Source organism: Ichthyophthirius multifiliis (genome assembly GCF_000220395.1).
Source record: "Ichthyophthirius multifiliis unplaced genomic scaffold scaff_1120509251428, whole genome shotgun sequence".
Classification (NCBI taxonomy): domain Eukaryota; phylum Ciliophora; class Oligohymenophorea; order Hymenostomatida; genus Ichthyophthirius; species Ichthyophthirius multifiliis.
Window position 1 is genome coordinate 1 of NW_004085883.1, and position 53,406 is coordinate 53,406.

The 53,406-nt window shown below is 14.2% G+C and overlaps 6 protein-coding genes and 1 non-coding gene across 7 annotated transcripts, besides 81 other annotated features; 3 read left to right on the forward strand and 4 right to left on the reverse strand. All coding sequences in view use genetic code 6, as the record gives it.

Annotated features, from left to right (window-relative positions):
• Window positions 1-33: 33 nt before the first annotated feature.
• Window positions 34-108: a microsatellite.
• A 1,728-nt stretch (window positions 109-1,836) lies between these two features.
• Window positions 1,837-1,917: a microsatellite.
• Window positions 1,918-2,434: 517 nt separating this feature from the next.
• Window positions 2,435-2,505: a microsatellite.
• Window positions 2,506-2,618: 113 nt separating this feature from the next.
• Window positions 2,619-2,671: a microsatellite.
• Window positions 2,672-2,790: 119 nt separating this feature from the next.
• Window positions 2,791-2,851: a microsatellite.
• A 1,100-nt stretch (window positions 2,852-3,951) lies between these two features.
• Window positions 3,952-4,033, forward strand: IMG5_202270. The gene has a single exon. It is a non-coding gene; the product is annotated as a tRNA-Leu (tRNA).
• Window positions 4,034-4,714: 681 nt separating this feature from the next.
• Window positions 4,715-4,740: a microsatellite.
• A 122-nt stretch (window positions 4,741-4,862) lies between these two features.
• Window positions 4,863-6,104, forward strand: IMG5_202280 (hypothetical protein; the record flags this gene model as incomplete). The annotated part of the gene is made up of 1 exon (XM_004023882.1): window positions 4,863-6,104. The coding sequence occupies one exon, from the start codon at window positions 4,863-4,865 to the stop codon at window positions 6,102-6,104; it is 1,242 nt and encodes a 413-aa protein (XP_004023931.1).
• Window positions 5,364-5,416: a microsatellite.
• A 1,735-nt stretch (window positions 6,105-7,839) lies between the features above and the next one.
• On the reverse strand, window positions 7,840-9,321 carry IMG5_202290 (Ras oncogene family 2b protein, putative; the record flags this gene model as incomplete). The annotated part of the gene is made up of 6 exons (XM_004023883.1): window positions 7,840-7,995; window positions 8,392-8,579; window positions 8,636-8,827; window positions 8,908-8,987; window positions 9,125-9,154; window positions 9,221-9,321. 6 exons carry the CDS (start codon window positions 9,319-9,321, stop codon window positions 7,969-7,971), a joined length of 618 nt encoding a protein of 205 aa, XP_004023932.1. The 3' UTR covers window positions 7,840-7,968.
• Window positions 8,030-8,090: a microsatellite.
• Window positions 8,059-8,182: a microsatellite.
• Window positions 8,080-8,158: a microsatellite.
• Window positions 8,125-8,186: a microsatellite.
• Window positions 8,162-8,199: a microsatellite.
• Window positions 8,255-8,321: a microsatellite.
• Window positions 8,359-8,405: a microsatellite.
• Window positions 8,837-8,897: a microsatellite.
• Window positions 8,849-8,906: a microsatellite.
• Window positions 9,020-9,061: a microsatellite.
• Window positions 9,053-9,091: a microsatellite.
• Window positions 9,159-9,204: a microsatellite.
• Window positions 9,159-9,216: a microsatellite.
• Window positions 9,299-9,389: a microsatellite.
• Window positions 9,390-9,603: 214 nt separating this feature from the next.
• Window positions 9,604-9,639: a microsatellite.
• A 526-nt stretch (window positions 9,640-10,165) lies between these two features.
• Window positions 10,166-10,207: a microsatellite.
• A 112-nt stretch (window positions 10,208-10,319) lies between these two features.
• Window positions 10,320-10,371: a microsatellite.
• Window positions 10,372-10,795: 424 nt separating this feature from the next.
• Window positions 10,796-10,829: a microsatellite.
• A 44-nt stretch (window positions 10,830-10,873) lies between these two features.
• On the forward strand, window positions 10,874-12,684 carry IMG5_202300 (para-hydroxybenzoate, putative; the record flags this gene model as incomplete). Its single annotated transcript, XM_004023884.1, has 5 exons — window positions 10,874-10,895; window positions 11,180-11,254; window positions 11,709-11,801; window positions 11,855-12,160; window positions 12,206-12,684. The coding sequence occupies 5 exons, from the start codon at window positions 10,874-10,876 to the stop codon at window positions 12,682-12,684; spliced, it is 975 nt and encodes a 324-aa protein (XP_004023933.1).
• Window positions 11,314-11,353: a microsatellite.
• A 132-nt stretch (window positions 12,685-12,816) lies between the features above and the next one.
• Window positions 12,817-12,901: a microsatellite.
• Window positions 12,902-12,912: 11 nt separating this feature from the next.
• Window positions 12,913-12,988: a microsatellite.
• Window positions 12,918-12,966: a microsatellite.
• Window positions 12,960-13,016: a microsatellite.
• Window positions 13,017-13,025: 9 nt separating this feature from the next.
• Window positions 13,026-13,073: a microsatellite.
• A 32-nt stretch (window positions 13,074-13,105) lies between these two features.
• Window positions 13,106-13,167: a microsatellite.
• A 135-nt stretch (window positions 13,168-13,302) lies between these two features.
• Window positions 13,303-13,345: a microsatellite.
• Window positions 13,346-13,574: 229 nt separating this feature from the next.
• Window positions 13,575-14,388, reverse strand: IMG5_202310 (vacuolar ATP synthase proteolipid, putative). The gene is made up of 5 exons (XM_004023885.1): window positions 14,284-14,388; window positions 14,067-14,225; window positions 13,918-13,994; window positions 13,807-13,855; window positions 13,575-13,699 (listed from the first exon to the last, which is right to left on the reverse strand). The coding sequence occupies exons 1-5, from the start codon at window positions 14,366-14,368 to the stop codon at window positions 13,596-13,598; spliced, it is 474 nt and encodes a 157-aa protein (XP_004023934.1). The 5' UTR covers window positions 14,369-14,388; the 3' UTR covers window positions 13,575-13,595.
• Window positions 13,713-13,803: a microsatellite.
• Window positions 13,713-13,805: a microsatellite.
• Window positions 13,719-13,799: a microsatellite.
• A 2,559-nt stretch (window positions 14,389-16,947) lies between the features above and the next one.
• Window positions 16,948-17,056: a microsatellite.
• Window positions 16,949-17,058: a microsatellite.
• Window positions 17,059-19,708: 2,650 nt separating this feature from the next.
• Window positions 19,709-19,762: a microsatellite.
• A 358-nt stretch (window positions 19,763-20,120) lies between these two features.
• Window positions 20,121-20,160: a microsatellite.
• Window positions 20,161-24,077: 3,917 nt separating this feature from the next.
• Window positions 24,078-24,122: a microsatellite.
• Window positions 24,123-28,065: 3,943 nt separating this feature from the next.
• On the reverse strand, window positions 28,066-29,264 carry IMG5_202320 (hypothetical protein; the record flags this gene model as incomplete). Its single annotated transcript, XM_004023886.1, has 2 exons — window positions 28,066-28,404; window positions 28,455-29,264. The coding sequence occupies 2 exons, from the start codon at window positions 29,262-29,264 to the stop codon at window positions 28,066-28,068; spliced, it is 1,149 nt and encodes a 382-aa protein (XP_004023935.1).
• A 329-nt stretch (window positions 29,265-29,593) lies between these two features.
• Window positions 29,594-29,627: a microsatellite.
• A 1,702-nt stretch (window positions 29,628-31,329) lies between these two features.
• Window positions 31,330-31,382: a microsatellite.
• Window positions 31,383-33,598: 2,216 nt separating this feature from the next.
• Window positions 33,599-33,637: a microsatellite.
• Window positions 33,638-33,936: 299 nt separating this feature from the next.
• Window positions 33,937-33,976: a microsatellite.
• A 754-nt stretch (window positions 33,977-34,730) lies between these two features.
• Window positions 34,731-34,785: a microsatellite.
• Window positions 34,786-35,202: 417 nt separating this feature from the next.
• Window positions 35,203-35,262: a microsatellite.
• Window positions 35,209-35,262: a microsatellite.
• Window positions 35,218-35,267: a microsatellite.
• Window positions 35,230-35,267: a microsatellite.
• Window positions 35,268-35,616: 349 nt separating this feature from the next.
• Window positions 35,617-35,691: a microsatellite.
• Window positions 35,651-35,691: a microsatellite.
• Window positions 35,692-38,366: 2,675 nt separating this feature from the next.
• Window positions 38,367-38,391: a microsatellite.
• A 501-nt stretch (window positions 38,392-38,892) lies between these two features.
• Window positions 38,893-38,926: a microsatellite.
• Window positions 38,927-39,299: 373 nt separating this feature from the next.
• Window positions 39,300-39,337: a microsatellite.
• A 123-nt stretch (window positions 39,338-39,460) lies between these two features.
• Window positions 39,461-39,515: a microsatellite.
• A 158-nt stretch (window positions 39,516-39,673) lies between these two features.
• Window positions 39,674-40,317: a microsatellite.
• Window positions 39,849-40,327: a microsatellite.
• A 478-nt stretch (window positions 40,328-40,805) lies between these two features.
• Window positions 40,806-40,850: a microsatellite.
• Window positions 40,807-40,859: a microsatellite.
• A 933-nt stretch (window positions 40,860-41,792) lies between these two features.
• Window positions 41,793-41,831: a microsatellite.
• A 102-nt stretch (window positions 41,832-41,933) lies between these two features.
• Window positions 41,934-41,980: a microsatellite.
• Window positions 41,981-42,110: 130 nt separating this feature from the next.
• Window positions 42,111-42,155: a microsatellite.
• Window positions 42,156-43,031: 876 nt separating this feature from the next.
• Window positions 43,032-43,080: a microsatellite.
• A 167-nt stretch (window positions 43,081-43,247) lies between these two features.
• On the reverse strand, window positions 43,248-45,437 carry IMG5_202330 (hypothetical protein; the record flags this gene model as incomplete). Its single annotated transcript, XM_004023887.1, has 8 exons — window positions 43,248-43,531; window positions 43,900-43,927; window positions 44,134-44,220; window positions 44,268-44,361; window positions 44,647-44,740; window positions 44,974-45,073; window positions 45,131-45,295; window positions 45,381-45,437. The coding sequence occupies 8 exons, from the start codon at window positions 45,435-45,437 to the stop codon at window positions 43,248-43,250; spliced, it is 909 nt and encodes a 302-aa protein (XP_004023936.1).
• Window positions 45,438-46,560: 1,123 nt separating this feature from the next.
• Window positions 46,561-46,609: a microsatellite.
• Window positions 46,561-46,620: a microsatellite.
• Window positions 46,621-47,165: 545 nt separating this feature from the next.
• Window positions 47,166-47,207: a microsatellite.
• Window positions 47,208-48,782: 1,575 nt separating this feature from the next.
• Window positions 48,783-48,819: a microsatellite.
• A 1,534-nt stretch (window positions 48,820-50,353) lies between these two features.
• Window positions 50,354-50,406: a microsatellite.
• Window positions 50,376-50,433: a microsatellite.
• Window positions 50,395-50,462: a microsatellite.
• Window positions 50,416-50,459: a microsatellite.
• Window positions 50,463-50,733: 271 nt separating the features above from the next.
• Window positions 50,734-50,794: a microsatellite.
• A 1,016-nt stretch (window positions 50,795-51,810) lies between these two features.
• Window positions 51,811-51,858: a microsatellite.
• An 851-nt stretch (window positions 51,859-52,709) lies between these two features.
• Window positions 52,710-52,747: a microsatellite.
• Window positions 52,748-52,819: 72 nt separating this feature from the next.
• Window positions 52,820-52,857: a microsatellite.
• Window positions 52,858-52,952: 95 nt separating this feature from the next.
• Window positions 52,953-53,012: a microsatellite.
• Window positions 52,991-53,048: a microsatellite.
• Window position 53,049: 1 nt separating this feature from the next.
• Window positions 53,050-53,128: a microsatellite.
• Window positions 53,129-53,137: 9 nt separating this feature from the next.
• Window positions 53,138-53,193: a microsatellite.
• Window positions 53,194-53,301: 108 nt separating this feature from the next.
• Window positions 53,302-53,326: a microsatellite.
• Window positions 53,327-53,406: the final 80 nt, after the last annotated feature.

Consider the following 53,406-nt stretch of genomic DNA (forward strand, 5'->3'; position numbering starts at 1 on the left):
GAAATATTCTATATATATTATTAATATAAAAATTAAATAATCAATTAATATATAAATAAATAAATAAATAAATAAATAAATAAATAAATAAATAAATAAATAACTAAAAATGCGTGTTTTAATATTTAAATTAAAACTAAAATATATACTTTATCAGTATGCTAAATTAAATTTAGATTTTTTAAATTATTTATTGAGGGAATTTCTTTTTTATATTTAATTAATTATTAATTATTATCCGCTTTTTTTTATATATATATTTTTAACTTTTTTTCAAATTATTTGTTGTACTGTTTTTTTTTTTTTTATAAATATATATATATTGAATAAAAATTATTTTAATATTATAACTTATGAAAAAAAAAGAATAAATTGATGGAGAAACATTTATATTTGATGTATATTAATATTTAAAATCTAAAAATACATAAACAAATGATTACTTATATTTAAAAATACCTGACACTGTGTATTTTAGACTAGGAGAACCATATGAATGGTATTTTACTGAAGAATATTCAAACTCAATAAAGAAAAAACTGAAAGATAATATAAGTTTAGAAAAAATAGAATAATAATTTTTAAAAACAATACCTGAAAGTGGTTGTGTAGCAGTTTTTATAAAAAAGAACTAGGGCAAATCTGTAAATTAGTTAATATATGATTATTAAGATATAAATAAATTCAGTTATTTTTTAAAAATATAATAATAAAATATTATATTAATGATTTTTATAATTTAATTTAAAAGAATTATTTATGAAAGATAAAGATTATGAAAGAGAAGGCTATTTAATTAAATTTATAGATTCTAAAGGAGAAAGAAATTGTAAAATTTTTGTTATATTTATATAAAAAAAAAAATATTAAAGTTATTTTTAAAACTACTTATTCATAAAAATATATATAAATCGAAAAATGGGAAAATAATAATTTATATAAAGATGAAAAAATAGATTTATATGAAAAATTGTTGAATATAGAATAATTTTACAAAAATTAAATAACTATAAGTATTTAAATTTTTATATATATAGATAGATATATTTTTAAAGAAAATAATATATAAAAAAAAGCTGCACTCAAAAGTAAATCTTTATAGACCAAAATATAAAGTATTTGTGAGAATATATATAACCATTTATAAATAGTTTCAAACAATAAAATTATTCCAATATAAATGGAGTTAATATTCAAATAAAGTTCAAAAAATGAAGTAAATATTTTTTTTATTTTTATTTTTTTATAATATTATATATATTTTAAATATTAATTTAAATAGATAATATTAATATTTATATCAAAATTAATAACTCAATAAACATATATTTTAAAATCAAGAATTCCTTGCGAACATTTAATTCCAGTTAATAGTTATCAATAACAAAATTAGAATTAATTTAAATTAATAAAGAATAAAAATGATGTTTTTTGTCAAAATTGTAGCAAAAGAATAATTACGAAAGAAATTTAAAAAGTCGATTTATAAATGATTATTTCTTCTTGGATTTTTAATCATAACTAAACAGATTAAAAAATAAATAGAAAAAAAGAAAATAATATAATATAACATAACATTACTTCAAATTATAAAATTCCTAAGATAATAAGAGAATTATACCCTGATTTAAATGAATAATAATTTTTTAAAATTTATTAAAATACAGCTTTTAAAGTTAATAAAGTAAATGTTTGTGAAGATTGTTATTTAAATATTTTAGATGGTGCTAATAATACTTAAAATATTAAAATGTTAATAAAATAAGTAGAAAATACAACTTAGAAATAAGAATAATAAACTATAAAAAAAAAATTATAGTTTTCAGTCATTTAGTAATATATATATATATATGTTTAATTAAATATATATATTTATTTATTTAATATATATATATAAATATATATATTTATATATATTCATACACATATTTTTTTTTTACTTTATACATTCTTATTATAGAGAGATTAAATTTAAAAAGAATAAGATAACTTACAACTATTTTAAAAGAAAAATTCACAGAAACAAAATATTGATAATTAATCATTAATTTAAAAATTAATGTAATAAAGTCAATTTAAAATTAAAAGTATAACAAATAATGATAATCTCAATTTAGAATTAATAAAAGTTAAAACAGAACCATCATAAGAATATATATTTAAGTAAGACTAAATAAAAGATTAAACTTAATAATCTTTCAAAACTACATAAAGATCCTTTTTGAGTTTATATAAGACAAACAGTAACTTTAGAATAAAATAAAATGAAAAGAGAAATAATTTTAAAAATAAAGAATAAATATCAGCGAAAATAAAATATTCTAATAATGACTTAGATAAAATAAAATATAAAAAAAGTAAATATCTTAAATTATTTTCGACTTCTGTTTTAAAAAATGAATCTAATATATTATTTAATTAAAATATAGATTGAAAAAAAAATATTATTTTTAATTAAAAAAAGCATATATATTTATAATCTTAAAAAAATACAATTTTTAATTATAATTTACTTTATAAAAAAAAATATTTTATTAATTTAGATAATTTTAAAAAATCATATATTTAAATATCATTAATTAATTTTATAGAAAATTTAATTAATATATTTAATAAGAATAAATATATATTTAAATATATATAAAATTATATAAAATAAATAAAAAATATAATAATCAATTTTATTTAAAATCTTTAGATTTTAAAAATATAATAAAAAAAAATATATATAACATAAGGTAATTTAAGAATATTTATTTGTATTGTATTAAATTTTTGATTTATTTAAAGTAATAAAATAAATAATAATATTAATAATAATAATAATAATAATAATTAATAATAATAATAAAACATTATTTCTAATATTCATAATATTTATTTTATTTATATATAAATTATACATATCATTATTTAAATATAATTAAAAAAATTATTTAAATAAAAATTTTTACTAATTTTATTTAATATATTTTTATATAAAAAAAATAAAATTTGTTTTTAATAAAACATTATTTCTATAAATATCATATATATAGTTTTTTTTATAATATTAAATAATTTTAGCCTTTTTTTAAAAATAATATTTATTATTAATCAGTCTTCAAATATAAAAGCTCATATTTATAGTTTTTTTAAAAAAATAATTATATTTTGTAATAAGATAATGTGTATTTTTCGTTAATAATTTTAATAAAATAAATAAAACATAATTTTATTAAATATAACAACAAAAACAATATTTTTATTAGGTTTTACTATTATTTTTATTATCCTTTTTTTTAATTATTATCTGTTTTAATATTTTTTTTACTTTTTCAAAAAATAAAGGAATTAAATTGATATATAACTTAATTATAGTTTTTCTAAATATTTATAAAATTTATTTTTTTCTTTTTTTAATTATATTGAAACTTTAAAAATAATCAAATACATCATGTATTTCAATTTTTTTTAATTTAAAACATTTAATATTAATACATATAAACATAATTAATTTAAGAAACATTAAATAATTTATTTAATACATGAAATAATAACAATATTTTAATTTCTTAAGTTTATGTTTCTTTTAAATTATATTCAGATTTATGTGTTATTCTTTCTATTTGATAGACTAATTTTATTATTATTTATTTGGAATCTGTTCTGGTTGTTAATAACTAAGAATACTAATACAGTCATTGTTGACCCTATTGAGATTATTCAAAAAGTTTAGTTTATTTTTAATAATATATTAGAAGCAACCTTTATTTCAGAAATAGATGTTTTTTAACTATACAAATTTATATTTTATATATTATTCATTTTTTATTATTATTTTTTATTTTAAAATAAATAATATTTTTACTTATATTATTAATTAAAATAATTATATTAATGTTTTTTTTTTTTTTAATGTGAAATAGCCTAAAATTAATTTTATTTTATTATTTAAATAAATAATATAAAGGCAGTTTGTCCGAGTGGTTAAGGAGGGCGACTTAAGATCGTCTGGACGTAGTCCGCGTGGGTTCAAATCCCACAGCTGCCATTTTTTTTAATATTTATAGATTTTTTATATTAATTTAATAAATTAAAAAATATTAAAAATTTTTTTAGACAAGAAATAATTATAGTAATTACAAAAACATGAATTTAATCTAAATTATAAGAATAAAAAAATTAAAATTTATTATTTTTAATAATATGCTTTTTTATAATTTAGAATATCAAAAAAAAAAAAATGTGTAATAATTAGTTTTTTTTTTTAATCATTTTAAACTATTAGGAAATCTTTCAAAAATATTCTATTAATTTTATCTTTAAGAATTTTCATTATTAGACAATTATAAAAAATCGTTTTTAAAATCTTTTTCTTTTTTAAAAATTTATATATTTTTATTTTTTATATTTTATTAATATTTTATTTCTTCTTTATCTTCAATAAATCTTTATTTTTATTTAATTTACATATTTTTTTTTTTAACAAAAAAAATACCTCATACTATGTCCCATACTACCATCTAAAATTCCAATGTTTTCGCTATTATATGAACAGGAATAAATTTAGCTGAATTTATCATCTTCTTATTATTTATATTCACATTAGAATTTTACATTTCTAACAGTTAAAGCTTATGAATCACTCTTTCTTCTTCCAGAATTTTAAGAAATCTAAGCATTAAATGTCGAGTGATATTCTTTTTAATACAATAATATTTACTCAATAATACTTATATATGTTTCTTATATATGTTTTTCATTATTCTAAAAATAACAATAGCAAAATTAAATGAAATTCTAGAATAAATTAAAGCTTTGTTATCCAAATAATTTCCATTTATTAAAAAGTTTCGATAATTATAAAAATCCTTCGAATTATGTAATTATTTTTGAAATTAAAAGCTTAACTTTTTATTAAATTTCCACAACATAATTATTTTCTTTATATGAATTCATTATTGTTTGTGTAAAATAATTTAATACGTTTTCGTTATTTTTTCCTTATTGTTTTTTGTTTATTATTATTATGGCGTTTTTTATCTTTATTTATTCATAAATTAAATGGATATCGACACAATATATTTACGGGTAATAACTATTTAATATGCAAGGAATTTTTTATACATCTTTAATATTGTTTGTTACTATAATTACTTATCTAGAAATGTCTAAACATTTATTTAAATGAATTATATTGTTTATTATAGTATAATCACTTTTTAATTAACCAAATTAACCTTGGCCTGTCAAAATTAATTCTACGTTATCTGAAAGTCTACATTATTTACATTCTTTTTGTATTTCGATTAATTCTAATTAATTTTAAGATAATACATATACTATGTTACCTTATTCAGCTAACTTTTTATAATTTTTATATAATTATTTTTTTATAAAAATTAATAAATATTTTTTAATATAAAATATAATATCTTGATTAAATATTTGTCTTTTTTTTTTATTAATAAAAATGTTATCTTCAATATATTTTTTTTTAGATAGAAATATTATTTGAAATTTTATTATGCCAAAAAAATTAATTCACATTTTTTTATTTTTTAATTTAATTAAAATTGCAAGTTATAAATGTTTTATATTTTATTTTATTACGTTATATGTATTTGACATTATATTTGTAAAAACAATAGCAACTGAATTATCTTATTATATAAATTCAGAAACAATTTAAGAAATATATTCTTTTCGATTAATATCTTATTCAAGTTAGTGTCTATTAACTAAATTGGAAAGAATAAAGCTATCTTGGTTTTCATTTGAAATAAAAAATAATTTATTAGTAATTGCATATTCGAAAAATTCAGTTATTGTAATTTCTTTTTATGTTTCATTCAATTATTAAATTATTATTTACGTATTTGTTTCAGTTTATTCTTCATTTTATATTTATTTTTATTCTGATTTATCACTTTCTTGAAAAATATGCTCACTTTTAGGATAAAAACAGCATAATATATGCGTTTATAAAAAAGATTTTTTTTATTTTTTTTATTCAAGTAAAGGTTATTATTATTCCATAATTGCAAGAAAAAAAGGAAAGTTTTTTTATAAACCTAAATATATTATTTTATTAATTAAATACGAATATATTTTTTTTTTGAATTTGTACTTAAAAAGCTATTTATATATTTATATTTAATTTTTATGAGTTTTATTAAAATAGTTCAAAAATGATTTTTTTTTAATTTTTTAGATTTATATATTATCTTTTTGATATATTTTTTTTAAATTTTAAAGTTAAAAATAATATTATTTAATTAATTGTTATATTATTTCTTAATATTAATAACTTTTAAATAAGAAATTAATCTAAAAGAAAAAATAGTTAAATTTTAAAATAAAAAAATTTATAATAGATAAATGTATTATTAAGTAATATTTTTTTTAATATTCAAAAAACTTTTAATATAATTATTGTTGATTGATATATATAAAACATATAATTTTTATTTTAATCTAGAATAATTGAATATCTTATATTTTTTAGTCATTTATTTTAAATTAAGGCTATGAGAAATTAATAAGTTTATTGTTTATAACAAAAATAATTTTAACTTTTATAGTTTTAAGTATAATTTATATTAATTTATCCTATATTTATTTATAAATATATAACTATAAATTATTTTAAATTATGATATTTATTATAAATAAAATAAATAAAAATTTACGTTTCAATCAACATATATAAAAAACCAAAAATTCTAAAAAATTCATTACAGTTTAACAACAATCTAAATAATCTAAAATAATTATATTTAAAAATAAATACATTATATATATTTTTAAAATAAATAATGAATTAATTTATATTTTAAATAAGTATATTATATTTTCTCATATTAATTAAAATAAGTTAAATTATAAAACAAATAAAAAATAAAATTTATAATTATAAAAAATAAATATATTTACAAAATTTTTTAAATAAAAAATAAGTGCAAAGATTAAACATTAGTATTTTAAATTATTTATTTTATAATCATAATTTTTTTTTACAAATTTTATTAACCCTTATTATTAAACAAAAAACAAAAAATTGAAATGCAAATATATATGCATAAAAGTATATCATTAAAAGCAAAAACATTAACAAAAATTCCATAAAGGTTCTGCCTCATCTACTTTATTATATTATTTCCAATTTTCAATATATATAACCTTTTTTAACTTTGAATCTTCTTTAAAATTAATTTTATGCTTTTTTTCATTATGTATAATTTATTCTCCATATGTATCATATCTTTAAGTTTATTTTGGATAATTAGTTGCCTTTAAAATACCCTTTTTTTCTTTTATTGATTAAAGTTCACATTATGAGTCAGTATATTATTAATTTAATTTTAAAATATGTATATGTTATTTATCTATTAACTTTTATTTTAATTCACTTTATTATATTTTATTTGAATAATTTATCATGTTCATTTCTAATTGAAACTTAAATTGCATTTTTATAAAATATATTAAGCTATTTTTTGTTTGTTTTTTTTTTTGAGAAGTTTAAAAAAAAAAAAACTAATTTTTAAAATAATTTTTATAATTAAATTATAAATAATAATAATTATAGGTAATTACTTTAATTTTATAATATGTTATGTATCTCGATTATTGTTTATTTTTATATTTCTTATTAAAAAAAGAAAAAAATATTGTAAAAAAATAAAAAATTAATATCAAAATAGGTTTATATATTATATTAATAACTGATAATATTAAAAAAAATGTAAAAATAATTTTAGTAATATTTTATATAAAAATAATTTTGAAAATATTAGTTTTTGATAAATAAATAAATAATTAAAAATATTCTATTATTTTTGTTTATTTTTTTTTAAATATAAATTTATGATATAAAATAAAAAGCAAAAACATAAAAATATTTTTATATTTTTTATAAATTGTTTAAAATTCTATTAATTGTGCATTTATTTAAATCATTAAATAAGATTATAATTTAAAAAATCATTATTTTTTTCCGAAAATATTATTCTGTTTTAATTTTATTAAAAAAATATATGAATTAATAAAATAATTAGATATGAAAACATATATAAAATAATTATATATTATAAAATAATATAAAAAAAAATTTAAATTTATATATTATAAATTAAAAATTAAAAATATATAATATTATTTAAATATTTAAATAAAAATATATATATATATATATATATTTATATATATATATATTCTTCATGTATATATTAATATATATAAAATAATACATATATTATATTTTTTCTATATATTTTTTTATTTAATATTTTTAATAAATACTTTTTTATTTATACAATTTTATTTATTAATATTTTATAAATTTATATATAATTAACTAATTATTTTTATTTATTAAATAATAATTAATATTTAAAAATAAATTACATCATTTAATAAATCATCAACTTCTTTCATAAAATCATCAGGTGGATTTAATTTATTATCAAGTGCTAACTTTAGAGCCTCATGAAAGACTTTTACAACGTTAGTACCATCTGCAGCAGATACAAAATAAAAAGGTAAATTATTTTATGAAGCAAATTTAAATTATTTATTAGTGACATCTCTATCAACTTTTTTTATTAAATAGAATATTTTAAAACACATAAAGATATATATATAAAAATACCATCAATTTTATTTGCTATTAAAATACAAGGAATGTCTGGACAATACTCTCTCATTTCTTAATACCATTTTTTAAGATTTATATATGTTATTTTTCTAGTAATATCAAATACTAAAATGCAGACATTAGCTTTAAAATAATAAGAAGAATGTAAAGTTTAAAATTATTCTTATCCTGCAGTATCCCATAAATCTTTTTTTTTAAATATATTATATATATAATAATAAAAAAAAATATTAAATATATATAAAAAAATAAAATAAAAATAAAACCTATTTTATATTATTTTCCATCAATATTTGCAACATGACGATACATTGTTAATGCATAAGTAGAAAGATTTCTCTCTTCACTTAATTAAAGATTTATTGAAATTAAAATTAAAAATATATATTTATAAATAAAATATATAAATATTAAATATATTTATTATTTTCTAAATATATATCTTATTTTATATTATTATATATTATAATATTTTTGCCATACTAATCATTTAAAAGAAAACGTTCTACTAATCTTTTTTTTAATATATTATTATAATTTTTAATATTTTAATTATATTTTTATTTATTATAATTTTACTTCGATTTTCCTACTGCAGAATCTCCTAACAATATTACTTTTAAATCGCATGGAACGAATTCTTTTTCATCATATTCTTTAATATTTTATTTTTTATCCATTTTTAATTTATATGTTTATTAATTTTTTATTTTATATAATTTTGATATTTATATTGTATATTATATATATATAAATTTTTCTTTTTTAAATTAATTTTTTTTTTTACATTTTGATTAACAACTAAAATATATTAAATTTTAATATTATATAATGCTATTTTAATAGAATTTTTTTTACAAAAAAATTATTATATAATGTTATTTAAATATATAACACATTAAAAAAGATTTTATTAAAGTAAATTTAATAAATAATTTAAAATTAAAAATATAATAATTGCGATATATAAATACATATATATAAATACTTAAATATAATTTTAAATTTACAATAACAAACATATATAATTATATTAATATAAATATTATTTTATTTTTTTGTATATTATATTATGTATATAAAATTATATATAATAATAATTGTTATTTATTATTTATAAAATATCAATAATAAATAATAATTTTAATCTACAATATTAAAATTATCAATTTTTACTATCTTCCTACTAAAATAATATTTTTTAACACAAATATTAGTTTTTTTAATTATCTACTGTTTCTAAATTATATTTATTATTATTTTCAAAAGGACTTAATATATTCAATTAATTTTAATTTAATGAATGCGGAGTAAAATTTGATATAGCAGTTAATAGAGTGCATGCAAGTGAATCTTCAGTTTCTAAACTTAAAAATATATCACTGCAGTTTTAATTTCTGTGTTTTTAGTTATTTTATTATTTTGTTTCTAATATTTTTATATCTTATTACTCTAAAATTGATTTTTCTAAGTTTTATGTTTCAATTTCTAACTATTATATGTATTACTCGTTATTTTATGTATTTAATATATTTTTTTCAAATAATTAATTATTTTTAGCAAATATTTCGTCTTTAACCATTCCATTAGAACACCTTTATAAAGGAGAATTTGTTTAAATGGATTTATTATAATAATAACTTTTTTAATTATATTTAATATGAATAAATTATAAATAAATATATAATTATGATTTTTTTTTAATGAATATATAATATATTTGTTTTTAAATTGTAAATTACTTCGTTCCAATTTTGCATTTCTTAATTAAATCTCTGAAATTTTTTTATTTATTTATTTATTGTTTTGGAGATATAAGAATATTTGTCGATTTATTAATTTTATTTTAAAATTTTTATATTTCATTAAATGACTTTTCTTATTTAAGGCAAGAAGCTTAATTTTATTTATGTTACTTTTCGAATTCAAAGATTTCTTTTTATTACTTTTATATTATTTAAATTAATTTCTTATTATTTTAGAAAATTATTTCTTCGTTGTTTTTCTAAAATTGTGAGTTTAGATTGCCTTATGGTTTACACTTAATTTATTTCTAGTTACTACTCTGATTTATAATCTACTTCTAAACCATGTTAAAGCAATCTTCTTGAAAATTCATTAAATAAAATATATATATATATATATAATCTATGAAAATATTTATATATATAAATATTTTATTTATATATTTAAACTGATTTTTTTAATTTTTTTTTTTTTATATATTTATTTATGAAAATAAATGATTCAAACAGTTAAATTTTATTTTTAATTTTAATTATGTTTTTATCATAATATTACAAAATATATTATATTAGTCAATAAATTATATTTAAACCATATTATGTAAAATAAAAAAGTTTTGTTTATAATTTATTATTGGTATAAAATATTTTTAAAAGTAAAGCTTATGTTTATTTAAAATTATAGTTTAAAAAAATAAATTAATTAAATATTTTTTAATTATTTATTTAAATAAAATTTAAAATTAAATTGCTTTTTTTTTCAAATATAAAAATTGTAATAAATTTATTTAAGGTTAATATAATAATGAAGAAAATAATGCTTACATAAATTTATTTAAAAAAAATTATAAAAATCTTTTTAAAACATGTAATATTTATTTAAATAATATTTATATGATTAAGTTATTTTTAAATATAATTTTTACTTATTTATATGTTTATTTATATATTAATATATTTTTTTATAAAATTTATTGGAATAATGCTTGTTATTTATAAAGAAATTCAAAAATTTTGAATCATTAAATATAAACTAGTTATATTTACTTTTCTAATCGAAATGCGGATTTTAATTTTTAGAATAATTAAAAATAAAAAAAAATTATTAAATTTTAAACTATTATTATTTATAATTCTTAAAATTTTATTTTAATTAAGTAAATTATTAATATATAAACTAAAAAACTAAAAATCTTAAAAAAAAATGTTATCAAAATTATCTAAAAATATATATTTTAAGCAACATATATTCTATAAACAAATTTAAAATTATTAAATTTTAAACAAACTTCCAGAAAAATATTAGCCATATATAAAATTAGCAAGATATGATAAGCCAATAGGTGCTACATTATTATTTTTGCCATGTACATGGGGTGTAGTATTAGGATAACCAATATTTAATCCACTTTAATGTAAAATAAAAGTATAAAAAATATTAAAAAACTTTAAAAAAAACTATACATAGTGGTACATTTAGTAAGTACACTCTGGTTTGGATCCGTAGTAATGCGAGCCGCAGGTTGTATAGTAAATGATATGTGGGATAAAAATATAGATATTCATGTAGAAAGAACAAAAGAACGTCCACTAACAAGTGAATAATTAAACTTAAAATAAGCCAGTGTTTTACTTTCTTTAAATTTAACAGGAGGATTATTAACTTTGACTTAATTAAATTTATATTCTATAGCTTTGAGTTTTTCGATAGTTCCTTTATGTGTAATATATCCTTTATGTAAAAGATTTACAAATTATCCATAAGTAGTATTAGGTAAAAAATAAATAATTTTTTTATATTTTAAATTTTTTTAAAAAGGATTTTGTTTTACTTGGGGTTCTATAGTTGGATATGCAGCAGCTGGTAGTACATTATCTCTATCATCTAGTGTAATACCAGCATATTTAGGAGGTATTCTTTGGGTTCTTATATATGATACTATTTATGCTCATTAAGATAAAAATGATGATGCGAAAATTGGTGTTAAAAGTACTGCGCTGGCATGGGGAAATTAAACAAAAAATGTAATGAAATTTCTATGGGTGGCTTAATTAGGGCTTTTTTTAATAAGCGGAAATATGGCAGATTTATGTATTTATTATTATCCATGTTGTTTAGCAAGTCATATGTATTTGCTTAGGCTTATAAATGATTTCAAAATGGATGATAGATAAACTTGTTGGAAATTTTTTGTCAATAATAAAAATTTTGGGATTTAAATGTTTTTGTCATTTTTGATAGGAAAGCTATTTGTAACTTTAAAAGAAAATGATGAAAATGAAAGCGATATAAAATGATTTTTATGTTTAAATTTAAATAAATTTTTTATAATATTTTTATTATACTTTTTTCTTATTTATATATATATTATAATTAATATAATATAATATGGATATAAAAATATTTAAAATATGTATAAATTAAATTAAATATATATATATTTATTTATATATATATTATATAATTTTATAAATATATATATAGATATATATATATTGATATATAATTATATATTTCTTATTCTATTTTATTTTTTTAATATTTTTTATATTTATTTTTATATTTCTTTTATTATTTTTAACCTAATTTTTTTTTTTTTTATTTAACTATTTTATTTTTGTATTATTTATTAAATAAAATATGTATATATATATGTATATATATATATTTATATATATATATATATTATTTACTATCAAAATGCAATAAATTATAAGCTTTATATATAAATATTATATTGTTAATAAAAATTATATTTATAATTAATAATTATTTTTATATATTTAATTTTATAGAGTTAAATTTAAATATATAATATTTAAATTAATAAACTTTATTAAATATGTATTAATTATATTTTTATTTTACTTTATATGTTATTATTGTTATTACTCATTATATATATTGATTTGATCATTTTTTTATTTTATTTTTTTAGTATTTTTTTTTTATATTTATAATTTACGTAATAAAGAAAAAAATAATTAATTTTTTTTTTTTTTTAAATATTAGTTAAATAATATATATTTTTCATTTTTATATGATACAAATTAAAAAAAAGAAAATTTATATAATAAAAATTGTGAATTAAAATTAAAAATTATTTATCAATAAATGCTTTTTCTTTCACAGAAAGAATAAAAATATATAAATATTTTGAATAAAATATAATATATATCTTCTTATTTTTTTTTATTTTTCCTTCAAATCATTATGATAAAATTAAAGCAATAATAAGTCCATACAATCCCAAGGCTTCAGCAAAAATGAGAATCAAAATCATCCCAACGAAAATTTTATCTTATTAAGCATCTAAATTATTAATTTAATAAATAAATTAATATATAATATATTAATAAATAAATTAATATATAATATATTAATAAATAAATTAATATATAATATATTAATAAATATACTAGCTCTAACACCAGCATCTCCAACTATTCCAATAGCTAATCCTGCAGCCTATTGTTTTATTTATTTATTTTTAAAAAAATTATATATTTTTTATTATTGTTTATAATTACTAAAGAAGATAAACCACAACATAAACCAGCAGCAAGGTGAGAATAACAACTGTGACTATCGTATCCAGTTTTACCAACTTTTTATAAATAAAATAAGATATATATATTTTTTTTAATTTTTCACAAAAAAAGTAATAATTTTTTAATACTTTTCTAAACAAGAATAACTGCAACAATCATACCATAAATACCTAAAATACCTGCCATAACTACAGGAATAATAGATTTCATAATTAATTCAGGTTTTAATACTCCCATAGATGAAATACCAACTCCAGATTTTGCAGTTCCGTATGCAGCTCCTAAGTCTTTAATTTTTAATTTTTGTTTTGTTTAAGATTATTTATTTATATTTATTTAATTTACTTGCAAAAACTAAGGCACTTGCGACACCAATAAAACCGAAGAAATAATTAATACCATTTTCTTAATCGTCAGCGACAGGAGCCATTTTTAATTATTGTTTTTTTTAAAAAATTTTTTTATTAAAATAAATATTTATATATATATAATTGTTTAATAAAGGTATTTTTATAATATGAATATTTTATTATTTTTTCTCCTTGAATGTAATTTAAACTGAGAAAAAAATATTTTATTTAAAACTAATAGAAAAGAAATAATTATTAAAAATATATTTAAATATTTTATTCGAAGTAAAATAAATATCAATTATTAATTAATTTTTTTTTTTTAAATAAAAATAAATATATTTTTTTATTTAATATTATAATTTTTTTTTTTTTTCTTAACTATAAAAATTAGTTTTTAATTTTTTTTTTTTTTTCTTATATCAAATTTGTTAAAATTTAATAATTGTATTAAAATATATTGTTGTATTTTTGTTTTATATGTCTATTTAAAAAATAGAATTATATAATCATTTTTATTAAAAAACATATTAATAACTTATTTATATTTTAATTTTAATATATTAATTAATAATTATTAAGTTCATTAATTATTATATTTTTTTTTATAAGATAATAATTATATATATTATTAAAAAATATAATTTTATTCATTATTTTTTATATAATCCTATATTTTAATTATAAATGTCAATAAGTTTTATGATCATTTCTCTAATTTCGTTTTAATTGCTTAGAATACATTCATTAATATAGAGCATTAAATATCCAATATGTCCTTTTTAATTATCAAATAAATTATTATTAACTAATTAAAAATTAACTCCATTATTTTGATATTATGTTAAATTAAGAATATTTTTAAATGCATTTGGTGGAATATTCATATCATAAATATTTTATAAAAAGTGCAAAAATTATTATTTTTGATATCTATATTGATTATATTGATTTTTTATTTTTTGTTAAATAAATTAAAAAAATATATTTTACGTTGTAATTTTTTTATTCGGATCGTTTAATACTTATAAATATTTTTCGAATATTTATTTTACTCTATTAATTAAAAAAGGGAGGAATATTATAGAAATATTCATTCTTTATTCCGAATATTCTTTTTTGAAATTACAAATTTAAAAAAGTGCTTCTAAACAAAATTATTCAAAAGTTTAGATTTGATTTTTTTATAATTATTTTTTAAATTCTTCTGACAATAGAGTTTTTTATAGCGATAAATCATGAGTTAATTTACCAAATTAAAATAATAATTAAGAATCTATTTTTTTATTACAGACAACAAAACCTTTTAAAACAAAGAGTAAAATAGTTTTATCAACATCTATATGTATTAATGCTTATTAAATATTAATAAATTCAATAAAACCTTATTTAAAAAATTATAATTAAATTGAATAAAAAAATAAATACCTTTATTCTTTTCTAAGCATTCTTATAATAATTCAATACATATTTTAAATATATTTTCATATTAATTATCTTATTATACTATTATTTCTGATATTTAAGAAAATGTAATACAAGCATCAAACCATATTGGATTTATTAAATTTTAATTTAAATTATTTTAATAAAAGTCATTATATTATTTATTGTATTTAAGTTTAATCAATTGTGTTAATGAGTTTATTATTTCTAAACTATATTTTAAATTAACTTTTTGTCTACAAAAAGATTTAATAAAACAAAAACAACTTATAATTATTAAATTATTGAAAATACATAATACATCAAGTTGTAATATTTTTTTAAAAAAACCGAATAATAAATTTTTGTAAAATTTCTATTTTTAACTTATATTGAAAGCTATTTAGTTAAAAAATTCGTCTATTTTAGAGCTTGTGATTTTATTTGTTTCAATTATTTATAAAATTATTTCAAAAGATTATTTAATCATTTAATTATGTTCTTTTTTTTTAAACTTATTATTAGATGTTAATATTGTTTCAGAATAATTAAAACATTCCAGTAAAAAATCTATAAAAATATTCTTTTTTTTAAAAAAAATAAAATAAAAACATATAAAATTTAATAATTTAATATAAAATATTTTTTTTACATTTTTATCTATTAATTCTAAAATTTTATTTTATATAATACTTAATTAGAACATTATTTCTTAAGAACAAATAACTATTTATTTAGGAAATAGTTTTATATATTTCTGTGAATTTATTAAACAGCTTTTAATTATTTTGGTTAAATTAAAATTCGAAAAATCGCCCAAAATTACAAAATATAATTATATGCAATCACTAACTGAATTGTTTTAATTATCTTAGATAAAATTTAAACTTTCCAATTATATTATTGATTTCAAATTTTTAAAAGCAGTTAAAGAATTTATTTTATGTTATATTTTATTTTAATTTTTTGGTGTAAGCTATATAGAAGATTTTCTTTATATTTTTTTTTCCTTTTGATTACTTTAAGTAAATTTTATAGATATTTCAGTTATAATGTTAAGTAATAAAATACTTGTTTTTTCCCATTAAAGTATTTCTTTAGATTTATTGTAATCAATTAAATTTAATATTATTTTTATTGTTTCACAAGTAATTTTATAAATTAATTCAAAATAAATACAATCTATCCAATATTATTATCTTTTAATAATTTTTATAAAAATAAAAATAAAATGAATATGTATATGTATATGAGTATATAGATATAATTGTATATATAAATATGTATATATATATATATATGTATATATATATATATATATATATATATATATATATACATATATTAATTTTATATATTTTTTTTATATCTATTTTACATTACGTAATATTATTATAATAGCTTTATATGCAATAGTTAAATTAATTAATTGATAATTATCTAATATTGTAGTTTTTGGAATAGCTAAGTTATGTAAAACATTTTAATATTTTTTAGAAAATATATTATTATTTTTAATTGTCTTATTTATCGAAATCTTATAATATTTGGTTTATGCTTAATAATATATAGTTAATAATTTTCTCATTCAAAACTATTTTTTGTTTTAATTAAATTATAATTATATAAAAATTACTAAAGTTTTTTATAATATTATTATAAATTTCTATTAATATTTCAATATTATTTTTATAATCTAAAGATAATAAAATGTTTAAAACAAATTCTATTATTTTTTCATTTTTTTTATTTGATAATTCACAAATTAATTAAAAATTATTTTCGAAATGAGGAATTTTTTATAAAATTTATAAACAAAAAACTATAAAATTTGTATCTTAAAAATCAATTGCATTAATAATTATTTAGAAAAAATATTCTATAAACTTATCACTTTACTTTTATATAATATTTAACAAAAAATTAATAAAAATATAATTTTTTTCAAGCTTATTTTCATTAAGGAACTCGTGAATACATTCTTTAGAAATTTATAAAAAGTTTAAAAATTTTTCTTATTCTATATTATTAATAATTTCCTCAAATTTCTAAACTTCATTAATCTAATTTTCTGAAATAAAATTAATGAAAATTTTAAAAGTATTTGTATCAAAATTTTAAATGTTTTTTTATAATAATATAACTCTTAATTAATTTATAAAATTTTCATTTTTTTGTTTGAAAAAAATTGATTTTTAAAATATTTATTCAATTAAATTTTCAAAATTTTTTTTATTTTATTCTTCAAGCAAATAATATTATGATATTTCTTATAATAATTCAATTATTTCCTCATAATATTTTTCGAAATTTTCTTTTATATTTATTTATATTAAACTTTCCAGTATCTAGTTATAAGAAATAAATATTTATTGATTTAAAAATTCTTTATTTTCTAAAGTTTTTATATTTTTATGAAAGCTTTTGCAAATTTTAATTATTATGACAAAAAATTCTTAAAAGTCTATAAATTAAAGTTCGTTTATATCAATAATATGATCATAAGAAATACTTTTCTTTTTATTATCAACAATTTATTTATTAGAAAGATATTATTATAAAACCTATTAAATTTCTTAAAATAAAAAATGCAAGTTAATTTCTTATTAATCAACAAGCTTATTTTATTAAAGAAGCATTTCAAATGTTTTTTAGTTATCGAAAATATAAAAATAATAGCATAAAATTTAATATTGTAAATTTTAATTATTATTAAAAGAACATATTTAGAAATAAATATCCGTTTTTTTTATTAATATAACAATTTTTTAATTCAATTATACGAATTTTATTTTGTTTAAATCATTATATATATTAAAATTCTTTTAAATAATTTATTAGTTCATATTTAATTAATCTTAAATTTCTTGATTTTCAATAAAAACACTTTCACAATTTTTTAATATATAATTTAAGCAATCTAAACCTTTATATAAAAAAATATTTTACAAAAAATTAATTAAAATATATTTTTTACTTATTTAGACATTTATATTATGTTCTTAAAGTACCATCCACTTAGGATAATTAAATTATAGAGTATTTAAAAAACCTTCTATTATATATTTAAATTTATTCAATATATTTTGATCTTTTTTATATTCTTTTATTGTTTATATACAGCATAATTACATTAATTAAGTCAATATATTATAATTTAAACGTTTCTCTAATTGATTACTAGATTACATCTATATTACTATGTTTATTATCTAATATAAAATTTTAATATTGTTTATAAAACTTATTTTTTACTAAATATATAGGTTTTTTTATATTTTATTTGAAAAAAAGACCAGTTTATTTTATAAATATTAAAAATTACTAAAAATGTATAATCTAATCGAAGTATTGACACATTCTATGGTTTTATTAAATAAACTAAAGTTTATTATATTTTTTAGAATAAATTAGTTTTCTTTATTTGTATCAAAGCACTTAAATATTATAAAATATAAAAGTTATCATCATACTTTTTTTACAAATAAAAATAAATTATTTATAAGGAAGTATTATAAAAGAAAGTTTTGTTATTAAAAAAATATAATAATAACATTTAATGTTTTATATTATTTATTTACATTATTGATTAATTCCAAATTGTATAAACGTTAAATGAATGTCAAAAGTTATTAATTAGGTTTTTATTTTTTTGTATTTAATGATAATGAAATAATTTTTATTAACATATCAAATTCAAATTTTATACTTGTTTATGACTTTTATTATTAAGAATCTTTGATTTACTTTTCAATACTTACTTATAATTTTAAAACTTCCTATTTATATTTATTTTAATAATTACACTCATATCAGTGTATATATTTATTTACTTATTTTAAATCATCATATTTTTTTTTAATTTAACTTACATAGACATTTAATTCTTTCTGTATTATTTCTAAATGTTTTATTTAAGACATTTTAAAAAATTAATTTAATATATTTTATTTTTTATTTTTGCTTTTTAATTTATTGATTTAAAAATTTTTAAGTTTTAATTTAATATTTTATATTTTAATTTAATATTTTATATTTTAATTTAATATATAAAAGTGTTTGTTATAGAATTTTTTACTATTTCAATTGTTAAATAAAGCTTTTTTATTATTTATTATATAAACTATTTTAAAAAGTAACTTAATATTTTAATTAAATAATAAAAATGTTATAATTTTTAAAAAGCAAATATTTATTTTGATTTTAATAAAATGAAAATCTTATATGTAAAATATATATTTTTTATATAATATATAATCTTCAGATATTTTATAATTATGAAAATTTTTATTTGTATTCAAGTATATACATATTATTTATTAAACAAACTAATTATAATATTTTACTTTAAAAATATATTATTTTTAATTTTTTCAATTAACTTTTTACAAATTAATCTATATTACAAAATTAGTATTTACTAATTAATTAGCATTTATAATAAATTTTAAAGGTAAAGAGTTTTAAAAACTTTATATTTTTTCATTTTGAATAAGAACATTATATTTTTTAATGTCTTCTATTTTTAAATTTAAAGTTTTAAATAAAATTTAATTTAAGGATAAATTTAAAGTTAAATTAGAATAAAACTTAACATCATTAACATTATTTTAATGCTTATTCTAATTAATTTTATCTGAAAAGAAATACTCCTTATCGTTAAATAGAATTAAAAAATAAATTTATATTTTAAAACATAACTATTATTCATCAAGATCTTTTTTTAAAAAAAATTCTAATATTTAATTTCCTTTGACATATTGTTTAAATAAATCATAATTATTAATACAAATATAAGATTTAAATGAAATCCATCTTTCAAAATTGACAAGTTCTTAAACAATTTTACTATTTCTTAAAAATTAGTTTTCTTTATAAACTTATTCTTAAAATAGTTTTAAAATGTTACTTTAATCTTATTATATATTTTCAATATTTAAATTTTTATCAATTTAAAAATTAATTTATTTATTAAAAGATTTGCTTTCGAATAAATAAAATAATTTTATATTTGCTTTTAGGACTTTTTCTTTATTTATTTAAAAATGATAACAATTTATATGTTTTATTATTTCTTAAATAATAAATTTATGATTTAAGCAAAAATTATTTATTAAATAAACATTAAATATTTTGTTTATATTTTCTCTAAAAACATCTGTTATATCTATTTCTTAATATTCTTCTATTGAGCAAATTGCCATTTCTATCGAATATTATTTTTAAGAATTCTAATTTTAAGAATACAGAGTTATATTTATCAAATCTTTAAATTCATAAAACTAAAATTACAATTTCATATAAAAGTCTAATAAAAAAGATTCCAAATCATCACTAGTTTATGAAGGAAAACTTAATTAAAACAATTAATATAGATATATAATTTTTTATTCATAATCACAATTTAAATAAATAATAAAATACTAAAAAATATTAAGTATATTTTATTCATGCATTTATTTTATTAAAATTTTAAATTAATATGTTAAATTTTAATCTTTAAAAATAATATTTAGATCTTCTTCTTAAATTTATTAAGCTTTCTGTCTGGTAAAAATATTTTTAGAATAAACAAAATGATTTATGTTTTATTTTAGTAATGATTTACAATTAAATAATTCTTCAAAATCATAAATTCTTTCTGTTTTTTTATTTGTAAAGTTTTAATTTAAGCATATGTCATTTTAAACTTCATGTTTTTCATTTTTATTTAATTCAACTAAAATATTATATTCAAACAGAATATATTTTTCATTATTTTTGTCTTCTTATGGTATTATTAATTATTAATTATATAAATAGTTTCTATTAAATGTTTTTAGGTTTATTTTTTCCGAATATACAATATTATCTATAATTATTTTTATATTTATGTATTAATTTTCATATTCTTCAAAGTATTAATATCTATTAAAAAAATTATTTTATATCAAATTTCTAGATTCAATTTAAATTTAAAACATTGATTTATCATTTTCTATGTCTATATTTTAATTTAAATCAACAAAATAGAAATGTAAATTATAAGATTATATAGATTTATATTATTTAATTAATTATGATTACTTATTTTTTTTGAACAAAAAATAATAAAAAATAATTAAATACTATTTTTTAATATATTACGTAAACTTTAGTGTAGTTTTGTTAATTTTCGATCATTTATTTAGTTTATTTTTTTAAAAAAAATTAAAGAATTTTTTAAAAATTTTCGTGGGTAAAATATAAATTTGATTTTTTAAATATTTCATTTTATTAAAAGTTCTTTGATAAATTTTATTACCATAAGAAATTATTTAAATTAAATTAATAAATATAATTATTTTTCTTATTTAAAAACAAATTATTATAATTCGATTCTGCAATAGTTTCAATTTCATTAAATTAAAAATAAAATTTAGTAAAATATAAAAACTAATCTACATTCTCAATATTATATTTATTTATAAATCCTACAATAAAGCTAATTATATATTCATAAATATTCTAATTTTGGTTTTTATATTTTTAATAGAATATAATTTCCCATAATATAAAACATAGTTCCTCGTGAAATAAATTACTGAATATACCAATTAACAAGTTAAAAGCTTTTTTTTGTGTAAAAAATAATTAAAATACTTATATTTTTATATGTTTGTTTTAATGATACTTATTGTATTTGATAAAGATTTAAAATTTGTAAAATATTCAATTAAATATATATAATAATCGAAATTCTCTTATACTTAAAAATTATTTAAAATACAAAAAAATAACCAAAATACATCAAAAGATTTTTAAATTTATTATTTTTTTATTTTAAAAGAAAACATTTATTAAGTATATAATTGTATATTTAATAATATTTGAACTTTTATTTTAAAAGATTCTAAGTAAAAAATATAGTTTGTATTATTTAAAGTGCCTTTTTTTAATCTATAAATTCAAAATTATTATCAAAATCATTTATAAGTTCATAATGCTTAGATTCATTTTTTAAAATTTTATAAAAATATTTCCTATTTTAAATTATATTTATTTCTTGATTTATCTATTTATTAAAGAATTCCTTTTATTTCTACAATTTTTTTGATATGTAAAATTAGTTTGTTACTTCGATAATTTTATTTTAATATATAATAAATTCTTTTAATAAATTTTTAATATTTTTATTTAAATCTAAATAAACAAAAAAATCTAGTTTTTCTTATTAAGTTATATCATTTTTTCCTTAAAAGTCTTTAAATAAAAATAAAATATTATTATTATAATAAAAAATACTTAAAGAACGATAAGCTCTTAACCTATTAGAAATTCCATATTATGCTTATACCTATATAATTTCTAGATTTTATAAATTATTTTTTTGATTAAATTCTTTTTATATCCATTTGTAATCATAATTAAGTAATTAATTTATTTTTAAAATCTATAAAATATCTTCTTGTCTGTTTTTTTTTTTTTAAAAAAAAAAAAAATATATAAAAAAATATTAATATTAAATTTACTTTATGAATGAAAAATTAAATTGATTATTATTTAATTACTTTAGGTTTAAATAATTTTAATAAAGAATATAATTAAAATCTATTACATTTTCCTTTTTTATTATAAACAAATTTACTAAAATCTACAAATTTTTATAATTGTCAGAATCTAATTTAAAAGTTAAAAAATGCTCATTTATATTTAGATTTTTATGAATTAAATTATTTAAATCTTAATTAAAAATTTAAATTATTTATTTTTTATCGAAAATCTAAATTTCAATTTCATATTTAGAATTATATTCAAACAAAATATCATAAAACTAATATTTAAAAAATACTATTTAATTATTTTCATTTTGTCTTTATTCATAATCGGCTAGTTCAAAATTTTTAATTTTCTATTTTTCTTAATTTATTAGTAATTTAAAATTTAACTAATCTGAAGAAAAATTAAATAATTCAATAGACTAAATATATAAATAAAGTTGTTATAAAATTTTATTTGGAGCATTTTAAATTTATATTTTAATTAATTCTTTCTTTTTATTTAGTTATTTTTCTATATTTTATTCTAATTTAGAAAGTGCAAGATTTATTTAGTCATATATTTTTATTTATTCTTAATTTATTTTCTATTTTTTATTTTTTAGTTTTATTTTATTAAATTCTTTATTTGTTTCTTCTATATTATTTTTTTAATTTTCTTCCAAATCCAAAGCATCTTCTAAAATAAAATTATTCTCCTTTTAAACAAAATCTTATTAAGAAATATTATTTTTTTATTCATTTTATCTTTATATTTGTTTTCTAGTAAGTAAATTATCCAAATTTAGAAAAAAAGGTTCATCTTATATAGGATTAACTGAAATTTTTGAGTTTTGATAATCATTTTTTTTATTAATAGAAGAATTTTTTTCTTAATAGAAATTATTTTCTTCTTTTTTTATAAATCCTCCATTTTTATAAAAATCTTGAATTAAATTATTTACTAGACTTTAATTATTATTTAAGTTATTTTTTTATTGTAATTTTTCAGAGATTTTATCCTAAAAATCCGTTTTTTTATTTTCTTATTTTATAGTTTTTTCTGAGTGATTATTTATTGATTATTAATGAAATCTATTTTTTTAGAAATTTTTTAAACATCTATATTTTAATTATTATTAATAACGTAATTATTATCAAAGCTAGTATTATTATTTGTATTTAAAACATTAAAACTATTATTAATAATTATTTAATTATTATTTATATTATCTTATTACTTAATATTAGTAGGGCTGTTTATTTTAATAATATTATTAAAGTTAACTTTTTATTTTTCATTTAAAAAAGTATTAGTATCATTAATATTATATAGAAGATTATCAATACTTTGCACATTTTAATCTTTTAATTAAAGTGAAGCAAATTCAGATTAAGTCTATTATTTATCATTATTATATTTAGCTTTTGTATTTAAAACTAACAATTTAAATCTTCGAAATTATTAATAGTTGACAAGTCTTTAATTTTTATATTTTCTAAACTTATATTAGAAATACTTACTGGTATGTTTTTAGTTTAATTAAATGTTTTAAATATATCACATGGAATAGTATTTTCATTTATATCAACATTTAAATAATTATTCTAATTTTAACATTTTTTTATTTTATCGTGTAAATTAGACTAAGATAATAATTTTATTGATTACTCTTGTAATATAATCAAACTTTTTGGAGAAATATTGCCTTTTTTTTTAACATTTTAGAATATATTTAATGCATGATTAAACTTTTGCGCAGTTATAGCTTTCCATAAAGAAATAATTTGTTAAAATATAATTTTTACGTTTCCTTTACAAATAGATGTATTTTAGTTTTTTAAATTGTTGATTTTACTTATTATTATTATATTTAGATTTTATTTCATTCTCTAATAATTATATAAATAAATAGCATATTGCTTATATTCTTTTCTTTTTTTAATGTTTATTACAATTCTGTATTTATAATTTGGAAAAATCCATTTTAAATTTGGTTTTAATTATTTATTTTAAAATTAATTAATTATTCTAACTTAAGTTTATTTTAATATCTCTTCTTAATCTTTATTATTTTAACAAATAGAATATTAGTCATCTAAGTCTTGCTATTATAAACAATAATCATATTAATTTGCCTATATTAATTTCACCTTTTTTTTTAAAAAAAATAAAATAAATATTTATATAAATATTATCTTAGTTTTTTATTTTTAGGGTTAAAAAAAAAAAAAAACTTTAGTTATTATTTTTTAATATTATTATTCCTTCCAAATTTATTTAAGCTTTTTGTGTTTTTTATTGATCAAATTAATTAGTATTCTTTTTTTAAAAAGGCAAATAATTTTCATCTACTCTTAATTATTGTATATCTTCTAATTTTTTAAATATTTCGAATTTTCCGTTTTCGACTATATCTTAATCTTATTTTAACAACTATTCTATTTAGTATTTATTCTAAGGCTCATTTTCAATTAAATATCTATAAAATTTATTCATTAAAATACAAAAAATTAAATTATTACTCTAAATATAATTTCTAGCCTATTAACCTAAAGGCATTTATTAAATAATTCTCATACAAATTATCATCTTTTGAAATTTTCAATAGCCATTTTGGTTATATTATTCTATTTTTTATTTTAAAATCTTTATTTATTATAAAGTTTGATAAGTTTATTTATTTTTAGCTAAGGCAATTGATTGTAGTGACAGTGTTCTAAGATGAAGTATAGCAAAAGTTTTCTTCCATTTTTTGTTATTTAAATTTTTATTTATTATATATAGACAGAAAAATATATAAAATTAGTAAAATACTAAATTATTATATAAAAATATATAATATTTTAATTATGCAAACTTTAATAATATTTATCAATTAATGAAATATTTAATACAATTTATTAAAATAAGTTTTAATATTTCTTTTTTTCCCCTAAACCATTACATTTTTTTTTATTTTTTAAAAATAACTTAATTTTAAATCGAATATAATTAATAAATGTAAAAATAAAATACAAAAATACAATAATCTTAAAGAAAAAAAAATACTAAACTATTAAAACAAACAAACAAAAGTCATATATTAATGCTATCCCTATATTAAAATATTTATTTAATAGGACTAACAGATTATTATAAAATATTAGCTATATTATTTCTTCTGTTTTTTTTCTTATTAAAATTAGTAGTATTTTTTACAAGTATTTTTTCAACTAATTTGTTATAAATAATCTAATACTTATCAATAACTTTTTCTATATTATTATGAGGATAGTAATATAGAAAACTTTTAATGGCATCTTAATCAGAAGTATCTATTATTTATTCTTATTAATATAAAAAAGATTATTTTTTTTCATATTGATTTTATTATTAAGTAATAAATTTTTCAATACTATTATTATCTTTTCCTAATGAATATCGCTAAGATTATCCTTACTTATTATTTAATTTAAGAATACTTTTTCTTTTTTAATTATTTTTAGGAATTGTTTCATCTTAAAAATTACCTATTGAGTTTTTAGAAGAAAACGATAATGTTTTTTACCTATTTTCCATAAAACTATTCATTTTAAAGATCTTATTTAAAGTTCCATTTTATACATATAATCCTGTATTTTATTTTTATACACCTAATTAATGTTAATTTTATTATTAAAAAATCCTAATATTAAAATTATCAAATGTAACGGATTTCCTTTACATAAATTTCTGACCTCGATTTCCAGTACTTAATTATTATTAAGAACGAATTACTGAAATTGTTTTTTAATTAGATTAATTATTTACTTTTTGAATTTAAGTAACGATTTAATCAATATCTAAATTATCATATAGATTTTCTTCTTTTTTCTTTAATGATTATTTTTTTTTATTAAAAGTTTCATTTCTAGAACTATTAGTATCTAAAACATTTATATTAACATCAGATTCTATGTCTGAAGTTTATATCTTTACTGGGTAGATAAATCTGGGTGAAAATTCAAAAAATTAACCTGCTTTATATTTTCTGATTTTGAGTAAGTCTTAAGAAAGAATATTTGAATATAAAATCGAATTTGATTCACTTAAATTTTTTAAATCATTTTCTTCTTTACTTCCTAAGCTAAAATCATCAGTTTCATTTGAAATTTCTTTCTAAGATTATAAATAATTTGAAATAGATGTTTTTTTTCTCTCATAAGATTTATTATTAATAGAATCTTCTGAACTAATTACCTCTGCTTCTTCTTTTTCTGTTTTGTTTATTTAATTAAATGAATCACTACTACTAGATCCATCGCTACTAGAATTTTAAGTAACATTAGATTAATTTAACTCTTTTTCATATTAGTATTAGGTTTGAATTGTATTATTTAGATTTTTTTTATTTATGTTTTCACTTATAATTTCTTCATCAGTATAATTCAAGTCTATAAAAGTATCATTTAAATTGGCTATTTTTTCCATTTCTTATAAGATTTCATAATAGGCTGGATTTTGGATCAAATTAAAAATCGATTCGTAACATTTAAAGAACATTTTTAGAGATTATTGTTTCTTTTTTTTAAACGAATTATATATTTTCTTTAAAGTACTGGTTATGAAAAATTATATTTTTAAATAATTATTTATTTCGATAGAACTAAGTGGGTTTTAGGGCAAACTTGAGAAATATGGTTTCCTTTACATTAATAGCATTTTATTTTTGCAAATTTATAGTTTTATTTTATTATAACAGCTTCTTTTAACATTTGGAAATTTTCAAAGTCCTAATCGTTTTGTTTTATTATAAATAAAAAATCATCTCTTTTTATTTTATATATTCTACAAAAATCAATCGCTATTGCGGTTTCGCATCTCTCATTTCCTGTCAAGAATGAGTATTCACCAAAACATTCCTTCTTTTCTAATATGTGGAGTTTGGATTTCTTTTTATTTTCTATTTAGAGAACTACTTGTCCTTTTAAAATATAATATATAGACTAATCATCTATGTCAGTTTCTTTATAAATTGTTTCGCCAGGAGAATAAAGACATTCTTCCATTTTATTTAATATTAGTTAAAGACTTTATTTTTTAATAAACTCTTTTATTAAAGGGATTTCTTGTAAAATTTTTCCTTATATTTCTTCGCTTAGTTGATTTTAGAGTTATTTAGATAATTTGGCTATAATTTCATCTTCCTTATGTTTTTTTTCTAATTTGATTCCTTTTTTTATTTATTTTAAATATATTTTTTTATTTCTTAAAAAAAATTACCTTATATAAATATTCCAAATAATTAATTATTTTTACTCTTAAACTTTATTAGACACCTGAATCGGACATTAGCTTGTGCATTGCTTTTATATCATTTTTAAGGTCCTTATATTCTTCATTTATATTCTAAAGTATATTTCCTATACAGTTCAAAGAATATGCATATACAACTCCTGTAAAAAACATAGTAATAACTGTAAAAGTACACTCTATTTAATTCTAAGGAGTTATATCTCCATATCCGACTGTAATCATAGTAACAGCAATATAATAAAAAGAATAAATATATTTAGTATAAATATCTTAGCCTATCAGATTTTTTGAGTTAAGCCACGTATCATCCCTTTTTAAAATTTGGATTTCATATACGGCTAAACCGTACCATAAAAGACAGAAAACATGGCAAATAGTACCTATAGTGAATAATAGTCTTATAAGATCTATTAAACTTTCGTATTTATTTAAAAGGGCTAAAAGTTATTCAAGACGTTCAAGTATACTTCTCAATATAGAAATTTTTAAATATAAGAAAATATAAGAAATTATATTTAAAATTTAATTTTATTTATTGTAAAAATAAAGAATTTAGACTAAAGAAATAATAGCTATTGTATCTTAAAAGAAATAATTTTTGAAATAATTAAAGGCTATTTCTTTACGGTTATTTAAAACTTCCCCTTTTTTTACAATTCCTGTATTTAATTAAAAAAAAAAATCTAAAATAAACCCGAAAAAAGCATACTATAAAAATTCGGAATGATCTTTTAAATTTAATCCAAAAACTCCTATTAACGAAAAAATAAAAAACATGTAAATTATTATTATTGCCTATACACAATCCCATAATGTTTTATGAATTAAAAAGGTTGTATTATTGGCATTTTTATAAAGCTTTTATAAATATGCGATATGGTTTATTAATTATTTATATGTATTTGCTTAAAATGCTAATTTTTGAATTTTAATTTATCAGATTTATGTTATAAAAAGATGAATAATCACCTATTAAATTATATTATTAGTGCGTTATTTTGTAAAATATCCGTGAATTTTTGGTTAGTTAGTTGTAAAAACTCTTTACATTTACTAATAGTCCAATTGCTTTTATTAATCTTCTTGGAGTTTTTTATCTTTTTATTTTTTGTACTGAGATATTTTGTACTTAAATATTTTATGAATTATTTATTTGATCTGTGTTATTTTGGAAATAATCATCATCATCTTTTTCGGTTTCAACAAGGTATTTTTTTTTATTATTAGAACTGTTTTGATACGTATTCATAATAGATTAAAATTTACTTTTTTTTGGTTTTGTTGAATTATTACTTAATTTTTTTGTTTCATTGGATAGTTTAGTATTGTCCATTTTTTTGAAAAAATAAAAATTAATTTTATTTTTTTAAAAAATAGATTAAGTAAAAAAAAAAAAAATAACTGAATTTTTTTTTTTTTTTTGAATATTAGTTAGAATTATTTAATTATTTTATAAAATATATAATTATTATATCTTTTAAATAATTTATATTAATAATTTTTTGTTGATTCATAATTATTAATTTTTTTTTTTTTTTTTTTAGGAAAAAAAAAACTTGTAAAAATTAAAATTAATATTATTCTAATAATACTGGTTATCTTACTTGTAAATTATTAATTTTTATTTTAAAATCCGATTATTTATATTGGAAAATTGTTTTTATATGAATTGGCATTTTAATCATTTAAAAAATAAAAAAGTATATTGAGATTATGATTATAATTTATTTAATAATTTTAAAAATAAACGATTAAAACGAAAATATATTTTTATAAAAAAAAATTGATTAAATTAAAAAAAAAGTAATATTGTAGCTTCTTATATATTTAAACCCCTCCTCCTCCCTCAAAAAGTATCATTAAATATTAATATATATTTTTTTTTGGTTTTTAATAAAGGAAAAAATAATTCTTAAACATTATGATTTATTATTTTTAAAAAATATATCAAATTTAAATTTAATATTATTTTTGAGTATAAAATTTTAGATTATTATTTACCATTTAACTACATTAATCTTAAATTATTTTCTTTAATTATATTTATATATTAATTTTTTAACTATAATGAAAACTTATTTATTAATATAACTTTTCTTCTTGCTGAGAAAATAAATTTTCTTACGACATAATAAATATAATTTTCTTTTGAGAAATAAAACTTAAATCCACATTAAAAAATAATTTCTAGTTACAAAGAAATTACTATATTTTAAAATAGATATTTTCTTTTCTCATATATATTTAGACTCTTTACGAATTTTTTGTCCTAAAAATGACCATATTTGTTTTTTTTAAAAAAACTATTTATGGTTTTAATATATGAAAAAAAGTCTTAATCTAAGAGAAACTGCAGTACATAATAACATAATATAATATAACTATTTTAAAAAAAATATTAAAACAAAAAAAGTTTGATAATATAATATTTTTTTTTAAAAGAAAAAAACATTATTACATTAAATATTTAATTTCTTATTATATTTTAATGATAATTTGAATAAAAATATTTATAACAAAAATCTTATTTAATATATTTATTTGTTATTTAAATTTTAGAAATAATTTTATATTATATTAGCTATTTTTTGTAGTTGATATTTAGCATAGAATAAAATTTTAAGTTTTAAGATGAATGCTTATTAAAATAAACTTTTTAAATTTAAATTAATTTTATTGGACAATTAAATAATTTAAGAATTATATATATATATATATATTTTATTTAAATATCTAAATTAAAAAAAATATCCAATCATAAAAACTATAGAAGTAAAACTTTTAAAAAATTCAACTAACATCATGCCTAGGATAAATAATAAATAAATTAAAATATATAATTATTTTATAAATATATATGAATTTTATAAATTAAAATAATTTTTTAATTATAAAAAAATAATATATATAAATATTTACAATAATAAGCTCATTTTTAAAGAGCTTAACCTATTTTTGTTTTATAACTATTAATTAATACTTTATAATCTTAAAGATTTTCCAGCAATAGTATTCCTACTAATTTAAATTAAAGGAGTAATCATTTTTTTATAAATAATTTGTTAATAATTTTAGTTTATATGTTCGTTTTCTAACCTAAAATAATTCCAAACAAATCTTCTACAAATTTCCAAAAAGAAAATACAAAATCTAAATAATTCCTTTTTAATATCCAATTAATTAACAACTCCACTAGAAATAGTAAAACACCAAGTACATCTTAAAGCTAAGTCAATAAAAATAGCTGAGTAATAAAAAATAGGTTTTTAGAAGACTAAAATTTCTCTTAAAAAGTTATGCTTAGGATTACACAAACCCCAATCTTTTTTGATATCCCAAATGTAAGAATATATAGAACACATAATAGCACAAAAAATCCAATATTACATATATACTTATTTATCTACATGATTAGTTAAATGTGAAAAAATAACAACAATTAAACTAGATACATATTTTCCAAAATTCAAAATATCATCTCCTTTGAAATTATTCTTTTACTTACAATTTCTTAAACACTAACCCATTCTCATTAATATTGGAGTAATACCTAATAGAAACCTTATAGGTTATTCATTTTTACCTTTTTTTATTTTAAAAAAAATAAATAAATATAAAGTTTATTTTTTACATTAATCAAGTTAATTTAAATCATTATAATCACACGAATAATAGCAAATTGTGTATTAAATATCTTTTATAGGGCCAATTAAAGATACAAGTTAATCAGTAACCCATCCATATTGAAAAATTACAACTGCAGATCTAAAAGGACCAGAAATACAATTATATAAAGTTTTTAATGTATAAAGCATTGCTGAGTTACATATGAGTATAAAATAAAGAATCAAACTTAACCAAAGGATAAAAGGCAAATAATTTTTTTCGATTTTGCTTAAAAAATTTTCAAGATAGTCTGGTAAGTCTATTATATCAATTGAAAATTAATGTCCAGCAAAAAATATAAAAAATATTATTAATGATATTTTAACTTTTCTTAATACTATTTATGGATGAATGGTAAAATTTATATTTAAAAGCTTTGAAAAATTTATTTTATAATATTTAAGTTCTTCCTAATTTAATGCTAGTAATCCAAAATATAAATTTATCAAGCATAAACCTCTATATATAGGAAATGTATATTTGAAAAATTCGTTTTCTCTCTCTATTACTTCTATTTTATCACGCATTTTTTATTAATTGAAATTTGTTTTTATAAAATATTTTTAATTTAAATAGACTTTTTTAAAATTATTAGTTATATTTTAAGATTTTTTATGATTTAGTTTTATTTTTTTAATAATTCTAATTTTTTTTTATATTTATTAGTTTTTATGTTTAAACATTTGACCAAATTTTAATTCGAGTTTTATATATGTATTTTATATATCTCTGAAATTAATAATACTAAAAATATTACAAAATAAATATTATTTAACAATCATATATTAATACTTTTTGTTTAATTTTTTTTTCATATTTTCAGTAAAAATTTAATTATTGACAAACAAACAAACAAAAGTCATAGAAAAAAAAAAAATATAATGGTTTTTTTTTATTTGATTAAGTTTTTTTGAAAAAATAAATAATAAAATAAGTGATTTTAAAAGAAATAAAAAAAAAAAAAATTCTTTAAAAAATTTATATTTATTTGTTTAAAAAATTAATTTTATATATGTATATTTTTATTATATTAATTGAATATTTTAATATACAAATAAATTTTTTCTTTTATCTTCATTAATTTTATATTTAATAAATCAAAAAGTATTAAATAACTAATTTTTACGTTAATATTTAATCAAATCTTGAATACTATTTTTTTAATTTTAATTTTTTTTTTACAAATTATCCTTCATATAATCAATAAGTGTTTAAACTTTCTAAATATTGCTTGCTTTATTATTAAAGATTATTTTAAACAAAAAATAATATCCAAATTTAAACAACTTTTTTATATTTAGAAATAATTATTGATTAGATTAATTATATTTATTTAATTTTCAAATTATATATTGTTCCATTAATCTCATATATCTTTATTATAAACAAATTCATAATTAAATTAATTTTTTTAAAGTTTTTTCTTTGTAAATTATTTTTCTTACTTTTTTTTATTTACAAGTATTTTTTTTTTTAAAATATTTAATTTTATTATTTTTTTCAATTATCTTTAATTCCTTTATCTTAAATTAAATTATTTTTAAGATTTCTAAATAACACCGTTTTTCACAAACTGAATTTACTAAGAAAATTTAATGATTTACTTTCTATTTTATTTAAAATAAATAATATTTAATTCTATTAATTATTAATTTGTATTTCCTTATGTATATTTCTAGTATTTTTACCTATATAATTAACCAAAATAACCAAAATATTCAAATAAAATAAGGATTTATTTATAATTACATCTTTCAGGCATTATTTTTAGACCATTTTTTGCTAATCAGCATTTATTTTAAAATAATTAGCATTTATTTTAATTTTTTGAGATGTTCAAATTTATAGCTTGGTGTGTCGTAGTTAATTATTATTAATAAAAAATTCGAATTTTTTTTAGACTATATGGTTATAAGATATATCACTAATCCCTAAATCAGTATATTTTGAAGTATCTTTAATAATATGAGAAAATCTTTTCTTTATACGATTATTTGTAATATTTAAAGTAAATAAGTAAATGTTTTATTATAAAAGTTAAATAATTTAGAAAAACAATTATTTATATTTTGAATAGTTTAAATCTAAAATAATTATCTGTTTTTTTATAATGTATTTTTTTATTAATAATTAAAATTTTCTCAATATAATTTAGATTTTTTGTTAAATGTTGATAATTTTTGGGAACTAATTACTGCATTTTTAACTGATGTGTGAAAATTTGAAGGAATAATAAATTTGCATTTGCTTGAGTTAATATAAATACATCTTTTGTATAATTATAATAACGATTTACTGGTTTTATGAATATAATAAAGTTTTTACTTCTATACACATTTATTAATTTTTTATTTTAATTAAAAAAAAAAATACAAACTTAAAATAAATTAACAATAAATAAATTAATAATTATAAACTTTAGAATACAAAATTATTTAGTTTATATTTAAAAGAAAAAATTAAATATATTTAAAATAGTAATTTTAATGGAAACTTTTAGTTTATTTTTAAGATTATAATTATCTATTTAAATACTCTTTAAATAGATAATTTATAATAGAACAATAAATAATAATCATAATTTTTTATTATATTTTTTATATATAATTTATTATTAAAACTATTTTTATTAGTTCTATGCAGTTTTTTATATTTTTGAAGATTTTTTTTATTAAGAAACATTCTTATTTTTATTAATTTTTTATTCTTTATCAGCAAATGTTTATTATTATATTTATTATTATTATTATAGTAATGGTTTTTATACTTAAGTTTTTTACTATTATTATTAGTTTTCGTTTTTATTTTAAAGTGAGTTTTTTTTTATAAGGCTTTTTTATTATAATGTAATTTGTTAAATTGAATTTTCCTTTATAAAGCTCTAATTTTAACTTTAAGGAATATTTAATTAAGAAAATTATTTTGTATTTTATTTTTATGAAAAGTTTTAAATTTAAATAAAAGAATTTTATTAATTTTAATCATTTACTTATATATCTTCAATATCTAATTAATCATATTTATAATTTATATAAGTTTATTTTTCGATTTTTTTTTTTTCCTATTCTTCTTCTTATTCTTTTTCATTTTCTTTTTCTATTTTCTTTTTTTATTATTAGTATTATTTGATATCACTTGCCTATAAATTCTCATTACTTATGTTATTTTAATTATTAATTCCATTAATGATTTAATTTGCAATAATTTAATTTTTCAAGCATTCTTAGTAAATAATATTATCATCTTATTACAAAATAATAGATATTTATTCGGTTTTATTTATAATAGGATTAATAATATTATTAAATTAATCAACTTAATTTGATTAAACCCAAAAGAATTTACCTTCACTATATTTTACAATTTCAAGTAATTATTCTAAATTGTTTACTATATTGTCATATTTTTTATTTTTTATTAAAGATTTTAATATTTATTTTGCCTATATTGTTGGTTGCTTTACTATTTTATTTATTTTTTCTATATTTTCTTTCATCTTTTATTTTTTTTTTTTTTATTTTATTTATTTTATTTATTTATACTTAAATCAATGAATCTTCTATTGAATTAATCTTTAAAATCATTTTTTCTATAAAACCATAGATTGAAAGCATATTTGTTTGAGGGTCTATTTACTGTTTTTCTACTATTTCTTTTTCCTATATTGCTATTTTCAAATCATCTATAAACTCTTATAAACTAATATCTGGATTTTAATCACGAATAAATCTATGTTCTTACTCATGACATTTTCTACATATTAATTTCATATATTAATCTTTACATTCTTAATTTATACATCTAATTTTTTTGTTTATATTGTTTTTTTTTTTTTAATATTTCTTATTTAAAGATTTTACTTATATAATATATATATATATATATTATTTTATTTTCTTAAAATTTTTTATACACTTTTGTACAAGGAAAACAACTTTTACAGTCTTAACATTCTTTATTGTATGAATATTGAGAACTTCCCATAAGCTTTTTTTATTATTTGAATTTATTAATTTATTTACTTTTAATTAAAAATGTTAAAATATATTAAATAAATTAAAAAATTATATTTATTGAAAAAAATTTAATTTAATAGAAATATAGCAATTTATTCAACAATATATATTTTCAATTTAAAATAAAAATTATTCAATTTACAAAAAAAAAAAAAAAATATTCTATATATTTTTTTTAACTAAAAAAATAAATATATATTTCTTATTAACTTTATTTATAAAAATAATGCTTTTTTATTATAATAAAATATCAATTATATCAAATATTTGACTTCTATAAAAAATAAAATTTTTTTAGCCGAATTTAATAAAATATATGTTATAGGTATCCTTAAAAATAAATTCAATACTATTATTATTTAGTATAATATAAAAAATATCTGCAATATCACAAATGTCTGCCATAACCATAACTCAAATAGAATGGTACGATCATGAACTTACAGAAAATTAGGAAGACTTATCTAATTGGAATAATTCTTAATAATTTTTCTGTAAAACTGAGAAAGTAATATAAATTCCTTCAGTACATACCGATAAATATTTAGAAAGGAAATACGAAAATCTACCTTTTCACGCTGGAATATTAATATAAGCATAATGTTAAAAAAATATAATAATAACAAAAAAAAAATATTTAAAATATAGTTTTTTAACTAAATAATTTTGAAAAAGAAGAAGGATTAAAAATATATGTAGATGATACTATAGAAAGTAGTATAATATACTATGAATAAGATTTTTGGTAAAAAAAAAATATATGTGGAATCTAAAATAGCAAAAATGATTTTATCTTTAGTGAATTCTTTTTTATTAATCACACAAACGAAAACCTTAAAATAAAAATGTAGACAAAAACTAAAAATGAATAAGAAAATAAAATATTTGGTTTAAACTATTTCAAATTGGGTATAATTAAATGTTAATAAGGATGTTAAGAATGTTTTTTAAATATATAAAAATAAAATATTTGCAAAAAATGTATTTCTGGCTCAATTTTAGACCCTGATGATTAGTCTAAATGTATTTGTTAGAAAAGCTTATATAATTCGTTATTAATAAATGAATAATTAGTATGTGAGAAAAAATAAATTAAATAATATGATGATTGTATATTAATTGATTAATAATTTGAATCAAATGGTAATGTAATACTAGGAAATGTATAAATATAATTTCTATAATAATAATAATGTATTTAATAAGAAAATATAAAAATAATAATTAAAAATTTCAAGAACAATTAAGAATTCCAATAATGGATATTTTAAGATTAAAAATTGAATAATTTTAGAATAAATATTAATTATTAATAATTATAAAATATTTCGAGTATTTATTTTGAAAAAAATAATCAAAGATATTATTAAGTGGAGTTTTTTGTACTTTTAGAAAATTAAATTGGTATTATTTTTTATGAAAAAAAAATTAGTTTTGCGTTTTTTGATAATTAGAATTATGGTTTTGGCTTTATGTAAATTTTTAATTTTTTTAATTAATTAATGGTTTGTTAAAATATTTAATGTTAAAACCTTGTTAATAAAAATAAGTTCTATTTATAAGAGATTGCTATTATTCAATTGGAAGGAAATTTTAATTATTTTAATGTCTTTCTTAATAACTTTTAATAAATATATAATTTAAATGATAAAAGTTAGATTATAAAATAAAACGATGAGTTTACTTTTATAAAAATAATATTTTCTTAATAGGCCCATAATGGAATTTTATAAATTTCTGGATTTAATAAAGAAAAGTTTCTTGAAAAAACAAATAAAAATATTTATTTTTAATTTTAATTGACAATTCTTTGAACTTTTTTTGTTTTGTTTAAAAAATAAAATAAAACTATTTAATTTTTTTTTTTTTTATTTCCCCCCCCCCCCCCCCCATAATAATTTAATATATATTTTGTTCAAATAATTTTCTCAAGTATTTTTTTAATTTCGTTTTCATTTTAAGAAGATAGAATCTATTAAAAAAAAAATTGAATTTCAGTTAAAATATTAGTTTTTTTAATATTTTTTTTTAATTTATTAACAAGTAAAAACACAGCAAGTGTTTTTTGTAATGAGTTTTCATATTTTTTATTATAAATATAACCTTTAAGTACATTTTCATAGAAATATTCACAAAAATTAATTAAAAATATATTATAAGAAATATTTTCTGTATTTTTATTTGCAAAATTATTTTCTAAAAATTCAAATAAAAATTCAAATCCTTATAAAAAATCAACAAAATTAAAGTGACTTTAAATATTATTTCCATTCCATTTTTATATTTTAGCATCTATTTTTACTAGAATGTCATCTTTTATGATTTTTAAGAAAATATTATGTGAAAATTCTTCCAAACTTTGCTTATAATTACTAAAAAAATATCCGTATTTTTTATATTGTGAATATTCATCCTGAAATCTTTTATATATATCTTTTTAATTCGTAAAAGAGAGTAAAATTTAAGTGAATTTGTTCTAATTTTAATTTAAAAAACTACTTATTAATTACAAAATTTAATGTACTTTTAACTAATTTTAATATTCTTTTTGTAAGAATTTTTCAAAAATAAAAATTAATAAAACACAAAGCAAAAAAGGTAAAAAAAATTATTAATTACTTCCAATATTTTCAAATGGAAGATTTTTATTTTTAAAAATCGAAATAATATCAGAAATTTAATAACAATTATTGTGAAACAAAGTATTTTCATTTACATTTTCGAGAAAAATTTAAGGAAAAATATTAAGAAAAATATAAATATAATCAAAATTTGCATTTTATTTTATACAAAAAGACAATAATTAAATCAATTTACTATTGTTCGATGTAAATTTCAAAAATATACATAAAAGTGTAAACACGAGTAAAAACTTACTCCTTTCAGGATCTTAAAAAGGATCAAAATTTTAACAAAATTTGAATTTTTTTTTATTAATTTGTCCTTAAAATATATATAAATAGGATTTATGCATTGCATTAGTATTCTCTTTATTTAAAAAAAAATTATAAAAAGTATTGAAATCATTAATTATTTATAAATTATTTAATCCTTTATTTTCAGGAAATTTAGAGTATTTTATTTTTAATAAGATATCTTTTACTGAATTTTTTTCATTATTTAAAATATCTTTTAGTTAATTTATTTAGTTTTCGTTAATTTAGTTTAATAAAAAAAATGTTTATTATATATTTAGTAATAATTATTACAGTTTATTATTTCATCTTGCAAATAATTTTATAATCCTTTTTCTTATATTTATTCTATAAAAAAACTTTATTAATATTTTTAATTGATATTTATTTTTTATGTTATTTATTGAATTTAATTTTATTATAGTGTATTTTATAAATTTGTAAATTAAGTTTTTTCATTTATTAATTATTAACAGTTTTATTAATTTAACTATTATGTTTATATTTATTGAATTTTTTATACATAACTTTATTAAAATTAAGATTAACAACTTATATAAGTATGATAAGATAAATCTTCTTAGTGATTTTATTATTATTAAAAATTATTATTATTATTATTATTATTATTATTATTATTATTATTATTATTATTTTCTTTACTATATTTATAATAATAGTTATTATTCTTTTATTTTATTTTATTCCTATTTTTTTATTGCCTATTATTACTATTTTTCATTTTATTATTGTTTTTATTTTTATTATTATTATTATTGTTATTTTGGTTATTATAGTTTTTTTTATTATTATTATTGTTATTTTTATTCTTATTATTCTTATTATTCTTATTATTCTTATTATTCTTACTATTCTTATTATTCTTTTTATTCTTTTTATTCTTATTATTCTTATTATTTTTATTATTCTTATTATTCTTATTATTCTTATTATTCTTATTATTCTTATTATTCTTATTATTCTTATTATTATTATTTTTTTTATTATTGTTATTATTGTTATTATTATTATTGTTATTATTGTTATTATTGTTATTATTGTTCTATTTGTTATTACTGTTATTATTGTTATTATTGTTATTATTTTTATTATTGTTATTATTGTTATTATATATATTACTATTATTTTATTTATTATTATTATTATTCTTATTTTGGTTATAATTGTTTTAATTGTTATTATTATTAATTTTATTATTGTTATTATATTATTTATATTTGTTTTTAATGTTACTATTATTATAATAGTATTTATGGTTATAATTGTTATTATTCTATTTATTATTTTTATAATTATTAAATTATTTATTTTTATTATTTTTCATTATATAAATTTTCATCTTATAAATTATTTTGTTTTACATTTATATTTTATGTAATTGATTTATATTATAATATATTTTAAATTTTATCATTATCTTTTTTATTTTCTTCCATTAATTGTATTTATTCAAATGATATATTTTCTAATTTTTCTTAACTTTATTTTTATTCTTAATTTAAATTTGTTTATATTGTAAAATTTTATTATTTTTATGTTTATATTTATTCATTAGATAATAATTAATTTTTTTTTATTGTAAAAGCGAAAGTATTTCTTCGTCTATTATTTGTTTGAATTGTTTTTATTTATTTTATTCATTATAGTTTTATTTTTACTTTGTTTTTTACATTTCTTCTAAATCTTCATTTTTATATTCGTTTTTTTTTTAGTTTATTTTCTTTTGTTTTTATTTATTTTATTTTATTCAGTTTGAGTTTATATTATAGGCTAGTTATTATATATTTAATTAATTAATATAACCTTTTATTTTTTATTTTTGGTTTATTAATCATTTTTAAACTTTTCTTTTGTTTTAACATTATTTTATTCCACACTCTTGTTTTAAGTTTAATTTTATTATTAATTTGTTTATTCATTATTATTATTATTTATTTACTATATATTTAAGCTTTATTAATTAATTTATTATATTATTTCATTTTCATTTTCTATTGTACATTATGTTTTTTTTATGTTAATTATTAATTTTACTGTATGATTTTATTTTTATCTTATTATACATTTATATTAAATTAATTTAAATTATTTTGGTTTTAAATTTCTTAATAACTTTATATTTTATTAGTTATTTATTCAAACTAATATTATTTCTCTTATTCGATTTAGGACTATATACTATTTTATTTATTTTTGCTTTACTTTTTAATAGATTAAATAGTATTTTATTAAATTTATTATGTACCTTATTCAATATTTTAACTTTAAAAAGATAACTACTCTGTTAAACTATATTATTAATTTGATATTTAATTTATATCATTTACTTCTTATTGATTTAATTATATAAAATTATTATTTTATTAAATTTCTTTTATATTTTATTATTCTTGATTTAACTATATCGAATTATTAATTTAATTAATCTCTATATTATTTGAATCTTATTTATATTGTTAATTTATTGTTTTTTATTCTTAATTTTTTAATTAAATAATTTTACTAAATTAATGTTAATTTTATACTTTTTAAATTAGTAAGTTTTTTTGATTATTTTGTAAAGTTAAATTTTCTTAATTTTAAATTAATTTATTTTAAACTTAGTTTTAAAAGTTATTTTCAGTATAAAAAGTTTCTTGATTTTTATCGAAATCCAAAATATTTTTTTAATGGTTTAATTTCTCGATTTTATATATTTATTTTTATTTATATTTTGATTCTTTATTAGGTTTCTATTTGTTTATAGACTATAAACTATTTTTTAATATTTTAAATAATTTGTTTTTATATTAATTTTAAATCTTTATCATAATATCTTATTTTTCATTAATATTTTAAATTATCTAAAATATTTTATTATCTAAATTATTATTATCATTTTTATTTTAACAATTAAGAGTATTTTATTAAGTCAAATTAATTACTTTATTATAATTATTTTTTTCCTCATCTTCTTCGAAAACCAATGAAGACGAATGAAAACTTAATTTATCAATTTCATTAAGTTAATCATTATTAAATTACTTATTAATATTTTTAAATTAATTATTTAAGTTAATTTAATCAATTATATTTGTTGTCTATGTATTTTTATCAGATTTTTTTATTTAATTTGTTTAAGAATATTTATCAATAAGTATTTTATCTTTTACTTTTTTATTTAATTCTTCTACTGTATTTATAAGAGATTTATTTTTTTCAATTTAATCTTTTATATTTTATTTCAAATTATAAATTGTTTTGTTTTTTTAAAATATTTCTTCTTTTAGCTCTTGTATTTAATTTAAAAAGACTGTATTTTATTTCTTTGATAACTCAGTATTTTATACTTTATTAATTCCATTATTTTTGTTATTATTTTAATTTATTTCCTTCCTTAAATTACTCACTTCTTCCTTTAATTAAACTACTTCTTTATTTTTTAGTAATAATTCATCTTTATATTTTTAACATTAATTTAAAGCTAAATCACGTTCATTTATATAAGAATCTCTTTTGAATTCTTAATCTATTGATTGCTTTGAGGTTTATATATTTTATTTAATTAATTAATCAGCTTACATAATTCTTAATTTTAGCTATTCAATTTATTCTTGATTTGAAATCATTTTATTTATTTATTTAAAAATATTTATAAATTTTTTAACAATATAAAAAAAAAAGATTATTTTATTTGTTTATGAATTTTACATATATTTATTTCGAAATAAATTTAAATAGAATATATATTATTTTTTATATAATTAAATACTATTTATAATATATAGCTTTCTAAAAAAATCTTTTATTTTTATAATATTTAGTTTATTTATTAAGGGATGGTTTATTATTATCTCAATTTTATTTTTAGCTTATTAAATAATAAGAATAATTTTAGAGACTATTATAAATTTAATACTGAATATATAAAACTAGATATAGTAAACATATAAAAATACTAAATAATTATAAAATATATATAAATAATATAAAATAAAGTAATTGTTTATATGTTTATTTATATTTATTTATATTTTAAATAAACCTTTATAATTTGTGTACAATTTTAAATTTATTTATTCCTTTACTTCTATCAATAGTTTAATTTAATTGATATTTTTTGGTTTTTATTTTTTTTCGAAAAAAATAAATAAAAACTATATTCAAGAATAAAAACATAAAGCATAAACTTCTAAATCTAAAGTATTAAATCTCTATTATTCGAATTTATTTTCATCTGCGTTATTTAAAGGTGGATTACCATAAGTATCACATTTAAAAGTTTTCCCATTTAAATCACTTTCGATTCTTATAGCATTATTATCACTACCAATTGTAAAGTATTAATCTTCAATATATATATGATTATTGTTAACATTTGTGGAATAATAAACATTTTATTTAGGATGAATTTAAAAAACAAAGGATTCATTTGATCCATAATAAACTTTTTTTCTTTTGTATTTATTATTCGATCACAAAAAGCCCCAAAAATATAATTTTTGATTTTTATTAATAATAACATAGGCATATTTTTATATTCTTTGCTTTTCAAATATAATTATTGAAGTGAGTATCCATCTAACCTTGTTGAGAAAACTTAAATTGGATTTGATAATTTTTAGTAATTGGGTAGCCAACTCCATATTTTTAAAAACTATTTTAATAATATAATTTTAACTAAGTGATATTTTTTGTTTTGTTTTACATTTTTATATTATAAAATTGTTGATGGTTAACGAAGTTAAGGTCTATAGTATACTAAAACATCCTAAATATTTTACTTATTTGATGTTTTAATTTTACAAAATTTACCTTTTTTTAATTTATGAATATATCCGTACTTTTTATTATTATTATTAATTTAATCTAATTTTATAAAATAATATTACTTTTATTAAATGAGATATTTTCTTAGGATTATTTAATAAATTTATTAAGTATTAATTTGATAAAATTTGCAATTATTATTTGTTTTAAGATTAAATAAGTTAAGGCTATTATAATAAATGAATAATTATATTTAAAAATAAAAAGAAAAATTATTACTTATTGTTGATTTAAAATTGAATATCCAATATAATGAAATATTTTTAGCCCTTCTTTTATATAAAGAAACATGATTTGAATATATGCCTAACAAAAATAAATATTAAATTTTAATATAATAAATATCTTTGTACAATATAAGGAAGAATATTCTTAAATCCTTTACTAATCCATCCGAAAAATATTTAATCGATAGAAGCATCAAAATTTTATATATGAATTTATAGACTTTTTATTTTTTTATTTTAATTAATTGCTCTTTTTTCGAAATTTTTGCAATTTTGCATAAAATAATTAAAATTTAAAGTATAATGATAATTCATTTTTTTAGAATTAATTTCTATTTATTCTTCTGAATTTATTAAATTGGCTTTTATAATATGATAAGTTTCGAATTCACTGAAAAATATTAATAAGAAAGAAATCGAATGTGCAATTAAAGGATCATAGTTTAATTTTGATTCTGTTTTTTTTAAAATCCACATTATTCTTTTAAATGCTAAAATACCTTACTCGTTCAAAGAATTTAATTGTAAAACATAATCTAAATCCTATTAAGTATTTTCCTCATTAGAGAATAAGGGAACTTCATCTATAATGTTTTAATCTGTATATTCAAATATTTAATTTTTTAATATATCATATTTATTTTGTAAATTTTTCCAGTCTAAGTTATACATTTTAATTATTAAATTTCTATATAAATATATAGGGGTAGCTCTGTTTTTTTTTAAAAAATAAAATAAAAATATTTTTTTTTTTTTTTCTACGTTCTTATAATATTTTTATTATCATTCAAAAATTTGTTTTTAAGTAAATATTTACTTTTTTAATAAATACTGCTACAATCATTTATTTAGTTAATATTTGCTTTTTCTATTTGATTTATTGCTTGGGTTTCTGTTAAGACTATATTTTTCCAATTTTCCATTTGAAAGTTCTTTAATAAATATTATATTTTACATATATTATTGATAAATATATTTTAAAGTTTTACTATATGTGTTTCAAAATAAGGTATATAGTAATTAATTAATAAGTTCAAATCTATTGTTTGAGGTCCTGGCTTATCTAAACTTTGAAGATTTTCAAAAAGTCTTTATCCATCGATACTATAAATAGATTACTATTTCGATGGAATTTAAGATTATTAAGTTTGAGTCTGTTTTTTTTAATTAAAATTATTAGAATTTGTTAAAATTTATAAGTATTGTATTTTTTTATATATTAAATCTTATTTTAATTACTGTAGAATTCTGTTTCTTTTTTTTATATTTGTTATGATTTGATAAACATTGACCCATTTTTTTTATATTTTAATTTTTAATGATTGTATTAATAAAATAATAATAAATTTTTAATTTTTTTTTTTATTAAATATTTATAACTTTAATATAAAAATTGAAAATAATTATTTTATACTTTTTTGAAAATAGAAAAAAAAAAAAAAATTATTATAATGATTTTATAGAAAATAATATTTTTATGTTATATATATACCAGTTTTTTTATTTATATTGTATATCACCACATTTATTATTCGTTTTACATATTATTACATATAAAAAAATAAAATTTATTGATATTATTAATAAATAAATAATTAATTCTTTAAATTTTATAACATTTTTATAAAATAAAAAAAAAATATTATTTTAGCAATTTTGTTTTCATAACTATTTTTATTACCATTTAATCTTATAGAATTATAAATTCTATTTGGCTTTTATTAAACCCCACCCCCCCTCCTAAAGTTATTAAATCTTCCTTTTGAAATATTTATTCCTTTGTTCATAAATTTTATTAGAATTTTCCATAAATTCACAATAGGGCTTAAATCAGTATTTTATCATTCTAAAATTTAGATTTTCTCTTATTTAAATTAACCTTAAATTATTTTTGATTTATATTATTAAATATACATTCTGAATTTCAAAATTATAATATTATATTTCGAAATTGTTTTTTAAAATATCAGAGTATTATAATGAATTTATTTTTTAATAAATAGATTAAATATCAATTTTAGAATTCTAAAGCATTGTACGTCTTTCTAAATAATATCTTTACGAAAAATTTGCTATTATTACCTACCTAAAATCATGACAATTATATTAATAGCTATCAAAACTTTCTAAATAAATTTTATAAAATATTATTATATTCCATTCACTCTTAACATTAAATATGCTCTTATACTCTTTACTCTGTTTTACTTATAATTTTATGCTTAAATAAAGCTTTTTTTAATAATCTTAATATTTCTACTTTATTTTAATAATCTATTTAAAGTAAATTGATTAAATAAAAAGGCCGAATCATAAGTTTTATTTTATTATTTAACGTTTTAGCCTATTATTTATTTATTTTTAATACTAATTTTATTATTTAATATTTAACACAATAGGATAAACTATTTATGGAAAGAATAAAAATAAATATTTATAATATAAAAAAATATTTATAATATAAAAAACAAATTATAATTATAGAAATATTTTTATTAGTATATGTATATAAAAAAAAATTAAATTTGTTATATTTTAATATGAATAATTTATAAGATTTAAATTTAATTATATATAACAATATAAACGATTATTAGATTATTAGGTATATTATAAAATATTATGAATATAAAAAAGAAGAAAATTGAGCTATTATAATAATAATAATGATAATAAAAAAATTATATTATGCAAACGAAGTGATTATTGATACACATAAATAATTATTATTTTATATATATTATTTGAAATTTAAATACAAAATATAAATTTAATTTTTTTTAAAAAAAAATTATAGTAATAATAGTTTTTTTAAATTTTATTGAATTTAAAGAAATTATTTTAATATAAATATATAAATTTATAGGTTTATTATTTATTTTAATTTAATATTTTTTTTTTTTTTTCAAAGATTGGTTTTCTTATAATTATAAAATAAAACAATAATTATAATAATAATTTAGATTTTTAAAAATTTGATTTTTATTTTATTTAATTAATTATATATTGAGAGTTACTTAAAGATATATAAAATAATAATTTAATTATATAATATAAAAATATAATACCTTTAATTTGCTTATAATATATATATTAAAGTAAAATACAAATATTCATATAATTTTTATGACAGAAGAAGAAAAAAAAATTAATCAAATTTCTGAGCACGATGAAAAAATAATATAATAATTAATGCAGAATGATATTTAATTAAAATAAACTGATGTAAGGAAAAGATAATAGTCATGTACATTTAAAAATGTTAAGAAAGAAGATGTATTTATTTTATAATATTTTTTTTTATATATATTATGATTTTTTTTGTTATATATTTCTTTAATTTTAATATAATTTTTTAAGTTACCTTCTTATGCATCTAATTTTAAGCCTGCAAGAAAATTAACTCTATAATAAATGTTAAATATTGTATTAAATTTATTGTTATTAATTTAAATTAATTTGAATTTATTTTAATTTCAAAAAGGATAAAGAAGATGAATCATTAAAAAAATATAAATAATAATTACTTGGAGAAGTGAACATGGATTAAATAAATAATTAAGAAAGTATTTAAAATTAAAAAAAAAAAAAAAATATAAATTTTTAAATTAATAAATAAATAAAAATCTTATAAAATTTTATTAAATAATATGATTTATAAAAATATATTAATAAAATAAATATTTAATATCCAATATATATACATATATATATGTATATATATACTATTATTATAAAAGTTGTAGAAGTAGAAATATGTAAAATAGAAGTCATATCAGAAAATAATCCTTATTAGAATATAGTATTAGATTTCTAAGTATATTTTTAATAATTATTATAAGTAAAAATAAATAGAAAAATGAAATAATATAAAAATTTGATATTAAAGAAAATTCATTATATTTTATGAGAGTACATTTCATTGTTAGAAATGATTGTGTTTATGGATTAAAGTTTGTTAATAATATTTGGAGATATTATATTAAAGGCATTATTTTTATTTTATTAATTTTTTATTTTTTTTTCCCTCCAAAAAATAAAGTTGATAAATATGAAGAGACTATGGGATGCTTTGCTCCTAAAAAAGATGTTCAAACTTTCGATTTATAATTATAATAAGCACCTGGAGGAATTATTGGACGAGGAAATTATACAGGAAAAATAATGGTGTTTTTTAATTTAAATTAAATAAATTTTTCGAATATTTTAATTATAATTATTTATAGTTTCTTGATAATGATGGAATTATTCATATGTAATTTGATTACGAATGTAAAATTTGTAAAGAATGGAAGGAAGCATGAAAAATTTAATTAGTTAGATATGATAAAAGACAATTATAATTTAATTTTTTTTATGAAATTAAATAAAAAATAAACTTATTATATATTTAATTTTTAATAAAATTAAACTTTTAAAACAAATAAATAAATAGATATAATGTATTGCTATTTAATACTTTTTATTTTATAAAAAAATAGTTTATAATTAGATTAATTAAGGTTTTTATTTTTTCAATTAAAACAAATATTAATATTTAATACTTTACACATAAAATTTAATTTTGATTAATATTTATGTACTTTATATTTTTTGGACCGGTTTTTTTTTATATTAAGTTGTTATAATTAAACTTTCAAATTTTTAGATTTTTTTTTTTTTGATTTTGTTTTTTTTTTCATATTAAAATATATAATTTTAATTTTAAAATTTTTAAAAAACAAAATTAAAAAGAAAATGAATAAAAATTGCTAACTTTATTAATATTTTAATTCATTCAAAAATGAATTATTAAATAATAGCTTTATAAACGAAATATGTAAATAAATTAACTTAAAGTAAATATTCGAAGGATTATATGAATGCATAAAATCAGAAAAATTAAAATAAATATAATTTTAACCAATTTAATTTGCAATCATATTGGACGAATATTTTTTTTAAAATAAATAAGAATACCTAAAAGAAAAAATGAAAAAAGTAAAAAGAATATAAATATTCGTAAATAATAAAAAAAAAGATAGATTTTTTATTTTTTAAATTAATGATTAGATTTTAATGTCTTAAACATATGTTTAATCATTTAATGCATTTTAAAGAAATAAAAGAAGAAAATAATTATGCCAAAAAATATAAAAAGAATTTGATATAGGAAATTGATTAATTAAAAATCTTATTTTTTTTTAATAACAAGTAAAATCTTTTAATTGATTTATTCAAATTAGTTTATTAAAATAATTTTTCAATTGAATTTTTAAGGTTTATTATTTTTTATGCTAAAAAACATTAATTAGACTAAAATATAGTTAAATTTATAGAAAATAAAAAATTGTAAATGAATTCATCTAATAAATCATCATAGAAAATATCAAATTAAAATACTTAAATATAAAAAAATAATATAAAACAAGTTTAAAAAAAAAAATCTAATTCAGTTTAAATTAATAATAATAATTAATAAAATCATGATTACAAAGAAATACTTTATAATTAAATATAAGAATAAAATATTAAAAGTTTATAACTATTAATAATTTCAGATAATAATTCAAAAAAAAATTCATAAATAAAATTAAAATAAGATAAAAATGAAAATAAAAGTTAGGCGATTTGCAATAATGAAGAAAATAATTAATAAGTATATAGAAAGGTTTCTGATTAATGTAAAAGAATTTCAAGAGAATCTATGAAATATTAAGAAAAACCATAAAAAAATATTATAATAAGCAATTTAAAGTAATATATATTAAAAAAAATAAAATATAAATATATATTTTTAGATTAATAGCATAAAAATGATAAATATTATTTTCAAATAAATAGGGAAATATTAAGAAAAAAATAAATACTAATAACTAAAATACCATATTTATATTAAATAGTTTATATAATAACATATTTTAATAATTAAAAAAAATATTTAAAATAAAGTATTTCTAAATAAGTATTATTATTATATAAATAATAAATACTAAAATTATAAATTAATTAGAAATTTTAAAATAAAAATTACTTTAAATATTATATCTATATATATTATTAATTTAATAAATAAATTATGAAAAAAATATAAATAAATAAAATAAAAATTAAGATAATTATTATATATTTGAAGTAATAATATTTTAAATAAAATATAAAAAAAATAATATATAATTGTTTGTATTAAGTATAAAAATAATAATAAAATAAAAATCATGAAATAAATATAAATATATGATATAAGTGTATACGTATATATGTATATATTTATATATATATATATATAAATATATAAATATATAAATATATAAATTTTAAATATATAAATAAAAAAATATAAAGAAAATATATATTATTTAATATAAAATATACTCATTATAAAAAAATATTTATTTTATTTTAAAAAATTAATAAATATATTTTAATTTATTCAAATATATGAATATATTTTATAATTAATCATATTCATAGATATATCTTTTAATTCTAATATATATAAATTTATATATATATTATTAAATTAAAATTTAATTTTATATATTTTTTCTATTTTATATATTTATTATATATATTATTGTATAAATATTTATATATAAATATATATTAATATTTATTTTTATTTTTTATCATATTATTTAATATTTTTAATATTATTTTTATTTTATTTCATAATAAATAAATTTTATTTTACAAAATAATATTTTTTAATTTTAAATTATATATAAATACTATAATTAATATTATTTTTATTTACATTTTTTATTTTAATTTTAATTATTTTCATATTAAAATATCTTTAAATTTTTTTATTTATTTTTTTATTAATTTGTTATATTTTCTATAATTTTATTATTAATTGAAAAACTTTTACTTTTGTAATTACTATTTTTTTGAATTATGTTTTCATTATTTTTTTTATAAAAATAATTTATTTAATTATTTTCTTAATTTTTAATTTCTTTTTATTTATTTTAGTTTTCATTTTAAACTTAATTACTTTATGGTCTAAAAGTACAATAAGTTTTTTCTTCTAATTTTGATTCTAATTCTTATATTTTTGTAAAAAAATTTATTTTTTAAAATGGCTATTTTATATTTATTTAAATTATTTTGTTAAAATGTTTTTTTATTTCAAGCTCATGCAGTATATCATTTAAAAATTTACTTTTTTATTTTTTTTTAGCTTATTATTAATCATTATCTTAATTAGTTTTTTATTAATTTTAAGTATTACTTGCGTATTTTTACCAATTTTACATTAAGCGTAAAGAAATGTCTATACATTAAGAAGAATCTAATCCTTTTAGAAAATCTGCTAATACAAATAAACATTTTTTTTACTAATTTTATATTATTCTTATCATATTTTCAATATCTTTATTCGATAAAAATCCTATTTCTTGTAAATAATTAAAAAATTAAAAGCTTTTTTATTAAGACAATTCCATTTTAAATCGTTTTTTAAATATTGAATATTTTTAAAAAAATAATTGTAATATTTAGAAATTTAAAATTTAAATATGAAATATAAAAAAAAAATCAAATAATAAAATAATAATTATAAATAATTTATATATTAAACAATTTAACTGATAAAATTATTAATTAAATTAAGCTTATATAGACATAATTTTTTATTTTAAATTAATAAGTAATGTTTATAATAATTTATTAAGGAATTATAATAATTATTATTATTATTATTATTATTATTATTATTATTATTATTATTATTTTAATTAATGTTTTTTTAGCGTATTTTTTATAGAATATGTTATTAAACTAGAAATAAAACCATTTTATTTTTATTAATCTTATTTTTTTACTGTTTTTTTAGATTTACATATTAAAACACTATTAATTTTTATATTATTATATAAACAGTTATTTCAATAAAATATTCTATTTTTATTTTAAGGTAGTAGTATTATTAAAATATATCATCAAAGTTAAAAATTATAATAATTAAAAAAAAAAAAAATAACAAAAAATGATTAAACCCAGAAAGCAACTTAAACTAAATGAATTATAACTTTTATAATATACTTATTCTTAAATGGATTACTCATATGAAATTGAAATGAGAATAAATGAATGGCTTGATAATAATAATATTATGATGGTCAATCCTTAAGATATATAGTACGACTATTATCATAAAAAAAGAAAAGTCTTCATGTAATAAATTTAAGATAACATAGAAACATTTATGAGTTATGAAAGACCTTAGAAATAAAATAAAAAATAACTAAAACTTAATATAAATGCTAATATTAAAAAAAGAAATAGTATGATTTTCGATTTGTGATTAATCAATAAAAATAAAAGTTAATTAAATTATTAAAAAAATATACATAAAATGTATTTTATAAATGTTAATAAATATATGTATAATATAATAATTAAAAAATATTATTTTTTTTAAATAAAATATTTTAAACAATATATATTTTTTTAAATTTTATTAATAAATAAAACTTTTTCAATTAATATTAAAAATCTCTTTTTTAAAGCTAATATGTTCAATATTGAAGTAAAATAACATAAGCTTTTTATCTATTTTAATTAATATATTTCAGTTTTTTCATAGATTAAGATTCAATATATAGATTAAGAATAAATATTAAATAAATACATAAAAACTTAAGATTAAAAACAGAATAATATAAATAAAAATTAATTCATATTAGTTTTAATTAAGAATAATTTATTTTTAAGAATAAATTATATTTAATTAACATTTTTTTTTTATATTAAATAAATATTTATTTATAAAAATGTAATTTTTTTTTTAAATATTTTTATTTAAATAAATCTAAAACAGAATGATATAAAATAAAAATTTTATATTAAAAAATTATTAAAAGAAAAAATTTATACAATAAAAAAAAAAAAAATATAAAAAAAATTTAATAAAATTAAAAACTATATAAATATATATATATATATATATATATATATATATATATATATATATATATTATTTTATAAATATTAATATATATTTTGATCTTTTATTATAATCAATAATTTTTTTAATTATTATAATACATAAATTTTAATTTAATTAAACCCTGTTTTTTTTCTATTTTATATTGAAATCTAATTTAATTTTTTTTTAATATATCGCTTATACATTTATTTAATTTTTAATAGTTTGTCCCTATTTATTATCTAATTTTTCTTTTTTTTTTTTCTTTTTTATTATTTATAATATTTTTTTGTATTTTTATGGTATTTTAATGTTGTTTATTTCTTTTTCTTTTTTAATTTTTTTTTAATA